This window comes from Pelodiscus sinensis, chromosome 10 (assembly GCF_052426305.1).
Source record: "Pelodiscus sinensis isolate ZL-2025 chromosome 10, ASM5242630v1, whole genome shotgun sequence".
Taxonomy (NCBI): Eukaryota; Metazoa; Chordata; order Testudines; family Trionychidae; genus Pelodiscus; species Pelodiscus sinensis.
Window position 1 is genome coordinate 7,768,447 of NC_143061.1, and position 67,725 is coordinate 7,836,171.

At 60.6% G+C, this 67,725-nt stretch overlaps 4 protein-coding genes across 6 annotated transcripts; 2 read left to right on the plus strand and 2 right to left on the minus strand.

The window, feature by feature from the left end:
* Positions 1–8,013: 8,013 nt before the first annotated feature.
* LOC149523849 (uncharacterized) lies at positions 8,014–9,798 on the minus strand. Its single transcript, XM_089780735.1, has 2 exons — positions 8,963–9,798; positions 8,014–8,767 (listed from the first exon to the last, which is right to left on the minus strand). The coding sequence occupies exons 1-2, from the start codon at positions 9,510–9,512 to the stop codon at positions 8,178–8,180; spliced, it is 1,140 nt and encodes a 379-aa protein (XP_089636861.1). The 5' UTR covers positions 9,513–9,798; the 3' UTR covers positions 8,014–8,177.
* A 19,424-nt stretch (positions 9,799–29,222) lies between these two features.
* On the plus strand, positions 29,223–36,404 carry THPO (thrombopoietin). The gene is given in 6 exon segments (XM_006138528.5): positions 29,223–29,622; positions 31,952–32,079; positions 33,566–33,652; positions 34,062–34,226; positions 34,439–34,588; positions 34,590–36,404. Coding segments are annotated over 6 exon segments (615 nt in total). The 5' UTR covers positions 29,223–29,609; the 3' UTR covers positions 34,662–36,404.
* Positions 36,405–36,527: 123 nt separating this feature from the next.
* Positions 36,528–40,108, minus strand: POLR2H (RNA polymerase II, I and III subunit H). Its single transcript, XM_075938075.2, has 5 exons — positions 39,898–40,108; positions 39,431–39,514; positions 38,344–38,437; positions 37,522–37,605; positions 36,528–37,172 (listed from the first exon to the last, which is right to left on the minus strand). Exons 1-5 carry the CDS (start codon positions 39,968–39,970, stop codon positions 37,055–37,057), a joined length of 453 nt encoding a protein of 150 aa, XP_075794190.1. The 5' UTR covers positions 39,971–40,108; the 3' UTR covers positions 36,528–37,054.
* Positions 40,109–40,669: 561 nt separating this feature from the next.
* LOC102453964 (major facilitator superfamily domain-containing protein 8-like) lies at positions 40,670–58,037 on the plus strand. Of its 3 annotated transcripts, none has more exons than XM_075938074.2 (12): positions 40,670–41,008; positions 48,823–49,008; positions 49,813–49,875; positions 49,981–50,100; positions 50,593–50,672; positions 50,812–51,127; positions 52,168–52,241; positions 52,800–52,883; positions 54,214–54,343; positions 54,879–55,001; positions 56,732–56,862; positions 56,949–58,037. In XM_075938074.2, the coding sequence occupies exons 1-12, from the start codon at positions 40,933–40,935 to the stop codon at positions 57,033–57,035; spliced, it is 1,470 nt and encodes a 489-aa protein (XP_075794189.1). In that variant the 5' UTR covers positions 40,670–40,932; the 3' UTR covers positions 57,036–58,037. The 3 variants fall into 3 exon arrangements, with proteins under 3 accessions (XP_075794189.1, XP_075794188.2, XP_089636862.1); XM_075938073.2 differs by having other exon boundaries at positions 54,929–55,001; XM_089780736.1 differs by lacking the exon at positions 40,670–41,008 and adding an exon at positions 48,239–48,734 and having other exon boundaries at positions 54,929–55,001.
* The last annotated feature ends 9,688 nt before the right edge of the window (positions 58,038–67,725 follow it).

The window sequence follows — 67,725 nt, forward strand, 5'->3', positions numbered from 1 at the left end:
GAGCCACACCGCAAGGATCTGTGCGAAGGGATCTGTGCCAAGCCCGGCTGCTGTTTCCATCTCCTTGATGTGCTCTGGGCTGCTTCCCCGCAACCCCGTGGCCAGTGGGGGGCAATTGCCTGGCTGGCAAAGAGGTGCCCAAAGCAGCAAGGACTTTGGAACTTCCAGTGACTCATGGTGGGGGGGGGGAGAAAGAGCCAAGCCCCCCCCCCAGAGTCTTGTGACGACCAGAGCGCTTTCCCATGACTAATCCCCCCCGCAGCACCCCCTCCAGTGAAGCCGCGCTGGGCTGGCTGCCGGCACTTCGCTCTGGCTAAGGCCTTTAGGCCCCAGGGAATTACTTTTTGTAATCTGTGGAAACATCTCATAATTCACGTTAGACACGGGGATTACGAATATTCCGGCAATATTTGCACAACTGGCTCTCGGCGCTCGCCCGGCCAAGCCGGAGGGGAGGGGAGGGAGGCTCTCAGGTACGGGCTGGGGGGTGCAAGGGGGGAGCAGCTGCCTTTCGTCTGTCACACATGGACTCTATTAGTCTCTCATGTTTGCTCTGGAGCAGCCCCGGCTGGCGAGCTGCGCTTGCTCCGCAGCTGCTCCGTGCGGAGCCCTTCTCTGCAGAGCGAAGGCCGGGGGATGCCGGGCGGGACGCCTGCATGGCTCCCAGGGCTGGGCCATGCGAGGAGGAGCTGAGACAGAGGTGTGCCAGGGCACCGAGTGAGGCACTCGGGGCTTGGGTCAGGCCTGAGCAACAGGATGCAAGAGAGGCCAAGCATTCCTGCACCAGAAACCTACTGGCTGGCAGTTTGTCTGTCCTGGCCAGCGCTGGCCACGGCACACAGGGCTCACACTGGCTGGCAGTCTGTCCTGTGCCAGGGCTGGCCACGGCACACAGGGCTCACACTGGCTGGCAGTCTGTCCTGTGCCAGGGCTGGCCACGGCACACAGGGCTCACACTGGCTGGCAGTCTGTCCTGTGCCAGGGCTGGCCATGGCACACAGGGCTCACACTGGCTGCCAGCCTGTCCTGTGCCAGGGCTGGTCACGGCACATAGGGCTCACGCTGGCTGCCAGCCTGCCCTGTGCTAGGACCGGCCACGGCACACGGGGCTCACGCTGGCTGTCAGTCTGTCCTGTGCCAGGACCGGTCACGGCACACAGGGCTCACACTGGCTGGCAGTCTGTCCTGTGCCAGGGCTGGCCATGGCACACAGGGCTCACACTGGCTGGCAGTCTGTCCTGTGCCAGGGCTGGCCATGGCACACAGGGCTCACACTGGCTGGCAGTCTGTCTGTCCTGGCCAGCGCTGGCCACGGCACACAGGGCTCACACTGGCTGTCAGTCTGTCCTGTGCCAGGGCTGGCTATGGCACACAGGGCTCACACTGGCTGTCAGTCAGTCCTGTGCCAGGGCTGGCCATGGCACACAGGGCTCACACTGGCTGTCAGTCAGTCCTGTGCCAGGGCTGGCCATGGCACACAGGGCTCACACTGGCTGTCAGTCTGTCCTGTGCCAGGGCTGGCCACGGCACACAGGGCTCACACTGGCTGTCAGTCAGTCCTGTGCCAGGGCTGGCCACGGCACACAGGGCTCACGCTGGCTGTCAGTCTGTCCTGTGCTAGGACCGGTCACGGCACATAGGGCTCACACTGGCTGTCAGTCTGTCCTGTGCTAGGACCGGTCCCGGCACACAGGGCTCACGTTGGCTGCCAGCTTGTCCTGTGCTAGGACCAGCCACGGCACACAGGGCTCACGCTGGCTGTCAGTCTGTCCTGTGCTAGGACCAGCCACGGCACACAGGGCTCACGCTGGCTGTCAGTCTGTCCTGTGCTAGGACCAGCCACGGCACACAGGGCTCACGCTGGCTGTCAGTCTGTCCTGTGCTAGGACCAGCCACGGCACACAGGGCTCACGTTGGCTGCCAGCCTGTCCTGTGCTAGGACCGGTCACGGCACACAGGGCTCACGTTGGCTGCCAGCTTGTCCTGTGCTAGGACCAGCCACGGCACACAGGGCTCACGCTGGCTGTCAGTCTGTCCTGTGCTAGGACCAGCCACGGCACACAGGGCTCACGCTGGCTGTCAGTCTGTCCTGTGCTAGGACCAGCCACGGCACACAGGGCTCACGCTGGCTGTCAGTCTGTCCTGTGCTAGGACCAGCCACGGCACACAGGGCTCACGTTGGCTGCCAGCTTGTCCTGTGCTAGGACCAGCCACGGCACACAGGGCTCACGCTGGCTGTCAGTCTGTCCTGTGCTAGGACCAGCCACGGCACACAGGGCTCACGCTGGCTGCCAGCCTGTCCTGTGCTAGGACCGGCCACGGCACACAGGGCTCACGTTGGCTGCCAGCTTGTCCTGTGCTAGGACCAGCCACGGCACACAGGGCTCACGCTGGCTGTCAGTCTGTCCTGTGCTAGGACCAGCCACGGCACACAGGGCTCACGCTGGCTGCCAGCCTGTCCTGTGCTAGGACCGGCCACGGCACACAGGGCTCACGTTGGCTGCCAGCTTGTCCTGTGCTAGGACCAGCCACGGCACACAGGGCTCACGCTGGCTGTCAGTCTGTCCTGTGCTAGGACCAGCCACGGCACACAGGGCTCACGCTGGCTGTCAGTCTGTCCTGTGCTAGGACCAGCCACGGCACACAGGGCTCACGCTGGCTGCCAGCCTGTCCTGTGCTAGGACCGGCCACGGCACTCAAGGCACATGCTGGCTGGCAGTCTGTCCTGTGCTAGGACCAGCCACAGCACTCAAGGCACATGCTGGCTGGCAGTCTGTCCTGTGCTAGGACCAGCCACGGCACTCAAGGCACATGCTGGCTGGCAGTCTGTCCTGTGCTAGGACCAGCCACGGCACTCAAGGCACATGCTGGCTGGCAGTCTGTCCTGTGCTAGGACCGGCCACGGCACTCAAGGCACATGCTGGCTGGCAGTCTGTCCTGTGCTAGGACCGGCCACGGCACTCAAGGCACATGCTGGCTGGCAGTCTGTCCTGTGCTAGGACCGGCCACGGCACTCAAGGCACATGCTGGCTGGCAGTCTGTCCTGTGCTAGGACCGGCCACGGCACTCAAGGCACATGCTGGCTGGCAGTCTGTCCTGTGCTAGGACCGGCCACGGCACTCAAGGCACATGCTGGCTGGCAGTCTGTCCTGTGCTAGGACCGGCCACGGCACTCAAGGCACATGCTGGCTGGCAGTCTGTCCTGTGCTAGGACCGGCCACGGCACTCAAGGCACATGCTGGCTGGCAGTCTGTCCTGTGCTAGGACCGGCCACGGCACTCAAGGCACATGCTGGCTGGCAGTCTGTCCTGTGCTAGGACCGGCCACGGCACTCAAGGCACATGCTGGCTGGCAGTCTGTCCTGTGCTAGGACCGGCCACGGCACTCAAGGCACATGCTGGCTGGCAGTCTGTCTGTCTGCTGGATATGTATTTTGGAGACAGACCCTGGCCAAAGAGCGAGTGGAGTCTGCATGCCAGAGGTGGGAGTCAGGAGGCTCCAGCTGCTGACCGGAGCCCGTGGGCCAGAGGAGAGTCTGGCCCACAGAAGCATGTTCTGTTCCTACATCCCAGCCGGGAGGAAGCGATTTCCCCAGCCTGCCAGGAACCAGAGCAGATGCTCATCCACGTGCAGAAAGGAAGAACTGGGCCGGGCTGGGGGGCAGGGAGACAGCAGCGAGGAGCGACCTACCTCTGCAGCAGGAAAGGAGCCACAAACGGACCCCAGGGCTTGAGCTGCAAACACAGCCTATGGCCGTGTCCCAGATGGGATGTGCCCACCCCAGGGGTGCCGGAAGGGCCTGTCTTTTCCCAGCACCATGGCAATGTTTAGTCTGCTCGGTTGTGCCGGCAGCCTCCGTGAGCAGAGTCATCTGGTCTGCTCCCAGCCAGGCTCTTGTGTGTGTCGGGGGGAAGGAGGATAGTTCCTTGGTGCTCTCAAGTGGGCATCAAGCCATATAATCTGGGGGACTCCAACCCCCAGCCATCGAGGATCCTTGGCTGGGCCCGGGGGGCAGTGGGGCCGGGGCTGCTCTCCCGGGGAGGGGCAGGTTCCAGTTCTGGGAGGCTCTGCTTCCCGCTAGCCCCGCTCGGAGGCCCCCCCGGGAGTGTGGCCCGCGAGAGGCGCCGATGCAGCACAGTCACTGCACAGTCGGGTGGGAAAAGCCTCAGAGCGTTTCAGTTCAAGCTGAAGCGCACAGGAAGGTGAGAGCTGCCAGGCCGGGCCGGCCCAGTGGTCCCGCTAGCCCCCTGCCCGGCTCCGAGCTGCCGGGGGAGCATGCGTCCATCATTAATGAGCGTCCAGGCCACGGCGCGCTCCGGGCCCCTCAAGGCTCCTGGCACCCAGGCCACTGGCCCTGAAGCACCTTTGTCACAACGGCCCTTGTGCGGGAAATTTCCAAAGTTCGACTTTGTTCCGATTTGGCGTGAAGGGGCATCTCAGCTGTCAGCTTTCCCGACATCTCTCCCTGCTCTCGTCCAAGCCCCGGGAGCTGGGACTTGCTGCCTGTGTCTGTCACGTAAACCCCCAGCTGCCCCAAGCCGACCCGCACGCTCTGCCGAAGGGCTGGCCCTCGGGGACCCCCGGAACAATGGGGGGATATCAAAGGCCCTCAGGGTCAGCCTGAAGCTTCCCCTTCCCCTGCACAGGGGGGCAAATTGTTCCAGAACTGAGCCCCTGGGGGGGATTCAATAAAACCTGCGCTCTAGAGAACATCTTTCATCGAAAGAGTCCCCAGGCATTGGCTATACCCAGGAGCTGCTGCATCTGGCCCTGGTACTCAGCCACCTCGGGGGTAGAGCGTAGCAGCTGTTGAACAGCCCACAGCAACGCTGGGATGGAGCCCCTCTTCCCCCTCCCCTCGCTGTCTTCACTCAAATCCCTCCTTGGAAAGTCTGGCCCTGCTAGTCCCCAGGATGGCGGTTACTAGCCTAGCTCACCACCCAGGGCAGTGTGGTGGGAGCGATTCTGGGCAAGGGCTGCCCTCTCTGGGCTCGGCGGGTGGGGCAGACTAACTACACCCAGAGAAAGAGACGTTTGCGGAGCGGCAGCAGGCAATGGCCGAGCTGTGTCTGCTGGGACCCCCGGGTAGCCTGTGTCCTTGTGGAGGTGACTGTGGGCTCTTTCCCCCCGGGGGGCAGTCCCGGCTGGGCGACGCGCACCCCCGATGGCGTGGCTGACCGGGCTCCCTTCCTTTTCAGCAGCCGTCTCCCGTCCTCCTGCTGGGCTGGCCCGGGCCAAGGAGATCAAAGCCTGTGGAGCCCCTTTCCTTTCCTGTGCCCGGGGAGGGGCTCTTGTTTGGAGTCAGGATTAGCAGCACTAGAAAGGGAAGACTTATTGACACCCGTTGTGCTGGGGAATTGTGTTTGCAGGGGATGGGGTTCCCCCCCTTTCGAACCCCCCCCCCCGGGAGCCCTGCCACACAAGCAGAGCCAGGCCACACAGGCAAATATTTGTGCCCAGACTTCACAGGACAGTGAGAAGGAATTTCATTCCTGTGCCCACCTGCTCCTCCCACAGGGCAGCATTAACCCTTCGTGGCCAGTGCCGCCAGGGGCAGGCTGGGCTTACAGCCCACGAGCTCAAGGAGCTCCGGCCTTGCCCCGACTCACGGACAGGGGGACCCTGGAATTCCTGCCCGCAGAGCTCTGGCTCTTAGGCTGGGGGGAGGGGAGAGGGACAGGTAGGGGTGCTGGGTGCCCTCTGGCACAGGGACGGTGGGGGCAGAATGAGGCTCAATGCACCATGCCTGGTGTGGCTGGGCTCCTGTGCGCTTCTTGCAGGGAGGGGGCAGGCAGCAGCACAGGGAAAGTTAGGGGAGCTGAAGCACGAGGGCCTCAGCGAAGAGGCTGTGGGGCTGATGGGGTAGGGGCCCTGCTTGCAGAACTGCCCCCAGACCCACGCAGCCAACAGAGCTCCTGCACCCTCAGCACCAGGCGACAGGGCTGGAGCAGCGGGAGCAAAGGGAGGGTGGGAAGCAGAAGCAAACCGTGAGCCCTTGTCAGAAATCTGCCCCGCAGAACTAGCCGGGGAACAGTGGGGCTGGGCCAGGGCAGCTCAGGGTACGTCTACACTACAGCGCTAGTTCGAACTAACTTAGTTCGAATTAGTTAATTCGAACTAAGCTAGTTCGAACTAGCGCATCTAGAACTAAAAACTAGTTCGAACTAGCGTTTTGCTAGTTCGAACTAGCGCGTCCACACTGATTGGACGCAGGGGGGCATTTAAGGGCAGCTGAAACCGGTTCTGGCAGGGCATCAGGTCAGCAGTTGCTTTGTGTGGCTGCTGTCTGAGGCTATCTGAGGCTCGTGCTTAAAGGGACCCCCCCTGGACAGCCGGTTCTCAGCTTTTCCTGCTTGCTTGCCAACCTCGCCGAGGGACAGCAAAGCGTCGGTCTCTGTGCCCGTCTGTGTCGGTGCTTCCCTTCGGGGGGGCCGCCGCAGGTGGCAACATGGAGCCACGGCTCGCCCTGCACCTTCTGGTGCACGTTCTGGACTTGCTGCTGCAAGCCTGCCAGCAATGGCTCGAGGCTGCCTGGCACCACCTGGGGAACGTCAGCCCCCTGCCTCTCCGCCTGGCCGCCCTGGGGGCCGTGGAGGAGCCGCGGCGGCGCCCCGGCACCGGCGTGCCCCGCCGCATCTGGCGTCTGGACACCAGCAGCGACTGGTGGGACCGCATCGTCCTGGAGCGCTGGGACGACCGACAGTGGACCCAGAACTTTAGGATGAGGAGGGACACCTTCCTGGAGCTCTGCGAGTGGCTCGCCCCTGCCCTGCAAAGAAGGGACACTCGCATGAGGCCCGCCATCCCCCTCCAGAAGCGGGTGGCCATCGCCCTCTGGAAGCTCTCCACGCCGGACAGCTACCGATCCGTCGGGAACCAGTTCGGCGTGGGGAGATCCACTGTCGGAGCAGTGCTCATGCAGGTACGGCGCTCGTCGGCCACCGAGCCGGGGGGGAGGGGGGCTGCGAGGAGGGGATGGGCCGCCCCAGGGACAAAGGGGGGGGCGGGAGGAGGCGAAAGCGCCCCGCACCGGAGGGGTCGGGCTGTCCCGGCCGTACTACACGCCGCCAGGGGGGTTGCTTCCGGGAGTGGGGCGCGGGGCACTGCCAGGGCACGCACGCTCCCAGCCACCCGGGCGCCCCACTGATTGACGCTTTGCTGTGTCTCTCTCCGCAGGTGGTCAAGGCCATCAACCGGGTGCTGCTCCGCAGGGTGGTCCGCCTCGCCAACCCGGATGCCGTCATCCGGGGATTCGGCGCCCTCGGCTTCCCCAACTGCGGGGGGGCCATCGACGGGACGCACATCCCCATCCGTGCCCCGGAACACCAGGCGTCCCGGTACGTGAACCGCAAGGGGTACTTCTCCGTCATCCTGCAGGCCGTATGTGACCACCGGGGACAGTTGACGGACATAAATGTGGGCTGGTCCGGCAAAGCACACGACGCCCGGGTGTACCGGAACTCCTCCGTGTGCCAGCGGCTGCAGGACGGGACCTTCTTCCCCGACCGCCACATCAGGGTCGGGGACGTGGACATGCCCGTCTGCCTGGTGGGGGATGCCGCCTACCCACTGCAGCCCTGGCTCATGAAGCCCTACACGGGACACCTCAATCCCTCCCGCCAGGCCTTCAATAACAGGCTGAGCAGGGCCCGCATCGTGGTGGAGGGGGCCTTCGGGCGACTGAAAGCCCGCTTTCGATGCCTCCTCACCCGTCTGGACCTGGCCGAGCACAACATCCCTCCCGTGGTGGCGGCATGTTGTGTGCTCCACAATTTGTGTGAGCGGAAGGGGGAGGCTTTCTTGCCAGCCTGGATGGCTGAGGCTGACCGCATGGCTGGACACTACGGTCAGCCCCGCACTGCCGCCGTCCGGGAAGCCCAGCGGGGGGCCATCCGGATCCGGGAAGCCCTGCGGGAGAGCTTCCAGGTGGAGGAGGAGGAGGACTGACCTCTCCCTGCATGCCCCACCGGGGCCTTCTTCCACCCTACCCCCCCCTTCCCCTTTCCCCTCCCTACCTACTGTCAAATAAAGACACCTGTTTTTCCAACAAAAACGTCTGTTTATTTCACAGAACTGGGGTGGGGGAGGGAGGAATGAAGGTGGGAGAAGGGAGGGGGAAACCTGGGACGAGGGAGCTGGAAGGGGAGGGGAGGGAAGGGAGGAAGGGAAAGGAAAGCTCAGGGGTGGGAGTCTGGGTGCCTCTCCCGTCTCGCCACACTGCGGGTCCGGGGGCGTCGGTGGGGAATGGTTGTGGAGGGGGGGGCAGAGAGGACAGGGGGTGTGGAGGAAGCAGGAGCGGAAGCAGGAGGAGCAGGAGGAGCAGGAGGAGCAAGAGGGGGAGCAGGAGGAGCAAGAGGGGGAGCAGGGGGAGCAAGAGGGGGAGCAAGAGGGGGAGCAGGAGGAGCAAGAGGGGGAGCAAGAGGGGGAGCAAGAGGAGCAAGAGGGGGAGCAGGAGGAGCAAGAGGGGGAGCAGGAGGAGCAAGAGGGGGAGCAAGAGGGGGAGCAGGGGGAGGAGGAAATGGAAAGCGGTCTAGCAGGCTCTGGAGGTGGCCTCGCAGGGCACGGCCCTGCTCCTCCAGGGCCTCCAGACTCCTCTGGCGCAGCCTGAGGTCCTCCTGGACCCAGTGGTCCTGGAGACGGAGCTGTCGGTCCAGGAACCGGAGATGCCGCCTCTGGTAGTCCTCCTGGTTCCTGGCTGTCCTGCTTGCCCGGGCGCGGGCGGCTGCTGCAGGCGGTGTGGTGCGCCCTGCAGTCCCTGGTGCTGCAGCTGTGGTGCAAGAAGACCAGCGGTCAATTACCCCAGGGGCCCAGGTGTGTGAAACCCAGCTCCCCTCTGCAAGGCCAGGGCCCCTGCAGGATCCCCAGCTGCTGCTCCGTGGTGGGCAAGGCCCAGGCGCACGGTCCCGGGGCTCCCTCTCGCCCCAGCCCCCCGTACACATAAGGGGAACACGAGGGTACTCACAGGTGGACGCCTCCCCGGCCTCTGATGATGCAGGCGAGCGGCTCTGTGGGGTGCCTCGGGGGTCCCGGGTCCTGGGAAGGCTGGCAGCAGGCTCCTGGCTCTCAGAGCCCTCTTGCTCCTCCTCGGTGTCCAGGAGCGGTCCCTCTGCCCCGGGGTCAATCACGTCCCGGGGGGCAGGGACGGCATGAGCCCCCAGGAGGCGGTCCAGGGCATGGAAGTGGGGGCAGGCCTCCGGGTCAGCCCCTGGCAGGCAGGCCCGGGAGTAGGACTGCCGCAAGTCTTTAATCTTGCAGCGCACCTGCTCCCGGCTGCGCTGGTGGCCCCTGGCGGCCAGGCTGGCAGCCATGCGTCCATAGACGGCCGCGTTCCGGTGGCTAGTGCGGAGATCGTGGACATTTGAGGCTTCCCCCCAAACCTCGATGAGGTCCACGATCTCCGCACTTGACCAGGCGGGCGCCCGCCTTGTGCGCCCCCGGGCAGGCTCCCGGGAGCCGCCAGGCTGGTCGTGGGGAGCAGTGGAGGGCTGGGAGCCCTCGGATGGCTGGCTCATGGTGTGGCAGGTGCAGGCTGTGCAGGCACGGGTGCTGGCAGCCTTGCAACTGGCACAAAGTGAGTAGCCAGCCCGTGGCCCTTTAAGGGCTCCGGGGCCGGGAGGGGGGCAATAGAGTTTCCCTGGTGTTGGCCAGAGTGGCCACCAGGGAAACCTGGGAAGCCTTAGCCTCCCACTAGTTCGAACTAAAGGGCTACACAGCCCTTAGTTCGAACTAGCTAGTTCGAACTAGGCGTTAGTCCTCGTAAAATGAGGTTTACCTAGTTCGAACTAAGCGCTCCGTTAGTTCGAATTAAGTTCGAACTAACGGAGCGCTAGTGTAGCGCATAGGAAAGTTAGTTCGAACTAACGTCCGTTAGTTCGAACTAACTTTCTAGTGTAGACATACCCTCAGAGACTCAGCTCTGGGCAGGAATACTGTACACACGTATGCCTCCCGGCATGCGCTTCCAGCACACACGCACACACACACATGCACGCACACACACACACACACACGCACGCACGAACATACACACGCACATACACACATGCACATATGCGTGCGCGCACACACACACACACATACACATGCACGCACATACACACGCACGCACACACACACACACATACACACACGCACACACATACACACGCACGCGCACACATGCACTTACACACACATGCACATACGCGCGCACACGCACATACACACACATGCACATACGCGCACGCACACACACGCGCAGGCACACACACACACGCACATACACAAACATGCACATACGCGCCCCCCCACCCCCCACACATGCACACACACAGGCACACCAGGTAGCTGGAGGGTGGCCAGGGAACAGGCCAGCCAATGCATCTCTCCTTGTTAGCCCCCCACAGCAGCCTCCACAGCATAGCAACACGTCCAGATCCAAGCGCTGGACCCTCGCTCCCGGGGCTGGGGCTGGCCAGGAACCTGAGCCATGATTTCAGCTGGGTGCCTATCAGGGTGAGCTGCGCTCAAGAGGGTGCTGGCTGGTGCGGGGGGGTCATGAGGAAGAGGAGACTTGTCTGGACGTGGCTGAGACGAGGGAAGAGGCATCTCGGGCTAATGGCCCGACTTATGGGCTTCTCAACAGCAGGAGCCAGAGCTCTGTTCCCATGGGGAGGGCAAGACACTGCCTGCGAGAACCGGCTTATGGGCTCACAGCCGCTCACTGTCCTGCCGTCCACTTCCTGCTCCGTCCTCGGTCTCCCCCCCCCCCCAGGGGTGTATCTTTCCCATTCATGAAAGACCGGGAGAGTGAGGGAACCGCTCCAGGGGGGCTCCTTGTGGTGTCTGAAATAGTGGCCCCTACAGCTGGAGGATGGGGACTGTGACAGGCATCCTGAGCTGCGGCCCCTGGCTCAGGCCAGCTGTGGGAGGTCCCACAGAGCCTTCCCCTGCGAGCTGCCGGCGCCCTGTCCCACAGCCAGCATTCAGATTTTCCGCTCTAGGCCTATTCAAGAGGCAGGTTTCCTGTTTTCCTAGATCATAAACAGCTGAGCCTCCGTGTGTCTTGTAGTCTGACTGAACTGTGGTGGGTCAGAGTCCCGGCCTGACTTGTGGTCTGACAGAACCATGGTGGGACACAGAGCCCCGGCCCGGCTCACAGTCTGACAGAACCGTGGTGGGACACACAGCCCCGGCCCGGCTCACAGTCTGACAGAACCATGGTGGGACACAGAGCCCCGGCCCGGCTAACAGTCTGACAGAACCGTGGTGGGACACAGAGCCCCGGCCCGGCTCACAGTCTGACAGAACCATGGTGGGACACAGAGCCCCAGCCCGGCTCACAGTCTGACAGAACCGTGGTGGGACACAGAGCCCCGGCCCGGCTCACAGTCTGACAGAACCATGGTGGGACACAGAGCCCCAGCCCGGCTCACAGTCTGACAGAACCGTGGTGGGACACAGAGCCCCGGCCCGGCTCACAGTCTGACAGAACCGTGGTGGGACACAGAGCCCCGGCCCGGCTAACAGTCTGACAGAACCGTGGTGGGACACAGAGCCCCGGCCCGGCTCACAGTCTGACAGAACCGTGGTGGGACACAGAGCCCCGGCCCAGCTCACAGTCTGTCAGAACTGTGGTGGGACACAGAGCCCCGGCCCGGCTCACAGTCTGACAGAACCGTGATGGGTCAGAGCCCCAGCCTGGCTCACAGTCTGACAGAACCGTGGTGGGACACAGAACCCCGGCCCGGCTCACAGTCTGACAGAACCGTGATGGGTCAGAGCCCTAGCCCGGCTCACAGTCTGACAGAACCGTGGTGGGACACAGAGCCCCGGCCCAGTTCACAGTCTGACAGAACCGTGGTGAGTTACAGCCCCGGCCCGGCTCACAGTCTGACAGAACCGTGATGGGACACAGAGCCCCGACCCGGTTCACAGTCTGACAGAACCGTGGTGGGACACAGAGCCCCGGCCCGGCTCACAGTCTGACAGAAACATGGTGAGTCATAGCCCCAGCCCGGCTCACAGTCTGACAGAACCGTGGTGGGACACAGAGCCCCGGCCCGGCTCACAGTCTGACAGAAACATGGTGAGTCATAGCCCCGGCCCGGCTCACAGTCTGACAGAAACATGGTGAGTCATAGCCCCAGCCCGACTCACAGTCTGACAGAACCGTGGTGGGACACAGAGCCCCGGCCCGGCTCACAGTCTGACAGAAACATGGTGAGTCATAGCCCCGGCCCGGCTCACAGTCTGACAGAACCGTGGTGAGTCACAGCCCCGGCCCGGCTCACAGTCTGACAGAACCGTGGTAAGTCATAGCCCCAGTCCGGCTCACAGTCTGACAGAATCGTGGTGAGTCAGAGCCCCGGCCTGGCTCACAGTCTGACAGAACCGTGGTGGGACACAGAGCCCCGGCCCGGCTCACAGTCTGACAGAACCGTGGTGAGTCAAAGCCCTGGCCCGGCTCACAGTCTGACAGAACCGTGGTGAGTCAGAGCCCCAGCCCGGCTCACAGTCTGACAGAACCGTGGTGAGTCAGAGCCCCGGCCTGGCTCACAGTCTGACAGAACCGTGGTGAGTCAGAGCACCGGCCCGGCTCACAGTCTGACAGAACCGTGGTGAGTCAGAGCCCCAGCCCGGCTCACAGTCTGACAGAACCGTGGTGAGTCAGAGCCCCGGCCCGGCTCACAGTCTGACAGAACCGTGGTGGGACACAGAGCCCCGGCCCAGTTCACAGTCTGACAGAACCGTGGTGAGTTACAGCCCCGGCCCGGCTCACAGTCTGACAGAACCGTGATGGGACACAGAGCCCCGACCCGGTTCACAGTCTGACAGAACCGTGGTGGGACACAGAGCCCCGGCCCGGCTCACAGTCTGACAGAAACATGGTGAGTCATAGCCCCAGCCCGGCTCACAGTCTGACAGAACCGTGGTGGGACACAGAGCCCCGGCCCGGCTCACAGTCTGACAGAAACATGGTGAGTCATAGCCCCGGCCCGGCTCACAGTCTGACAGAAACATGGTGAGTCATAGCCCCAGCCCGACTCACAGTCTGACAGAACCGTGGTGGGACACAGAGCCCCGGCCCGGCTCACAGTCTGACAGAAACATGGTGAGTCATAGCCCCGGCCCGGCTCACAGTCTGACAGAACCGTGGTGAGTCACAGCCCCGGCCCGGCTCACAGTCTGACAGAACCGTGGTAAGTCATAGCCCCAGTCCGGCTCACAGTCTGACAGAATCGTGGTGAGTCAGAGCCCCGGCCTGGCTCACAGTCTGACAGAACCGTGGTGGGACACAGAGCCCCGGCCCGGCTCACAGTCTGACAGAACCGTGGTGAGTCAAAGCCCTGGCCCGGCTCACAGTCTGACAGAACCGTGGTGAGTCAGAGCCCCAGCCCGGCTCACAGTCTGACAGAACCGTGGTGAGTCAGAGCCCCGGCCTGGCTCACAGTCTGACAGAACCGTGGTGAGTCAGAGCACCGGCCCGGCTCACAGTCTGACAGAACCGTGGTGAGTCAGAGCCCCAGCCCGGCTCACAGTCTGACAGAACCGTGGTGAGTCAGAGCCCCGGCCCGGCTCACAGTCTGACAGAACCGTGGTGAGTCAGAGCACCGGCCCGGCTCACAGTCTGACAGAACCGTGGTGAGTCAGAGCCCCGGCCCGGCTCACAGTCTGACAGAACCATGGTGAGACACAGAGCCCCAGCCCGGCTCACAGTCTGACAGAACCGTGGTGAGTCAGAGTCCCGGCCCGGCTCACAGTCTGACAGAACCATGGTGAGTCAGAGCCCCGGCCCGGCTCACAGTCTGACAGAACCGTGGTGAGTCAAAGCCCTGGCCCGGCTCACAGTCTGACAGAACCGTGGTGGGACACAGAGCCCCGGCCCGGATCACAGTCTGACAGAACCGTGGTGAGTCAGAGCCCCGGCCCGGCTCACAGTCTGACAGAACCGTGGTGGGACACAGGCCCAGGTGCAGCTCACAGTCTGATAGCACTGTGATGGGACAGAGCCAGTATTCATAGCAACCCCCCAATCTCTCCAAATGTCCCTAGCCCAGGCCTCTGGACTGGGGAACCCCTTCCCTGCAGAGCAGTGAGCAGGGGTTCTCTGCGTCTTTCTCTGGTTCTCTTGAACAGGCCGGGGAGTCCAGTTGCTCCGGTTTGGTTTCACCTGGAGCTCAGCTGAACTGGGTCCATGTGGTGCTAGGGGAGGGTGCTACTGCCTAGCCCCACTCCCTGGGGTAGGGGCTGACGTGCGAGCCCTCCCAGGATTTCTCCATGTGCTTTATTCCTCCCTATCCTTCGCCCATGCTGTGCCATTCTCCAGCCCTTGGTAATGGAACCAGGGGTGTGGTCCAGTGTTCCCTGAATTGTATCCATCCGTGGGGCAGAATACATTTTGTTATGTGCACCAAGGCACATGTGGATGTGCACCACCCTTGGAAACACATGCTGCTGGCTGTGGGCGGCTGTGGTGCTAATTAGCTGGGCAACACCTGAATATCTCCTGGGTGGCCACCCAAGCACTCGGCTTTCAGGGAACACGGATGTGGGCCAGACGGCATCAGGTGGAACACAGCAGCGGCCAATTTGAACTTACTGCCCAGTTTCCCGGACTCCCAATGACCGGTGTCTGCTCTAGGGACAGATGGAAGCTGCTGGGGGCAGGCGGATGTGTAGTGGACCCAATGGAGCTCGCCCAGCACGTCCCCCACTTGCTAGCGGCCTGAGACTGCACCTGCAGGAGCATTGGCATGGCCGAGGGCATCCCTCACATCTCAGCTGCCATGGTGCATGGGCCTGGCCTGCCTCACTCAGAGCAGGCAGCCCAGTGGTCACAGGCCTGGCTCCAGGGAAGCTGCGTTACCCTCAGGCGGTGGGGTCCTCTCCTTGGGGGGAGGCTGCTTTCACAATTTCTCTCCTCCTCCCCCATCCCATCCCATCCTGCCAGCGTTTCTGGGGATGTGGGAACAAGAGTTTGGATGCAAGGGGAAAGGGGGCTAAAGCTGGGTCCCCAAGGGAGCAGGGGGCAGCTGGCGGCAGAGGGGGTGTCCTGAGGGAGGACCCCAGGAGATTGGAGCTGTAGGTCCCTAGTCCTGTGAGAAGTGGAGCAGGAGACAGCTGGCAGTGGCCTGTACGGGGGAGGTTGGGAGACTATCGGAGCTGGGCCTCCAGGGTGCCAGGGAGAGGCGCAGGGCCGTGAATGAGGTGCCTGCGGCTGTGTTTATTCTCCAAACGAATATTTATTACCAATTTGCAAATGTAAAATTGGTGTGAGGAGGGGGCAGCAGCTCCTCAGGGCGAGAGCTGGCAGGGCCAAACGAGGTGCTGATGGGCTCTGTGGCTGTGACAGGAGCCCAGCTGAGCTCCCTGTCCAGCTGGGTTTCCCCCCACCCCCACCAGCTGACAGACTCTCCAAAGAGGCCCTTGAGCAACAGCAGCCATTCCCCCCAGCACCGGGCAGAACAGCGTGATGTGAAAGCCAGGCAGCAGGGGTGTGTGCACAGACCAGCTGTGCCTGCACAAGGCCGACAGGCGGAACCGAACCTGGGACCTCCGGAGTGGAGGGCATGAGCCTCTACTACCATGCACACGAATGAGCAGACTCACTAGCCTTGCTGGAAGTGGTCTCAATGCCACTGGATGGGGGAGCGCAGCACACCCAAGGGAGCGGCTTACACATGCAGCCCTCCACACATGCACAGGCCCCGTTCATGCCGGGGCGGCGTCCTGCCGGCCGCATCCCTGTTTGAACAGCCCCATGGGCAGGTCCCTGAGGGGTGAGGGAGAAGAAAGCCAGAGGGGTGCACCCTGTTTCCAGCCTGGCGCCTGCGCTGGGCTTTGGATTGGTGCCCTGGCCCTCCGCACTCCCTGCTGCACTCCCCCCCCCCACAGCAGGGAGCCCCAACCCCTGTGTGAGCCCCCTTTGCCCAGCTCCCCAGCTTCCCGCAGGGCCCTCCATCCAGCCTGAGCACAGCTGGCCCGTGAGCAAACAGAGCTGTTTGCTTTGCTGCCAGATTAGCAGCCTCCAGTCAATCCCCTTTGTCCGCTTGACTTTCTCTTTTATGAGGGGACCTTTATGGCTGCAGGGGCTTCAAAGGGCCTGGGGGCTTCCTCCCAGCTCCCCCCACCCAGACACCTGGAAGTTCCCCCAGCTCCCCCTGCAGCTAGTGCTAACATCCTGGCCCTAATGCCAGTGTGGGAGTGGACCAGGGCTGCAGCTGTGGGTGGCCTTCCAGCCGCCTCCGGGCAGGGGAAGGCAGATGCTTCCAGGGGACGTAGGAGGGGGAAGGACCCAGGGGAGATGGCATCTGACTGCACCGGAAGTGGCTTGGGTGATTCTAGAGCCAGCTGCCCCCTCCTGCCCCTGTGCTGCCATTCGCACCTGAGCAAACGGCCTGCAAATGGCTCCCAACCGGGATGGGACGTGGGGAGGAGAACCCTGAGCTGGAAGCAGTTGTCACCCACTCCACCCAGGTGTAAATGACATACGAGGTGCCAACAGGGTGGTGCCCATTCCTGTCATCACAGCCCTGCAATGGTCCCTCCAGCTCACCTGCCCCTGGAATTCCCTAGGTCCTCTTTGCCCTCCTTCTTAATGACGGGTCCTCCGTTTGCCCTTCTCCAGGCCTCTGGCTCCCTGCCCGCCCTCCAGGCCTTCGAGTTCCCTCTCCCCCTTGCCCAAGGCTTGCTCCGAGCACTCCTCTTGCCTGGAACAATTGGTCCCCATATTCCAGCAGCTGTGACCGGGTGAGCACTGGCAGGGCAGAGCTTCGGAGCACAGCGATACCCCCGAGCCCTGTCTCCATAGCAGCTGGGAACCGGTGTTCCCAGCCGAGAGGCACTTGCTCAGTCCAGGGGTGCTCAGGCCCTGGGGCCCATTTGCTTTTTGGGCTCTGCTAAAGCTCCCAGTAGCAAGCGGGGACATAGACTACATGTCACCCTAGCCACTGGGCAGAGCCCCTCATAGCCCATTGACCCAGGGACGCCAAAGGGAAGAATCCAGCTGGGATTCATGGCCGAGATCTGTCGGAGAGAGATCCCATTCCCTGCCCCACCCCCGGTCACCGGACGGCAGCGTTGGCACCAACTGAGCTACTCCTAGAAAAGAACAGAAAAGCCAATCAGAAGAGGCTCTTTAAATCCCTTAGGAGCAAGAGAAAGAGGAAGGAACGTTCAGGCCCGCTACTTAGCAGGAAAGGAGAGCCAATAACTGGGAACATCAAGAAGGCTGTACTGTTCAATGCTTCAGGCTCCACTGTAGAGGTTCACGGTGACCAGAAACTCAATGCAAGGATACTGCCAAGAGGGACGGCACAGGTTCAGGAAGAGTTAGCTAAGTTAAATGCATTCAAGTCAGCAGGCTCCGATGAAATTCATCCAAGGGCACTTAAGATGCTAGCTGGAGCCATCTCAGCTCCATCAGCAATGATCATGGAGAACTCCAGAAGGGGGGAGGGGAGAGGGCAGAGGCCTGGAAAAGGGTAGATGGAGGACGGTCATTAAAAAGGAATTTCAGACCAGCCAGCTTAACTTCAAGACCTGGAAAGATACACTCTCCATTAGTACGTACCTAGAGGTGTCAGGGCTGTCAGCAAGAGCAAACAGGGAGGTGGCAAGAACAAGCCATGCCAAACCAACCTCGTTTCCTTCTTCTACAGCCTGCTGGTCTAGTGGCTGGTGGGGAAGCAGCCATTTGAGACAGATCTTGCTCTGAGCATGGCTTTTCACCTCGTCCCGCAGAGGGCCGCAAATGAGGTAGGGGACCAAGCCCAGCACCTGAGCAGGGGGGAAATGATGCTGGGAGGGTAGGGGGAGCAAAAGCATGGATCCTGAGAGCTCTAGGAGGGTGGGAGGGGAAGTGCAGCGCAAAGGACCTGAGACGTAGCCAGGGGGAGGAAGTCACTGAAAGCGGGATGATAAACACCGGTCCCCAGGACATATCCCTCTATTGGGCCCATGTGATCTGCCCACCCACAGTGGCTTAGATCTCAATAGCCAGTGCACCCCAAAGCAGCCAAGGTGCTTTGCAAACCACCCATCAATTCACCCACCGCTGACTTGTAGCCTCCTCCGAGGGGACCCCAGCAGCTGTTTACTAGGGATGCTGGGCATTGCTTTGGGTTAGGAAGGGATGAGCAGTCCTTCTGAAAAGCAGGCCAATTCCTGGGATCAGAAGGATCTCACAGAGCTGGAGGTTAGCCAGGACATGGGGTTGAGCCCCCTGATTCTCAGAAAAGGGTCCCAGAAGCATATGATGAGTCGCACGAAACACACTCTGGGACAGCTCAATTAACACGAATCAATAGCTCAGCCTGTCCTGCAAACAGCCTTTGCCCCTAGCACCCCAGATTAATGCAGCTCTGGGTGTGGCCTTGTACATCAATTACTCCCCATGCTAATTTGTGTATCTTGATTGACTTCAGCTTATGGTCAATACACCCTGCCCCAAGCAGTGCCCTGGGCAGTAGATAGAGCTGCAAAAAACTGGCCACTGTGGCTGGGTAGGAGCGCATCTAGGGTGAGTGGAGGCTGGGGAGCCAGGGTCCATGGGGGTGCTCTTGGGGAGTGGGGGGTGCTAGCTGGAATCGTCCCCACCTCTGCAGGAGCCACCATGAGGCTGGGGGGAGCAGCAAGAAGGGAGAGGCAGAACAGCTGGGTGCAGAGCAGGTGAGCCTAGTAGCCAGGTGGCACAATTGCAACTCTGCTGGAGATGCATCTCCCTCTTGCCAATGCACTGCTCCCACCAGGCCTGCAGCCTACACCCAGCTAGGGGAGCAATAGCAGGCTTTATAGAGACATCTTATTTCCCATCAGGCCTAGCTTCCTTAAAGAAACAGGCACATTAGTATCACCTCCTCCAAGCGACAACACCTGCTCAGAGCCTTGGCTGGTGATCCCCGAAAGCCCCTCCTTTGAGGAGTTGGCCCATGCGTGAGCAAACTCTTCTGGTGGCCCCTGGATATGACAGGGTATGTCACTTACTGCCCACCTTGGAGAGTAGGAAGAGAGAGAAGGCAGAAGAAGAGCTTGCAAGGAGGGGGAGAGACAGCAGAAGCCGTACACTAGCCTTCCGTCGCCCATTACCAAGCTCACCCCAACCGCTACGGTACCTTGACTTCCCAGCTCCCTCCCTTTCGGTAGCTTCTATCCTCTGCAGGAGGAAACAGCTCCCAGCGCCCTATCCAGCCCCCAGCCCTGCCGTAAGCATGCCAGCCCCCAGTCTACCACTTTTGATGGGGTTACTACCTGTGTAAATGAAGGAAACACAGTCCAGATGAAGTTACTGTTAAGTGGGTGCATAACTGGTTGAATGATGGTACTCATACAGTCGTTGCTGTCAAACTGGGAGGAACTATCTAGGTTCTGCAAAGATCTGTCCCGGGTTAGGTACCATTCAACTGTGTCATTGACAACTTGGAGAATGGAGCGGAGGGAGCCTGTAACATTTGGAGGAGTTGTGAGCAAGGTTCCCGTGAAGATTTAACATCCGTGAGCGGAGTGAGTTTTGTCTTGTGCACCAATAATGAGGTCACGTGCGCTTGTTCGGACGTGCCACTACTGTGGCACCCACCAGTGGTGCTGATCCCTGAGAGACTCTCCCAGTGCAAAGACCCCAGACCGATTCCCCCTTAGGAACTTTCCTTCTATTTACTGTTTGCTACTGTAAGGTACAAGGGAAGTGTTTTTATTTTTTCACATGATGTTATTTCAGCATGTTGTCATATTCAACAATTCTACTTTATTCTATACTTAGTATAAGAGGCCGTATTTGCCGCCTGTGTATTACTATTATTATGTGGGTGATTGTAGATGTTTCTCCTTGGTACAACTGAGATTGCTCTTAACTGTTGCGTTCATCTATTCAATGTAATTCAGCTTTTGGCCTCTTTTATCTGGCGTGTGTGTGTATTTCTAAGCTTGACTGAGCAGTTTGCCATATAAAATAGTTTCAAGTTCTTTAATGATCTGTCTATCTCTGATTATCTGTTGTGAAGCTTTAGACTACCACATCTGTGTTGTGTATAGGTTTATCCTTACTTTTTTCCCTACAGATTCCCAGGGGCAGCCCGTCCATATAGGCGAACTAGGTGGTCACTTAGGGTGCCAAGTTAAATGGGATGCAATAGGGCGCCAAATGGTGGTGCAATATTGTTGACGGGTTTGGGGCGCCGATTGCATGGTTTGCCTAGGGTGCCAGTTGCTGGCAGCTAGTCTAGGGCTGTTCCTGCAGATTCCTATTTCTTCCCTTAGATTTAAAGATGAGAAAAATCAGAAAGCCAAAAGATTGCAGAAAACACACGAGAACGTTTGAAGATTCTGAGCAAGATAGTACAAGCTGTAAATCTGGGATAGCTCAGCCATTAGCCAGTAATAATGAATTCTTTTTCTTCCTAGTCTAGTTACTGGAAGAAAACTTTGAGAAAAGTTGTGAAGAAATGTTTCTCTTTGAAAAAAAAAAAAAAAAGCTGAAGTTGAAAGCTCAGCTAACAAATCCCTTGACTAAGGATAGTTTAAATGCTTCAGAGGGGTAGCTGCATTAGTCTGTAACAGGAAAAACTTAAAAAACAACAACAAATGGTCTAGTAGCACCTTAAAGACTAACAAAACATATAGATGCAATGTGGATGGTTTCATGAGCTTTCCCTCTTGTAATTATTTGAACCATCTACTCACTGTCTCTCTTTTTTTTCTCCCCTCCTTTTTTTTTTCTTTTTTTCCTCCTCCTTCCCTGCCCCCTTCCCTTATTTATTCTTGGATCTGGACTTCTAATACTCGGGTCATCTGAAGAAGTGGGCTGTGCCCACGAAAGCTCATGATACCACATACATGTTTTGTTAGTCTTTAAGGTGCTGCTAGACTATTTGTTGTTTTTTAAGTTTTTCTTGATAGTTTAAATGTATTTTCTCTGGAGACGTCATGTGGACAAGATGTTTTGTGGAAACTCTTTAGCATTTCCCTAAAGGATTATTAATGAGCATTTAGTGCTCGTGAAAGATTCAAGATTGACAGCACTGAGATCTCCAATCCTCCCTTTATTAATATAGCATGGTGAGATGCATTGGCATTTACTCAACTAGTGGGTCTCAATCCATGGTCAAACGGCAATACAGACTCAGTCAATGTCTTATTCTCTAGTGAGGCTGCCTGCATGGGTGCTACATTTGTAATATTGTTCACTACAAAATAGAATCAGACCAGTCATTTAACAGATCTGTGGATTTATGACTTTACGGAGCACAATGAGAGCAGCCGCAACTGAGATCAGCGTGCTATTCCACTGTAGCTGGAACCGGGACAGGGACAGCCTCACCGTGCTCTGGCTCCCGCCGGAGCACATGGTGGCAGCCACCTGCCACGTGACCCCACCAGTCAGGCCACGTTACACTCTGCCAAGTCGGAACCACTCCTCTTCCAGCAGGTCCAGGAGGTAGGCCTTGAATTTTTGGGTGGGCCTCAAATTTTTTTGTGTGCAGGCACGCACCTTAGGGGGAACTATGGTTGTGAGAACTGTGAAGGACAAGATTAAACTTCAAAATGACCTTGCCAAATGGAAGAATGTGTCTGAAATCAACCATGGCATTCCATATAGACCAGTGCAAAGTCCTCCACCAAGGAAGGACACATCAAACGCCCAACTGCAAAGTGGAGACTCACTGGCTAGGTGGTCGTACTGCGGGAAGGGGTAAAAATGTGTCACAAATGAAATAGGAGCCATCGGTGTGACAGTTACAAACAAGGCTAAGATCGTTCTGGGGCATACGAACAGCAATATCGTACGTAAGACACTGAGGACAATTGTTTCACTCTACCCAGCAATGGCGAGGCCTCAGCTGGAGTACTGAGTTCTGGGTGCCACTTTACAAAAGATGTGGATAAAATTGGTGAGAGTCCAGAAGATAAAAAGATTTAGGAAACCTGAACTATGAGGCAAGGGTACAATCCTGGGCCCGGTCGGTTAGTCTAAAGCAGTGTTTCCCAATTTTATTTGTCTCACAGAACCCTTTTAAATGAGAAAGAATTTTGCGGAACCCCTAATAACAGTCTAATATATGGAGCTGAAAAAGTAGACCACAAATAAGAAAGGATAATAATAAACAAATGCTAAATAAGATCATGAGATCAACATTTAGTTTAATTGCACAGATTTAAAAACAAAAATCACTTCATAGTAATTATTATTTTTTTAATCATAAACTGTTATTGTCATGACATTTTCTTGCGGATCCCCTATTTTCACTTCACTGAACCCGGGGTTCCGTGGAACACCATTTGGGAAACACCGAGCTAGAGAAAAGAAGGCTGAGGAGGGACCTGACAACTGTCGCCAGAAAAGTGAGGGCTGTTATAACAAGGACTGTGAGCACCATCCATTGCTCTTGTCTATTGGAAGCAGGTCAAGCATCAACGGGCGTAATCTGCAGCAGGGGAGATTTAGATCTTCAGAAAAACATCCTAACTCTAGGCAGTGATGCTCTGGACAAGGCTTCCCAGGCAGGTTGTGGAACCCTTGTCATGAGTGGGTTGTAAGCATGGGCTGGGCAAACATCGGTGTACAAGGTCCTGTCTCAGCACGGCAGGCTGGAGGACATCTGAAGGGCCCTTCCAGCCCGGCACTGCTATGGTTCTGGGAAAGTTCAGGACATTGCTTTCCTGTCTCATTCCAAAGGCAGCCACAAAGTGCCCTTGAGTGCGGTGCCGGGGCATCAGGGTCAGCATTGATTGTGAGGGGAGAACAACCCCTGCTCCCCCCCTCCCAGCTGCCGGCAGCACCGGAAGCTCGCCAGTGCCACACCGAGGGACTGCAGTTGAGAGGGGAGTGCCTCTACCTCGCTCCCTGCACCTCTCGATGACACAGCTGTTGGGGGACTGGGTCTTTCCTCCATTCCGAGGAGGCAGTGCCTGGAACGTGCAGACCCCACTCTTACAGCAGCGTTCCCTGTAAGCTGGGTGTTAGGGCGGCCGCTCAGGAGATTCCAACGCTGCCCAGCTGATTAGCAGAGCGCCACCAGGTAGGTATCGTTTCCCCCATTGGTGCATGTTGGCACATGCCTCGGTGCTAGGGACGTAAAATCCCATTTAGTCAGTTAAACGCTTACCCGGGATCCCATAGGCAGTGGGCCTGATTAGTCTGGAGTGACCCCAGCAGCGTGGTGGTTCTGGCCAGGTTGGAGCAGCCTCTCCTCCCCCCAATCAGGCTAGTTGCTCCAGCCTAGTTGGGCCACCAGTTCACCATTACCAATAAGCATCACCCTTAATTAACAGCTTAACCAGTTACTGGTAAGCATCACCCTTAGTTAACCAGCTAACGGGTGGCATCCCTACTCAGTGCACATACGAAAATGTATTCCACACCTGGATGGAAAAAATCCGCACATGGATGCAAAAGATTCGCACGAACATTGATCCTCGCCAGCGTTTTTGCCGTGTAGGGTTGTAAGCGGAGGCTGCAGGGGGACACCGTGGCTTGTAGCAGTCAGTTCCGGTGTTGGTGAGCCAGGGATACGGGGAGCCAGAGGGACACACAGGCCTGGACTCTGACCAGGTTGGCAGGGGATGCCTAGGACCAGGTCAGCAAGGAAAAGGTGACACCCCCGCGGATGGTCTCAAGGGAAGCTGCCTACTGCCACCTAGTGGCAACCTAGTGGCACTGTTGGCAGAGTTCCCCCTTTGCTGTTGGGATTTCATCACATTCCCTCTGACACTGTCCCATGGCAAAGGGCACGATGATTCCCTCCCCCCACCACCCTTCCTGGGATCTGTGCTGATTTACTCCAAATAGCCTCAGCCACGCCTTTGTGCCTAGCTCTGTGCAAGCATCACAGAATGCTCGGCTAGATCTGGGAGGGGGATCCATTCCACAAATGCAGCTCAGCCCCCCCCATGCTGCATTCAGGGGTTTGGCCCAGACACCCCCACTGCACACTCTGGGGATCCCCTGTCCTGCGAGCAGATGTTCAGTTCTGGGGAAAGGTTTGTGGTCAGAGCCGGAGCGTGGTGCCAGCCTGCCCCAAGCCCGTAGAGCTGAGATGCTCTGCAAAGTGCAGTTTGCTCCCTGTTCAGCAGCTTACGGGAGTGGCCATGTGGCTCTTTGCACTAGACAGACGCCGCATTCTTCAGGAGATGGCGAGACAGACCTGGCAGCCGGAGCTTAGTGACTGTTACTCCTGAAGAGCTGCGAAACACCTGGCTTCCCAAAACAGAACAAGGTGCTGATTGCCCGAGACTCCTCTCAGCCAATGCTCTCCCCAGTGCTCATCCCACCTCTGTGCAGCAGAGTGGAGGCCTCACTTTGGGGGACGGATGTGAGAAGGGTCGGGTGCTGGAGCCCCTGTATGGTGCCTCCCACGAGCCTCGCTGCTCAGCCCAAAGCTTGGGCGGTTAAATCTGCCTGGGTCTGGTGAGGAGCCGTGTTGCTTGGATGTGAGCCTTGCTGTTGCGATCAGGGTCTATGGGATCCTGTCCTTGAAGGGAGCGCCCAGCGTCAGCCAGCCCAGAACCACACAGCAACCCCTGCTCTGGCATGTCACTTGGTCCGTTCAAAGCTCAATTTCTTCTGACAGGCCACAGCCCCGACTCCCACTGAGAACCGGCCAGGGGTGTCACCAAAGACAGCTCCTGTTCAGAAAGCCCTCCCCTGCGCCACTCGGCTGTCCCTGAATCTTCAGGGAGTCTCCGCTCTGACAGGCCAGCTGTGTGGGCAGCCAGATCGGGGCGCAATGATTTCTATCACCCAGGGAGGGGAGCAGTTTGTGTGCGAGTCACCACGAAGGCCTGTGTAACCCACACACCTAGTGTGGTTCGCTGTCCCGTGCAGTGGCACCTAGACCACAGCAACAGATAAGACCAAGAGACCTCATGGGCTGAGAGCCAGCTGGCTTTATAGCTCAAGCTGTAGACTTTGTAAAGGCTCCTATACTAAGCTTCGGAGGTCCCAGATTCAAATCATCCAGTTGCAGGATGTGGATGTGGGCCTTGCAGTGCTCCAGCTTAGAGCTTCCCTCCACCAAGCAATAAAACCCCCATGGCATGGTCCCCACTCCCCTGCACGCACACGTATCCTGTTGCAGTCTGAAGGAGGTTGCCAGCTCTTTGAGCAGGGCCTGGGTTGCATTGGTATAAGGAGGCGCTTGGCACATTCTAAAGTGCTGTGTTGGTTATTACTGTGCTTGCTGCTTCTCTGGGCGTGGTTCTGGTGACTTTCATATTCATTTAGTTAAATTACACAGGAAAAGGTCACCCCCGTGCAGAGCATCAGTGCTCTGCCCTTGGGCATCTCAGTAGATTTGGTCCCCGCAGCAGGCTGGTAGCTGCCTCTTTTGGCCATTCTACGGGTTAATTCCCAGCTGGCATCCCAGGGAGCAGCAGGGCATAGGGCAGATTTGTGACCTGCTGCGAAATTCCCGTTTGGGCTGAAAACAGGACAAGGAAGCTGGTTCAGGGTTGAGGCCAGGCCCTCCCCGTGGTCTGGGTGCCCGTGGAGGCGGGTCTGAGTCTTGGTGCCCACTTGCTGTTGGCGCGATGAAGGGACAGAATACCACCAGTGCCCTGCTTCTGCTCCTGGTTTAGACGCCCCGATGCCAGGGCGCCTGCAGCCTGTCACGTCCGCAGCAGGCAAGAGGCTGGGCCAAGACTCCCACTGCAGCTCCGCTAACGTTTGCATTGGACAAAGCCAGGTGTGTGGGAAGCCGGGGGTGTTTGACCCCGGGGCTCTTCACTCGCTTGTGGGCCCACTGCAGTGGCTACTCTGGCCCAGGCTGGAGCTCCTGCTGGCATGCTCCCGGCCCTCCTGCTGCCCCTCCAGATCCCAGACCACCTGCCCGGATCCTCTATGACACTCCAGGTTGGCACTGCAGGGCCTCAGGCCAGGGAGGGAGGGAGGTCCTGGGAGAGGAAAGGTGTTTGCTTTTGCCTGGTTGGTCTCACATCCCACTTCCTGGGGCAGGAGCCACCCCTCTGCCGGGAACTAAGTGGTGGGGAGAGGGCGGGGTTGAGCATGTGTAGTGGTGTCAGGCTGGGTGTGCGTGAGCATGTGTGTTTGGGGTGCCTGAGCGACCGAACACAGCCCTGGGCTTCCCGGAGCCTACGAGACGCAGGCAGCTGGGGGACGGCAGACGTGAGTCAGAGGCTGGTGGCACTGGGTCCGGCCCCGAGGTGATTGCCCTGCAAACCGCTTCCTCCTGCAGCCCCGGCGCCCGGGGGAGGAGCCGGCATGTGGCCATGGTGATACCCCAAGAAGATACATGCTAAGAACCCAGAGTCCCACCCAGGAGCTGCGGGGAGAGGGCTGGGTATGCAGGCAAAGACTTACAGGCCTGTTCTGGCACCTGCCCAGGCCACAGAGCATAGGGGACAGGCCCCCAGAGCGACGGGCGCAGACCCTGCTTGGCCGCAGGAAGTGGCCCTGGGGGTCTCTGGCAGCTTCCCCCATGTGCAGGGAACTCCTGCCCAGAGGAAGACTCGGTGCCCGCTCTGGGGGGAAGGGACAGCGTCCAGCTGAGGGTACCAGGGCTAGCGGCACAGCTGCAGGGCTTGTTTTCCAGCCGGCTCTATGCACTCCTCCCCAGATGGGCCATTACCCAGCAGACAGCTCCCTGGGGCCAGGGGCAGGGGTTGGGGGAGGGGGATCAGGGCAGCACCTGACTAGACACCCCCGTGCCAAAGCAGCCCCTATGGAGCTGTGAACAAAGAGCCTGAGCCCGTCCCAAGAGGCACCGGCAGCCCCGAGGATGTTGGGTGCACACCTGGGGCTCTCCTGGAGGACGCTGGAGTGCGTCCAGCTTCTGGCCATGCAGGCCAGTGTGCTGGGGGGGCTGCCGCACCCCCCTCTGCGCTGACACCCCAGCACTCACCACACAGAACTTCCAGGGGGCAGGGCTTACAGGACCCCCACCTGCGCAGGGGGGCCTGAGGGTCGGAGCTCCAAGCTGGGTTTGTTTCAGCCCCTTCTCTTAGCGAGCCGGGGGCAGCCTGGGGCTTCCACAGTTAAACCAGCTCCAGAGGATGTTCGTTAACAATTAACATCCAGCAAATAGCTCCGGAGTCCCTTCCTGGCAAAGCCCCGGCCTGGCCCCCACAGACGCCCCTTCCCCGGCCTGGCTCCCACAAACACCTCTTTCCCGGCCCCCGGCAGGTTCCACAGCCGCCCCTTTCCCGGACCCCGGCTCCTGCCTGGCTCCCACAGCTGCCTCTTCCCCAGGCCTGCCTCCCAGAACCACCCCTCCCCCAGGCCTGGGCCCCTGCCTGTCCCCCACAGATGCCCCTCCCCCAGGCCTGGGCCCCTGCCTGGCCCCCACGGATGCCCCTTCCCCTTGGCTTGGGCCCCTGCCTGGCCCCCACGGATGCCCCTTCCCCAGGCCTGGGCCCCTGCCTAGCTCCCATGGCTGCCTTATCCCAGCCCGGAGCCCAAAGGATTCCACCAGCTGTCCTCTGGGCATGGGGGCTCTGGGCCTGCTCCAGCTTCCTTGCCTACCCCTTCCTGCTCCGGGCTCTCTGCACCCAAATCTCACCCCTCCCAGCCCCGTCTTAGAGCTGCGCCCCCTCCCCCCGCCTGGACTGCCCCCACCCCCGCCTGGCTTAGCTGGGCTTTGACTGCACAGAGACTTAGCCAGGGCGCTTTCCTTCCCATGAGTCTTCTCAGCTCTGCCCCATGCTCCCAGTGGGGCAGATGATAGAGTCCAAGGGGGACCCCAGAGTGCAGGACAGGACCTGGAGGCACTGCCATAGCGCTGTGGCGGGGCCAGGAGCTGGCCTGGTATGAGGCTGAGGGTTAGGGTTGCCAAGTGTCCGGTTTTTGCCCAGACTGTCCGTTATTCGGGTCCCCGTCCGGTAAAAAAACCCAGAAAAGTGAAATGTCCGGTATTTCCTGTTTACCTGGGATGGAAGCTGCCTCTGGCGGGTGTGGGCGAGGAGGGAGTGAGGAGTGCAGGGCCATTTAAAGGCGCTGCACCTTTTTTTTTTTTTTGCTCAACAACTTTGGTCTCCCCCCTTTTTTTCTCAACAGCATTTTTTCAAGGTGGGTTTTTTTGCGGGGAGGGGGAGGTTGGTATTTTTTGTTAAACCATCTGGCAACCCTACTGGCGGCAGCTCTGGGGGAGCTGGAAATGGTGCTGCCCAGTCTTTGCATTAGTCCGGGGGTTTTCAAACTTTTTTTCTCTTGACCCAGTTGAGGAAAATGGTTGGTGCCCGCAATCCAACATCATGTGACTAGAGTGTGGGCTCCGGAGGTGGGGTTGAGGATGGGAGCTTTGGGCTGTAGGAGGGGGCACTGGCCTTGGGGGATCAGGGCTGGGGCAAGAGATCACCTTGAGCAGCTCCTGGTCGGTGGTGCTGGGCGGGGGAGGGGGCTAAGGCAGCTTCCTGCCTCTCCGGGCACCGCAGACCATGCTGCCCCCAAAGCAGCCGGCGGCGGGTTCCCAGCCAATGGGAGTGGGGAGCTAGTGCTCGGGGCAGGGGCAGTGCGTGGAGCCCTGTGCACATTTCACCCCCTCCCCCTCCCAACACCTAGGAGCTGGGCTTGCTGCCAGCCACTTCTGGGGCGCAGTGCAGTCTGCGGTGCCAGGCCTTAGCACCCCCACTGGTCGCCTGATCCCCTTGCAGCAAAGAGACCCAGCGCCCGACATTCACCACCCAGCACTGGGACACGACCCATCGCTTGAAACCCTGCGTTAGTGTAACCCCACCTGGGCTGTGGCTTGGCTGACACAGGGACATGAGGGTAACAGGCCCCTTACAAAGTCTCAGGGCATGTTCCTCTGGACGGTGGGTGCTGGGGGGCCTAGGGCATGGTCATCAGCATCTCTGTATCATTTAGGGGACCTTGTGAGGGAAGGGGGTGCAGCCCTGAGCCTACAGGCCAGGACTCTGGTGCCAGGGAGAGCAAAGGGGGTGCTGGGAACAGATCCCTCCCCGGCGGAGCTAGAATTCCCCTTCTGTCCTCACGAGCGGCACCATCTCCATTCCAGGTGATGCCAAGAGCAGCCCCTGAGCCCTGACTGGGTCGCTGGGGCGACCCGCCAGCTGCGCAGACATCCCTCCAGGCCTCCAGCCGCACAGAGCCAGCGCCAGGCCCCCAGCTTGCGTGACATCCCCAGTCTGGGGCACGACCGTTTCCACCTCTCCCGACGCCAGCCGTGCTGTGAGAGCAGGTGGGCTAGAGACGCAGCCCCAGACGGACGTGGGGCTTGCCCGGCTCCTTGCCCAGCACGTGCAGAGGGGGGCTGGCGAGGTCGGCGCACGGCACACGCTGTGTCGCGGGCCAGCGGGTGAGCACAGCGAGGCGGCTGCCTCCAAGTTCCCAGCTGTGTGCACGACTCCAGCGCTGCAAGCCAAGGAGGAAGCCGGGGGAGGCAGGAAGCCTTCCCAAGGGTTCGCGCTGTGTCCCGGTGCCTTTCCTCCGAGGTCCAGCAGCACAACAGGAAGCCTGGCTGCGGTCACTCGGCAGCGGGAGCGACCCTGAGAGCCGTGTGGCGTCACTCCGGGGCTCTCCCGTCGCCTCCTCTGCGTCAGGTCCTTGTGCCCTGCCAGGAGCCTGGGCTAACGCTGCCCTAAATGGAAGCCGGTCGGGAGCAGGGGAGCAGCCACTGGCCCTGGGGTAGAAGATGTAGTGCGGAGACGGCCAGCCTAGCATGGAGCTGAACAGTGAGTGCTGGGGACCCCCAGGCTGGGCTTGGGGAAGGGGGTGGAAGAGGCTCACACCTGGGCAGGGAGTGGGGTAGAGAGAGACAGAGCTCTGGGGGTGGGAGGGCTGTTAAGTCCGGGGCAGGACTGGTCCTGGCAGTCTCATCTCCAGGGCTGCTGGGATGAGGCCGCAGCCCCTGCTCTCCTCTCCCCATGGGGACGTGGGGCTCAGAGCTGTTGGCCGGGCACCTCCTAGACCTGTAGTGTCAGTGACTGTGCTGGCATGAGACAGCTCGAGTGCCCCCGTCACGGAGCTCAGCCCCTGGGGGTAGGGGTTTAGGCAGCGTGCCCCCGGGTGCCACACACTGCCCGCCAGCCCCGGGTTGCACCCCGCCCCCCGCCCTCTTGGGATAATGGGGCCTCTCTCACACTTGGAGAGACTCTCCGTCCACCCACCCGCCTCTGCCCCAAACAAGCCCAGCACCGAGGCCCAGCACGGGCAGGCCTGCTCGGTTCACAACGATGTTCCCGCCACGTGGAACAGACGAGAGGAGAGTGGGCTCAAGCCGTCTGTGTGTTGGAGCCTCTTATGCTCCAGAGACCTGGGGGGGCAGGAGAGGGGACCAGTGGGGCTGATGGGGACGGGAGTGCAGGGCTGGGCTGTTGGGGATGGTGGGGCAGGGGCCAAGTGAGCCTGGTGGCAATATAGGGGGCAGGGACTTGGCAGGAATGACAGGGAGAGGGCAGGGGTGGTGGGAACAGAGGAGCAGGGCTGGCAGGGGTGTCTGGGACAGAGGGGTGGGGCAGGGCCAGTGGGGATGTTGGGGATGAAGTGGAGCAAACTCCCCGCCCCCAAGCCAGAGAATTCCTGTCCTGAGCCCAGGACTGCAGCTGGAACAAGCTCGTCCCTGTTAGAGACCCAGGGCTCTGAGTGTGGGGAACCAGCCCTGGCAGAACAGTGCTGGGGGCATTGCTGCCTCTGCAGAGTGCCGGGCCCGGTGGCTGCCGGGGTGGGGAGACGGATACCAGGAAGCCGTGCACAGAGGGCACTAGCATTCCCGGAGATGCTCTGAGCCACGTGTGCCGCTGCCTGCCTCCAGACGCGCTCGCGGCGCAAAGGCTCCGTCCCAGCGCACAGGGCCAGCAAAGGAAGCCGTTTATCCTCCCCTGTCGCTGCCCCGCTTCCTGGGGATGGAGCCCAGCAGGAAGCAGGGCAGCGCCACAGCAGGCAGCCACCCGGAAATGCCATCTCCCATCCCCAGGCCAGCCGGAGCCAAGGGACTGCCACTGCTTGAATGCCAGTGCACAGCGGGGATCTGGCATCTCAGCCCTGACAGGAGCAGCTGCTTCTTCATCCCCCTGCTCAGCACCCTCTGGTGCCAAGCACCCCCCTTGATCTGCTTCTCCTCCCAGCCCCTTTCCCGCTGGCAGTGAATAGTTGGCTTCTCCAGCAAAGGGACTGTCCCAGAGATCGGGTCCAACATTTCAGGCTATAAAACCGCTAATTCCAGAGGGAGCTCGCAGCCAATTGGTTGCAGGAAGCCCTCTTCTGCCACATTTTAACCAGGCCTGAGGAAATGGTCCACGCTGGGGGTCTGCCTGAGGCTGAGTCTTTGGGGAAAGTTTCAGCTAAAACGATTCAGCCGTTAGCTTAGGGGGAAATGTGTTATTTTGCCCCCGTTAAAGCAACGCATACACGAAGGGCTTTGGAGCAGGGCTTTGAGATTTGGCCGAGGGGTTGCCGTGGTCGGAGTCATGTGCCGTTTGCTCACCCTGTGAAAACCAACCCCAATTTGGCCAAGCGATAAGCCTCTGAAAATCTCTGTTTGCAAGAGAGACGTGGTGGAGTTTGGGAGCTAAATTCCCCAAAGAGGGCATCTGCATTGAGCATGTTCCACCCCTCGCAGCTCCTACACAGTGACCAGGTGACAGCTAGAGGCCATCCCCGAAGGAGCATGTTCCCGCCTTTCCCAGCAATTGTTGCTGCAGACATGAGCGGCCACTGTGACATCAAGCGGGCTGACCGAGGACAAGGATACTGTACTTAGACCATGCTCCAGTGCTAGGCAAGAGGGGAGGGAGGAGACTCTACTCCCACTGAGGCAGGGAGCCGCCTAACACTGGAACCGGGGTCTCTGGCTTGGTTTTGCAACTCAGCCTGGTTGGACTTAAAGCACCAGCGCTAGCTCTGAGAAGTAAATGAATGTCCCGCCTGGCAGGTAGCGGGTGGGGTGTACAACTACCCAGGAGGAGGAGAAGGCAGGAGAAACAGCTCAACACACTTGTGTCCTCGTGTGAGAGCCCAGCTGCTGCAGACTGTAGAGAGGGGTCTTTCCCTTTGCTTGCTCAGGGCTGCTGCTCCTCACAGCCTTCCTCCTCCACATCAAGCTGTCCAGGATGGGTCCGGCCCGGCTGGTCTGTGACAACCGGCTGATCCTGAAATACATCAGCGAAGCCAAGGACATGGAGAAGAGAGTGGTAAGGGGCCATGTGCAACCCAGCTAACCAGGAGTCCCCCCCCCCCCCGCCCCCACAGCTAGGGCCTGTACTCTGCTCCCTACGGTGCCCCCTGCTGGGAGAGGCTGGGACTAGCACACTGGGAGCTACTCCCACCGTGGGTGCTCTTGCCCTGCTCCCTACAGCGCCCCCTGCTGGGAGAGGCTGGGACTGGCACACTGGGAGCTACTCCCACCGTGGGTGCTCTTGCCCTGTTCCCTACAGCGCCCCCTGCTGGGAGAGGCTGGGACTGGCACACTGGGAGCTACTCCCACCGTGGGTGCTCTTGCCCTGTTCCCTACAGCGCCCCCTGCTGGGAGAGGCTGGGACTGGCACATTGGGAGCTACTCCCACCGTGGGTGCTCTTGCCCTGTTCCCTACAGCGCCCCCTGCTGGGAGAGGCTGGGACTGGCACATTGGGAGCTACTCCCACCATGGGTGCTCTTGCCCTGCTCCCTACAGCACCCCCTGCTGGGAGAGGCTGGGACTAGCACACTGGGAGCTACTCCCACCGTGGGTGCTCTTGCCCTGCTCCCTACAGCGCCCCCTGCTGGGAGAGGCTGGGACTGGCACACTGGGAGCTACTCCCACCGTGGGTGCTCTTGCCCTGTTCCCTACAGCGCCCCCTGCTGGGAGAGGCTGGGACTGGCACATTGGGAGCTACTCCCACCGTGGGTGCTCTTGCCCTGCTCCCTACAGTGCCCCCTGCTGGGAGAGGCTGGGACTGGCACATTGGGAGCTACTCCCACCGTGGGTGCTCTTGCCCTGTTCCCTACAGCGCCCCCTGCTGGGAGAGGCTGGGACTGGCACATTGGGAGCTACTCCCACCATGGGTGCTCTTGCCCTGCTCCCTACAGCACCCCCTGCTGGAAGAGGCTGGGACTGGCACTCTGGGAGCTACTCCCACCATGGGTGCTCTTGCCCTGTTCCCTACAGCGCCCCCTGCTGGGAGAGGCTGGGACTGGCACATTGGGAGCTACTCCCACCGTGGGTGCTCTTGCCCTGCTCCCTACAGCGCCCCCTGCTGGGAGAGGCTGGGACTGGCACATTGGGAGCTACTCCCACCATGGGTGCTCTTGCCCTGCTCCCTACAGCACCCCCTGCTGGAAGAGGCTGGGACTGGCACTCTGGGAGCTACTCCCACAGTGGGTGCTCTTGCCCTGCTCCCTACAGCGCCCCCTGCTGGGAGAGGCTGGGACTGGCACACTGGGAGCTACTCCCACCGTGGGTGCTCTTGCCCTGCTCCCTACAGCGCCCCCTGCTGGGAGAGGCTGGAACTAAAGAGGAAGGAAGGCTGGGAAGTCTCTTGCCTGGAAACCTGTGTTGCACAGCCCCAGCAATGCCGCTGTTCCACCTAACGGAGGCTGTGCTAATTCCTTCTCCTGCCCCCAGTGCTGGCCTCAGAGGCTGGGCCCCTGCTTGTCCAGCTGGCATCTCACCCAGTGCTTTCTGCCTCCTCTCCCTGCAGAGCCAGTGCCAGGAGCTGCCCCCACTAACCCAGCCCCTTCCACTGCCCATGGTGGATTTCAGCCTCCTGGAATGGAAATTGAAGACAGTGAGTGAAGCCGGGGGTCCCAGGGGTGGGGGATGGGTTGGGTAACACCTCCAGCAGCTGCAGCCCAGGAGTCCCTGCTTTTCCCTGGCCGGGCAGGGGAAGACGATCACTCAGCCCATCTTAGAGGGGGAAGCAGACACCGCGAGAAGTGACCTGCCCGTGGCTACAGCAAAGCCCCTGAGGGGAGGGGGGTATTTGTTTCTCTCCCACATGCCATCCACTGGCTGTTGCCCATGGGCTCAGCGGGGGGCGAGCAGTCCCACCTGCAGGCTCCCCCACCCCCTGCTGCTGGGCTAGATGTGGGAAGGACTGGGATGCTCACCCCTTAGTCCCTGCCTGCAGCTGGAGGGGGCAGCCCCTGCAGCACTGGGGTCGGACACTCCCCCCCCCCCCATCTCTGTCCCTTCAGAATGAGACAAAAAGGCAGGAAATCGTCTGTCACCTGGCGCTGCTGGTGGATGCGGTGACGGCTGCACAGGGCCAAGTGAAGCAGGAGTGTGCGGCTGCCCTGCTAGGGCAGCTCTACAAGAAAGCCAACTCCTTCCTCTTGCTCCTGCAGACCTTCAGCTGGCAGGTGAGACCCCTTCTGCTGGTTGTGCCCTGTCCCCGCCCCCCTGCCCTGCCCTTCCAGCCCCATTGCAGCGGGGCGAAGACTCACCTTGGCTCCTCTCTAAACCTGGAGTCCCAGCTGCAGATTTGCCCCCACGTGTGGATGGTGACTCTGAAGGGGATTGCTCTGAGCAGGGAAAGCAGCGCGTCTGAGCTCCCGTTCTCTGTTTGGGACAGGTCAGCGCCTGGCAGCCGGACTGCGCCTCCCGGACAACCCCACAGAGCCACCCCAGCGTGATCTTCCTGGTCTACAGGCAGCTCGTGCAAGGCAAGCTTCGCTTCTTCTTCCACGACCTGGCAAAGGATTTCTGCCAGGAAGGGAGCCAGGGGAGTGCCAGAGCCCCTGAGCACCCCATGTCCTCAGCTGCCGCGAGGGGACCATGAAAGCCCTGCCTGCTGATGGGGGCATCCACCAGGCTACAGGGGGAGAGAGGGTGGGAAGGAAATAGATCCTGCCCCCTGCTCTCTAGAGATGGGGGAGAGCAGGGCGGAGAGGGCTCTGCTGGAGCGGAGGAGAGATGGCAGAGGACCAGAAAGGTGGCTCCTTCAGCCACAGAGAGACCCCACTGCTGGGTCACTCAGTGTCCACCCAGAGCGAAGACTTGAGAGCTGAGCAAAAAGGGGCCTGGTCCCTGAGAGACGATTCTCAGCTCTGCCCAACCCAGGAAAAGGGAGGGATCTGCTCTCTGGAGAGAGCACCACTGGACGCATGGTGAGGCAGGCTCTGTGGCATGGGGCCTCTGAACCCAGCCAGCCCAAGTGCAACGTGCGCAGCACCAGAGAACTCGCCACCGCGCCAGGGCACGTGAGAGCCGACTTGCTCCCCATTTGGCCCTGCACCACGGGGCAGGGGACTCGCAGTCCCAGGGGAGCAGCTGTCAGAACGCAGCTGGGGACTCGCACACTTGCAGCCCCGAGGTTCGTGTCCTGTCTCTGGGCATGGGCCCAGCCCCCCGCATAGCCCATACTGATGCACTCGCTCATGGCGACGGTGGAAGAGGAAAAGGCAAGGGAGTTACGGGGTCTTGGACCAGGAAAACATCTTACGATTAAAGAGCTTATTTTTCTAAAGAGCCCTGTGATCGCAGAGGAAAGCTCTTCAGCAGAAGGGAAGCTTTGAGAGCTGGGCCTAGCACTGGGACGCAGGCCTGCTGGGGACCCATGCCTAGGGGTGCCAGCCTTTTTATTCTGGGGCTTCAGTGAGAAATAGACTCTTCCATCCCCCTCCTCAGGGGTCCTGTTCAGGCAAGGCTCCAGCCCATCCGGGAGAACAGCCCCACCCTCACTTGAGCAAGGTATCCAGCGCCCCCCTGTGGCCCCTGCAAAAACAGCAGGAGTGCCTTTCCCAAAGTGGCACACACACTTTCTCCTAGCCTGGCCCGTTACCCATCTCGCAGGCATCTCCCCTTCCATCCTGGCCATGCCGCAATTTCTAGGCTGAATTACATGGAAGGGGACAGTGCTAGAAGACTAAGGCCGCGTCTATGCTACAGCAGCCGGGCTACAGCAATGCTGCTGTCATACAAAAGCTTCCCACAATCTGCTGCATTCTTTTCCTCCCTCCACCCCTCTCCAAAATCCAGTCCCCACGACCCTCCACTCCCCTCCCAGCTCTCCTGGGCAGCGGTGTGCGGGGGCCATTCACGCAGCCAATCATGGTGGAACTTTCATGATGGGAGCTCAAGACAGGAACTCAGGGCACAGAGAGGAACATAAGGGCAAAGGTTCAGCCCCAGACAGGTCACAGGTAGGGTTTTGCCCAGGGGCACACCATGTGGAAGCCTTGGATCACAAGGTCTCCAGCAGGGGATAGGAGAACTTATGATCCAAGTGCAGGTCTTAAAACTTTTTGCCGTCTTAACCCAGGGTCACAGTCTGGTTACAGCCAGAAATGACCGGCGAGAATAATGGCAGGGTCAACTCGGAGACAAAATCAAGTATCAGGAAACCTGCCAGTGCAATTAGCTCAGCAACGCCTGACACAAGTGACTGACACATTCATGCCTGCACCCCAAAGCCAGTGCATGGAGAGGGGGGAACACTTGAAACACCAGCATTTTTCCTCTTCCGTTGCTGATCCTTGTAGCAGGATGCTGAGACTGGAGCTCTCTCGCTGCTGGCCGAGAGTGTAGCAAACTGCTGGGCTGATGCATTTGACTTGACCCCCGTGGTCCCAGTCCCAGCCAGTCTCCCAATAGCACAGCTCCCAGGCACCTCTCCCCCCCACGTCCCCCCGCTTGCTAAGAGTGACACAAGCAGGGACCAATCCGAAGCACTCACTTTAATAGAAAGCCGGGTGGGGTGGTTCAGTAACTGCCCCCTGCCACAGACAGGCCACAAAACACGGTGCTGGCCTCTGCGATGCAGCCAGCAGTGAAGCTAAAAGGGAAGTAGCCCCCCAGCCAGTACAGGAGAGGGCTCTGGAAAGAAGCCCATGACACGCTATGAGGAGTCTACACGGCACCACTCCCCTTTGCCCCCAGCCAAGGCCCTGCCCAGAGCTCTCCGCTCATGAGGGGCAGACCACTGGCCTGGATCAGAAGGGGGCTGTGGACCCCAGCAGAGGGGCAATACTGGTACAGGAGTCTGGACTGGCAGGGAGTACAGCAGCCTAGTGGCTCCCTTTCTGTATCACTCCAGAAGGTCCGGAACGGCCAAAGGAGCCGAAACCCAGCGGCTACTGAAAACAAGGGTCCCCGTCCTGGCCAGCAAGTCCATGTCTGGCTGCAAAGCTTGCGTATGAGGCAGGATCCCAGCTGCAGCCACAGTTCCTAGCGGTTCGGGTCCCTGCGACTAGAAGGCCAGTTTCTTCATCAGGAGGTAAACCCTGGAATCCACTTCAAAGCCGTGCAGGTTGTTGGCGTCTCCCTGGAGTCTCATGAGCAGCCCCCCGTAGGACACATAGGCAGAACTAGGGCAGAGGTGAGAACAAGACCCACGGATCAGGGAGGGGCATCACTCGGGCTCTAGAGGTGTTACAGCCAAGAGGCAGCCATAGTTGCTCACCTCATCAGTGTCAGGGAGCACACTGGCGGCTACAGGGAGCGCTGGCTACGGCCTCCACTCACCACTCTATGCTCAGTGCCCCGGCATTCCCCTATGGACCCACTAGCAACTCTGAGCAGGACCATGCTGTCCCTCCCTTAGCTACCCAAGCTTGGGACATTGTGCCCTGGTGGGGCATAGAACCACCCCCCTTACCTCTTGTGGACGGCAGGGGAATGGTATGGGGGTGAGGGGAGGGCAAGGAGGACACTTACAGGCGCGTGGCTGCCTCCGTGGACGTTTCGTCTCCCTCAATCCTGTACACCTTGCCATACATCACGTACTCAAACTGGTCGGCCCTGCGTGCAACAAGACAGTGGGGGTGGAGGGAGGTACATGGCCACAGATCAGACCCTCTTGCCCAACGCAGGGGAAAAGCACCACGTGGTTCTTGGAAAGCCACCTGGTCTGCTTTGCACGCCTGAGATAGCCCCCAATGCAGCCAGCCCCATAAGCACAGTCTGGCCTCTACCTCCACAGTACTAAGTGAAGCTTGAAGGCACGTGCAATCCGGCCTTACAGCACCACCAATAGCCACAGCTAGCTCAAGCAACCCTCGGCGAATATGGAGGAGCTACAGAACCAGGGCCGCCAAGAACAGATAGGGGCTGCTCAGATACAGCAGTGACGAGGACTGTCTAATTACGGATAAGAGAGTTTAGAAACCAAAAACTCAACAGGACAGATAAAAGTGAAAGATGAGAAGGAAAACAGAGAAAATGAACGGCGGCCGACAAGAGAGCAGAGCGCGGGCACAAAAGCAAAAGCGGCAAATGTGCGAGGAGACAGCAGTGCCCACTTGCCGACTGACCACAGCGGGAATCAGCCAGACAAAGGCTGGGAACCAAGGGCTGCTCTGGTTAGCCCCTTCTCCCTGGTGTTTAAAGGCCAACGTGATCAGACAGGGATGCTGACCCAGGGCAGCTCCCCAGCTCCACGCTTTCCCCACTTTCTTTACTCCTCCGTTCACTGACCTCAGCCTGCATGAGACACTACTGAATTCTTGGGCTACTCCCTGCCAGATGCTGCCCCGTTACCTGGACGGCCTGTCATCGGTGGGGTTATACTCCCCATCATCCAGGGTCCCATCTTCATACAAGGTGCTGGCAATAACCAGACGGAATTTGTCACCTGCAATACCCAACAGAGAGCAGGTGAAAGGCACGCTCCCAAGGAGGCCAGCTGGGCACAGGAAGTATGATCCCACACAGGGGCTACGTCGCCACCGGCAGCTTCTGTTCTTGCGCAAAAACTTGCCTGCTGTCTACACTGCACGCGTGTTCTTGCGCAAGTAAATTTACAGTACAGCATTGTAAAACAGGGCTTCTGCCGGCAGAGTTATTCTGCTCCCCACGAGGAATAAGCCCTCTTGTGCAAGAGCTCTTCCACAAGAGGGCAGTGTAGACAGGCCACATGAATTTCTTGCGCAGGAAGCCCCTATGGTTAAAATGGCCATCAGAGCTTTCTTGCGCAAGAGAGCGTCCACACTGCCATGGATGCTCTTGCGCAAAAGCACATGCCAGTGTAGACGCGCTCTTGTGGAAGACTTTTTGTGCAAGAACTCTTCCGCAAAACAGTTCTTGCACAAGAAGCTGCCAGTGTAGACGTAGCCAGGAAGGAACTCCGAAACCAAAGCACACAAGGCATACAGGCTGCATCTTACTGCAACGGTGCTTGATAGCAAAGAGAAGCAAGCCACCTGTGAACTGGCTCCTCGCCCCGATCTGCACAGTCACTCAGGCACACAGTATTCAGGGCTCCCAGCTCCAAGGAAGGGCAATCAGGGCATTCAACAGCACATCCAAGTGCCAGGTGATGCGCTCTGAGTAGCATGATCCCTAGAGGTCATGGAGCTGTCAGGCAGGTGAAGTGCTTCCCCTCACATCACAGCTGCATGTGACCACTGGATCTAATTGAAGGCCTCGTTCCTTCAGAACAGCAGCATGCAGACAGGGGCTTACTGCACTTTAAATCACACAGCCTTTTCCTTAATTAAACTTCATACCCTGGGTAGACAAGCCCATAGTGTTATGGGCACTTCCGCCAGCAGCTGGCTCTAGCTCAGCAGGGGCTGCCCGATACAAGGATTATCTGTTGCCAGCCTGAGGGCCCCCTACTACGTACCCAGGTCCACGGGGTAGATCTGTATGTTCACATCCAGGATTAGGTCCATCTTGAAAGACTCACTTTCACAATGCAGGCGGGAAACTGGGAGAGAAGGAGCAGAACCAGTGACCCAGGACGCAGTTTCGGTTCACGTTCACACCCAGATCTTGGGGGAGGGAGGTTTGGACCTGTTTATTCAAGGGCCTTGCTCCCGACCCAGCCCCAGATCCGTGGGGCGCTATGGGGCCCGGCCCCAGATCCGTGGGGGGGAGGGGGCGCTATGGGGCCCGGCCCCAGATCCGTGGGCGGGAGGGGGCGCTATGGGGCCCGGCCCCAGATCCGTGGGGGGAAGGGGGCGCTATGGGGCCCGGCCCCAGATCCGTGGGGGGAGGGGGCGCTATGGGGCCCGGCCCCAGATCCGTGGGGGGGAGGGGGCGCTATGGGGCCCGGCCCCCTGGACCTGGGGGGGGGGGGCGCTGACTCACCCCGGTCGAATTTCTTGCCCTCGGGGTCGATGTCCTTCACGTCGAAGATGTCCTCGAAGAGGATCCCGGCCATGGCGCGCGGCGGGCGCAGGGGCTCGGGGCCGGCGGACCCTCACTTCCGGCCAGGCGCCCGCTAGAGCCCACGCGGCGCCGCCATGTCAGTGCGGGGCGGAAGCACTCCCCCGGCCCGGCTCTACGCCGCGCATGCGCACAGGCTCCCTCCCGTCTGTTGGGCGCTCGCAGCCCCGCCCCGCCCCGCCCCCTGGTGTCCCGGACGCCTGGGTTCCCTCCCCGGCTGCTCCCGGCTGCTCCCAGCACCTGCGGGCAGCGCCTGTCGGGGTGTCCGGGGCCCCGTCCCATAGACCCGCCCCAATCCCGTCCCCCCGCAAAGCCCGGCCCCCGCGACCCTACACAAACACCCAGGGCGGGGCCCATCCCCGCACTGCCCGTGGGGGGGCTCTCCCGATCTCCCGGGGGGGGGGGGGCACAGGTGATTAGGTGGGGGAGGGGCGCCCATTGGTCCCAGGGCTGGGGGGAGGGGCGCCCTTCAGGCCCCGGGCTGGGCCCCATAACCACCCGCCCCCCCCTTCGGGTACCTGCTGCACGCGGGGCTGCGCTGCGCTCCCAGGCAGGTGCGGCGTCAGCTGCCAGCCCAGCCCCTCCCTCTGCTTGGGCCCTGCTGGGCCAGTGACTCCTCCATCCCCGCCTGCCCTGCCGTCCCGGGGCAGGGAGCGCACCCGGGGGACGAGAGGAGCCAGGTGTCCCTTGGCCTGGCTGGCTCCCGCCCAGAAACGCTGCCCCTGCGGCCGGGGGGAGGAGCCGGTGCACCGACGGATCCTTGCGGAGGCTGCGTGGGAAGCCGCGGGGCCGGGGCAGGTGGGGGTCCCTAGCCATGTGCACCGGAAGACTGCCCGGCTAGGCACCTGGGCTCTGCGCAGCAGCGATGGTCCCTGGCAGCAGAGACGCCGCAGCCGGGTTCTGAGTCTTGCAAGGAGCCGCCACCTTCACCGCGGCGGGAGGAACCCGGCAGGATCTATGGAGTATCAGAGGAAGAAGAAACTGACCAATTGCACCATTGGGCTCCTCTTCCTGTCGGGAGGGATCGAGTATGGTGAGCGCTGGGGCCAGGGGTGGAGGCGATACCCTGCCAATAGGGCTGCCAAGCCTCCAGGATTAGCTTGGAGGGAGTCTCCTTTAATTCAAGATTATGGCCTATGAGGAAATCTCCAGGAATAGGTGACGGGCAAGGTTGCCTGGGCCCTGAGTGTTAGAGCCAACTCCAGAGGCCTCTGCTGTCTTTGGGGCTCCCATGGAGCTGCTGTGCCAATGTCCACGAGTGACACACCCTGGTTTGTGTTCCATGGGGGGGTTATGAATTTTCATATCTGACCCCCATTGCCATAGTGTCAAAGCCTTGTGGATGTTAATCGACCTTCTGGACCGGATCAGTCTCCGTCTCATCATGTCTCAGATGGGAAACGGAGGTGGGGTTAACCAGTTTGCCTGAAGTCAGGCCACAAGTTGATGGCAGAGCTGGGCTCTGATTCTGTGTTGTGTTCTGGCCCCTATATGCTGCAGCTGCGTCCTCCAGTCAGGTACAAGCCCCTGGTACTGTGGGGTTTTGTGGATAGGCCTGGCACAATGACCCAGCTCTTGTCGCCAGGGTATGGTTGCACTACTCAGCACTCCAGCTATTCTAGACTGTCACAAATTAGGTTAATAGATGTTAAGCCCGGAACAGGCCATAGACATACTGCAGGCCACTGGATTTCACCAAGTTGGAGCAGGCCAAATTGAGACTGGAAGTGGGGAGGTGGAAAGGTGGCTCGGAATCAGAGCCAGCAGTAGTCAGGCCAGGATAGCAGGAGAGGAAAGAAAAAGCCCACTTAAGTCTTTGAATGGGAAGTGGAGGTGATGACCAATGTAGTATCATCTGCAAGCCATTTAGTAAAATAGTTAAGTCCAAAGCAGACTGTGAAGAACTTCAAAAGGATCTCAAAAAACTAGGTGACTGGGCAACAAAATGGGAGATGAATTTTCGTGTTGATAAAAGCAAAGTAATGCACATTGGAAAACATAATCCCAACTAAACATGCAAAATTATAGAGATTAAATTAGCTGTAACCACTCAAGAGAGAGATCTTGGAGTCATTGTGGATAGTTCTCTGAAAATATCCACTCAATACGCAGCAGCAGTCAAAAACGCAAACAGAATCATGGGGGGGGAAAAAGGGATAGAGAATGAGAAAACATATTGCCTTTATATAAATCCATGGTATGCCCGCTTCTTGAATACTGCATACACATGCGGTTGCCTCATCTCAAAAAAATATCTTGGCATTGGAAAAAGTTCAGAAAAGGGCAACAAAAATGATTAGGGGTTTGGAATGGCTGCCATATGAGGAGAAATTAATAAAACTGGGACTTTTCAGCTTAGAAAAAAGGAGACTAAGTGGGGGGGTATGATAAAGCTTTATAAAATCATGAATGGTGTGGAGAAAGTAAATAAGGAAAAGTTATTTATTTGTTCCCATAACACAAGAACCGCGAGTCACCATATGAAATGAATAGAAGATTTAAAACAAACAGAAGGAAGTCTTTCTTCACACGACACATAATCAACCTGTGGAACTCCTTGCCAGAGGATTTTGTGAAGATCAGGACTTTAACAGGGTTCAAAAAATAACTTGAGAAGTTCACGAAGGATAACAATGGCTGTTAGCCAGGGTGGGCAGGAACGGTGTCCCTAACCTCTGTTTGCCAGAAGCTGGGAATGGGTGACAGGGGAGGGATCACTTGATGATTCCCTGCTCTGTTCACTCCTTCTGGGGCACCTGGTATTGGTCACTGTTAGAAGAGAGCACACTGGGCCAGATGGACCTTTGGTCTGACCCAGTCTGGCTGTTCTTAGGGGGGTGGGGTGAGAGGTGAAGGCTACAGGGACCGTCACTGTTCTACTAGAGAACAGAAGATTGGCTTTGGAATCATACTGGCACTCCCTAAGAGCCTCCCCTTGTACGTCTGCCTCTGGCATGCGACCTTGCAGTGGGTCTGGTCCTGTCTCTCGCCGGCTCACTGGAGCAGCCTGAGCCCTGTCTTGGGCCCTTGACCCGGTGCTACCTTATTTTTCTGGCTAGGTGGTGCGATCTCACGTGAGAGCAGTCTCGGGCAGCGAGCCCCTGCCTGAAACCCTAGGGCTAGAGAATGTTTTAACAGCAGTGACTTGGGCCAGGGACTTGTGCCTCCCTCCCCTCACAAGCTGGTGGGGTAGCAAAGGGGTTGGTCACTGCACTACTTGTAGCTGCTTAGAAGGAGACGTCTGTGTGGTAGATCAGTCATGGGGAGTCTCCTGCCGCTCTACTGGCCATTCTGGGGATTGGAACAATGGTGGACAAGAGTCGTGGAAGGGTTTTGGGAGCTCACCGGGCCCTGCCGTGGGCTGGCTGGGTATGTGGGTTTGGTCCTAGATGGCTTTAGATACTGTTCTTTCCTGCCTAGGACTCTTTCCCTACGGCAGGACGTTCCCCAAACCGCTGGGAATTGCCTGGCCTGGAGTGGCCTCTCAGGTCCCCCAACTCCCCACAGCCAGGTGGAGTGTGTGTATGGCAGGAGGGAGTGTGGGGGGGTAGAGGGCTCGGGCTCCTGAAGCAGAACTGGCCGCCCAGTTTCCCCTGTTAATATTTTACAAGCTGTGAGCTGAGTCTGTAACTCATCCTCCAGGGTCAGCTGAAGGGTGGGACCGGAGGAGATGGGTGATTTACATCTGCCAACCGTTTGTCCAGGGAGCCTCCCCGAGGGCACTGGCTCTAGGTGGCTCAGCTGCTCCTGTCTCCCCTTCTTTCAGTAGACGGGGCTGTGTTGGTGGCAGAGGGTCCCCAGGACTGATGGGCATTTGCTGAGTCTCGGGTCAGGTCCTTGGGTCCTTCAGTTCCAGCTCCCCCCCCCTTTGGAGCTGTTGTTTGGTTTTTCTCTTGCCTGAGGGCCCGTAAGGGGCCAGTGATTTTAATACAGGAGGGGATGGAGGAAGGATCCTGAGCCTGTGGAGCTGGGTTTCCTTCCTCTGCCCTCCTTGCTGCTATGTCACTGCCTAGGATAAGGTTGCAAGTGCCATTGCTCCTCCTGCCCCAGGGGAATAACCCAGCCCCAGGCAAAGCCAGAAGCATCTCCCACTGCTTCCATGCCCGGCTGCTGCATAGCTAGCACCATGGGCTGCAGCAACGGGCAATGGCTATTGCCGGGAAGATACCCGAGTGGCTTCATGTCTGTTGCCATGGAGAAGGCTGTGGGAATAGCGGGTCCGGCAGAGCCTGGTGCTCTGCCCTGGTGGCAGGGGATGATCTGTAGAGCAGGTTTCCTTGATATCCCGCTTGAAGCCGGGCTGCACCATCCGAGGGCGTGCGTGGCTGGCAGGCATCCTGAGAAACGGCCGTGCTGAAGTGTTGAAACACTGGAGGTTTGACTGAGGACCATTCGCCGCTGTGCATATCCCAGCTCTTGGGCACACCTAGCACCTGTCCTGCCTCATGTCACACGGAGGGGAATTGGCTCAGATTGACGGCCAGTGCGCTGCGTTCCCTGACACAGCATGGGGAGCCTCCCCCACTCCACGTGCCCTCAGCTTAGTAGAGTGAGACTCACCAGGCCTTCTAAGCTCGGGTGTTGAGATCTACAGGTGCCAGGCCCAAGGAGACAGCCCCTGTCCGAAGAGCTCACACTATACGGAGTCAGGACAGAGGGGACAAGGAGAGGAGAGAGGAGGAAGAGCAGTAGAGCCAAGGCCAGAGCCTAGGTCCCTGGACTGCCTGTGTGCGCTGGGCCTCGCTGCTTCTCTTCACAGTATGACCAGGTGCCCCGGGTGGTTCTGGCTCCAGCTGAGCTCTGTATTCATGAATGTTGCTGGGCCGCATGCATTCTGCAGTCCCCTGGGACGCTATGAAGGGGATGAGCTGCCAAGGTCCCCCCGTCCGTCCCCCACTCTTGTTCAAATCCAGCATTTAGTCTCCTCTTTTGTCAGCTTCCAGCAGAGACTAGGGCTCTTGTCTGCCCTCTCTCCCGATCTGTGGCTTGCTAGAGGCCAGCAGTTTGCAAGTCATGCCCTGTCTCTGCTTGCTCTCCCGGCTGCTCAGACAGCAATCCAGAGCCACCTCCATGCCATAATCTGCCTGGCTTTCATGGTTGCTAGTCCCTAGAGAGGCTGCGAGACCTGGACTTGGTGCTACAAGCCTCATCCCTGTGCCCACAACTGGTACTCCAGGTGAACACCGCAGACCAGAGGAGGGATGAGGGGCCTGTCCCTACAGCAGCCACTTTGCTTCCAGCCCCTGTGTCGGTAGTTTTCCATCCATGCCCCGGCACGGAGAATGTAACATTTGTTGCTCAGTGCTTCTCCTCTGCCTTGGAGAGACTCCATCTCCTGGCACCTGCAGCTTCATCCAGATCCCTGGCCCCTTCCCTTAGCCCACGAATAACCAAGCCCAGGCTGCCCAGCTGGCGTCGCCTCCTCGTGCAAGGCGCTGCCCTGCTGTTGGGATGGGTGTTGTGCGGCTGGGTCGTCGGGGAGCACGGCCTATGGGACGAGGAAAGGAGAAGCGATTTACCTGAGCCTTCAAGGAGCTGATTTGCCGCTCCCCGTGGCCGCGTGAACTTCCCTCCAGCTCTGGGGAGAAGAGTGTGGTGCCGGCTGGGCTTCCCAGCCCGCGAGGGGAAGGGATCGGAGACGATGCCACTGAGCTGGTTAGTGCCAGGAGGACAAGGCCCCGGTACACAAGTGATTCACGAGCCAGGGAAGGATGGGAACATACACCAGTGAAACAACTCTCCGCTCTCCGTCCTGAGCCTCCTTGCCTCTCCTGCTCGCACCCGCCTTCGCCTGAGCTAGGTACAGCCATCGCCTCCACTGCTCTGAGCTCTCCGCTGCACATCCACCTCCCGCCCGATGCCTCCGCAGCAGCCTTCTCACTGATGGATGTGACCTCACCGGACCTCAGGGCCTCCACGCCACCCTCCTCGACCTCTGCTGCTGCTTGTGCTGGCGTCGCGCAGGCCTTGTCCTCGGCCTGCTCCGCTTCTCCCTTTGCAACCTGACCATCCAGGCTGATGACTCCTAGGGCTCCCTGTCCCCTCCTTAAACCGCACTGGCCAGCCCTTCTCTCCAGCTGGCTCGCTGCCACTCTACACCCAACAGTGCCCCAGCTGAGCTTCTCGCTGCCCCATCCCCACCCGGGCGCTGTTCGCAGCACCGCCCTCGGCCCTGTCACCCAGAGTTTGCACAGGAGCCGCCCTATGTAGCATGCTAGCTCCAGCAGAGCCAGCGGGGGGTGTCGGCAGCCCTAGTGTAGACAGAATGTAAACGGGTTGGCGAGGTTCACATTTGACTCCTCCCTCTCTTGGCTAGCCCCAGTCCCGCCTCTCTTCCTCCACAACCCAAGGGGTCTCCCCCCCTCGCCCCAGGGAAAACTCTCTGGGGTCACCTCCTTGCCCGTCTCATGGGGGAGTCCAGTGCAGGGGACAACATTTAAAAATGGTGACTGAGCAAGATGGCTTGGCTGGCAGGGGCCTGCGGGACTGAGTCTGGCCAAAGAGGAGGAGGGTGTGAGATGGGCTGGGGCACTAGCCTGGAGGACGCTATGTTGGCTCCCATGGGGAAGACGTCATTGAGGTCTCAAAGGGCAGCAGCAGAACCTTGAGGCTGAGCCAGTGGAAATCATTAACTAGGGCGGGAAGTCTCGGAGGGGCAGCCGTGTTAGTCTGTCACTTCAAAAACGAGGAGCCCTGAGGCCCTTGAGGCTATGTCGAGACTGCATCCCTCTTTCGGAAGAGGGATGTAAATGAGACAGATCGAAACTGCAAATGAAGCCGGGATTTGAATTTCCCGTGCTTCATTTGCCTAATCGCGTCACGGCGTTCTTTCAAACCACGGATCTTTCGAAAAAGGCTTTTCTTTTCGAAAGACCTGCACCTAGACCATGGTTCCACTTTCGAAACAGCGTTTTCCGAAAACGCCGTGACATGATTATGCAAATGAAGCACAAGACATGGTTATGCAAATGAAGCACGAGAAATTCAAATCCTGGCTTCCTTTGCAATTTCGATAGGTCTAATTTACATCCCTCTTTCGAAAGAGGGATATAGTTTAGACGTACCCTTAGGCTGTGTCTAGAGTACATGCCTCTGTCGGCAGAGGCATGTAGATTAGACACATAGGCAAAGGCAAATGAAGCCGCGATTTAAATGATTGCGGCTTCATTTACATTTACTTGGCTGCCACACTGAGCCGACAAACAGCTGATCAGCTGTTTGTCGGCTCGCGCGCTAGTCTGGACGCTCCCCTGCCGACATCAAAGCCCTTTGTCGGCAGCCCCGTTATTCCTCGTGGAATGAGATTTACCGGGGCTGCCGACAAAGGGCTTTGATGTCGACAGGGGGAGCGTCCAGACTAGCGTGCGAGCCGACAAACAGCTGATCAGCTGTTTGTCGGCTCAGCGCGGCAGCCATGTAAATGTAAATGAAGCTGCGATCATTTAAATCGCGGCTTCATTTGCCTTTGCCAAAACAACAAATCCACATGGCTCCGTCGACGGAGCCATGTAGTCTAGATGTACCCATAGAGACTAACCAAAATATATAGACTCAAGAGCTTTTGTGGGTGAGACCTGCTTCCTCAGCTGGGTTGGCATGTAAATAATGGAATCCGAGACAGAACAGCAGCAGAAGTACCTGTCGATTGTAGGGCTGGTGTTAATGAGGTGGAAGGGGAGTGTGGGCTGGTGACCTGAGGCTGCAGGATGTGGGTATTGCCTGTAAACATAGTGGGATGTCGGAGAAACCTCCCGGGTTTCACATGCCGTGCCGCCTCCTGGTCTGACACCTGATCCTGTTCCAGCTCCTAGCCTGGGCCTCAAAGGCTCTCCGGGGCTCAGGCCTCTCTGTCGCCACCAGCCGGGTTCCTCCAGGACTCCAGTGGCTGGAGCCCAAGGTGACGGTGTCCAGGTTTCTCAGCCCAGACCTGCAGCTCCTCCTCTGACAGCGGTGTGAGAACAGCCCCCGAGCTGGCTGCCATCTTGCTGGGACAGCCCAGAGAGGGCTGAGAGTGAGCGCCGTGCCCTGGGGCCCCGAGGCGCTGGGCAGCCCGGCAGCACTCGGACACCGTGGTGGTGGGCGCATTAGGGACGCTTACACGGGGCAGAGACAACCAACATGGTAGCTATGGGAACGACTCCCAGGCGTCTTGTCGCAGATACAGCAACTTGCCTGTGCTAAAACCGGGGGCTGGTAACCGGGGGAGTGTGGGAGGGCTTTGACTCTGGCCCCTGTTAAGCTCCATGGGGTTTCTCTGTCTCCCTCCTGCCATACCTGTGAAGGCTGCTGTGTAAACACCTCAGCAGGGCTCTGGAATAGCAGAGCGGCCTCTGACGGAGGGAAGGAGGCGCTGACAGGCCGAGGGGTGTTGCTCGAAGCAAGGAGGGCAAGGAGCCAAAGCCACGGGGGTGCTGCCGGGATCCACCTAGATCTGAGGAGCTGCCCCAGCCCCTTCTGTCCCAAGGGAGGGCGAAAGTCTGGGAGTCACTGGGGACTTAAGGCCCAGAGAGGGGCGGTTCGAGCTTTTGTGAGGTCGGCATCTCCCCTTCCTCGATACCTCAGTAATGGGATCTGGCTGCATGACCGGCAGTCGCAGTGGGTGGGGGACAGAGGCTGGCAGGTTTAGGGGACCCGGAGACCTTTGCCCACTTTGTTGAAGGCCGACCACACCCAGCCGGCGAGGGGCTCATGCTACGCCAAACCTGTCTCACGGGGTGGGCTGTCGGTCCGTCCCAGGGAGGCAGGAGCCTGGCTTCAGGGTAAGGATGAGCAGCAGTTTGGGCTGGGCCTCTTGCAGTCCTGTGGCGGGGAGGCCCTGACTGCCTGTCTCTCTCTGCTCCCCGTTAGCGGTGATTCTGCCCACGATCTGGGCCTACCTGCAGACACTCCATGCTGAGCCGTACTTCCTGGGCCTGGGCATCTCGGCCTTCAGCCTCACTGGCCTGCTGGTGGGGCCCCTCTTCGGGCACTGGTCTGATCGGAGCCAGCGCACCAAAGCCGTCATCCTCTTTGCCAACATGTTTGAGATAGCGGGTGAGCGAGCGAGCGAGTGGAGGCCGGCTGGGGGCTGCTTCCCTGCTGGGAGCAGGCCGGCGTGCCCGTGTGGCTCTCGGGAAGGGTGGGTGGGAGGGCAGGCTTAGCCACGCTTTCCTGAGGCTGTGAACAGGCAGCACCAAGCTCTGAACGCAGGCACGTGAGGCCCTGACGTACGGAGGTCCCGAGCGCTTGCTCGGCTCCTAGGAACCTCCAGAGCCCACATGGCTGCAGCATCGGATGAGCTCGTTAACCAGGGTCCGTTGCCAAAGGTGGCCTGGGGGATCCTGGGGGGCAGAATTCAACCTGCAGAGCTGTTGGTGCTGCCCCTGCAGCCGGACGGAGCCCGGCTCTGTCCTAGCATCCCCGCAGGAGCCGGCCGCGCTGGCAGCTAGCAAAGTACCGTTCACGCAGCCCGCGGGCTCGGCTGCAGGGGCGTTGGGCTCCCAGGACGACGAGTGTGGCGCCTGCAATGCCGCTTGAGCACAGGGACCCTTTTCGGAGCAGGGTGACAATCCTCCTGCCGGCAGCATGAGGGCACAGGAGCCGGGATCGCCGCTTCTCCCCCCGCCCCCCCACTCTGCCTGCGAGCTGGAGTTGTGAAGGGCTCAGCCCTGCTCCTGCAGGCGTACCTGGGGTTGAGTTATAGGCAGTAGCTGACAGTGGTGCCCTGCCACTGGGCTAGCTCAGCTGGCTGCCGGAACGCGCTCCCACCCTGTTCCTGGCTGGCCCGGCCGTGGCCGGCTGCGAGTTTGCATGTTCCCCCCTGCGTTACCTGATGGTTTTTGTCCCCCCCAATTGCAGGGAATTTCATGTACTTCATGGGCATTTCCAAGTGGCTTCTCCTGGGCAGCCGGCTGGTGGCAGGTGAGAGCTGCTGGTGGGGAAGCTGAGGGCCGCGGGGGGTTTCCAGATCTGGGGGCTGTTGGAGCATGCCCCATCTCTTGGCCCGGCTGTCTTTGTCTCTGGTAGGTGTCGGGACAGGAGTGGGGGCCTCCATCTTTGGCTATCTCACCCGCTCCACCACCTCCCAGGAGCGTGCCACGGTGTTCGCGGCGGTGATGGCATGCCGGCAGGTCGGGCTGCTGATCGGTATGGTGTCCCTGGAGCCCCACGCCCTGCCCACCCACACGGGCCGGGGCAGCAGGCGCTCCGCATGGGGGGAGGGGTGGGCATGAGCCAGGAGCTGGGGCTTAGTGTGGCCTGCCCCATGCACCAGGCTCTTGCCCTCGTGCTGCCCCCTTGGCTGTGGAGAGGGGCTGCTGCAGGGAGCTGGCTCTGCTCTGGCTGCCCTGTGCCCCGGAGAGCTTGCTGTGGGAACTGAGGTGCGGATTAGGAAGGGGGTGGGACGTGCGGTGCCAGTCCATGGTGGCGCTGCCTCTTGCGGCGGGGGAGGAGGGGGGTATTTAGCAAAGGCCCGTGGCAGAGAGGCTCCTGCCTGAGGCAGTGGGGGTGGGTGTGAGGGACCCCAGGGTCTCCCTGATGGCACCGTTCTTGCCCTTCCTGCCGCAGAGGGGGGTGCCGGATGGAACCCTCTGGGTTCCTCCAGTGCCCAGCTCCGACCCGCCGTCTCTTTGTGCTCAGGACCTGCCTGTAACCTCTTCCTGCGGCTCTGTAACTTCCGGCTGGGGCCCTTTGAGGTCAACAAGTTCACCGCCCCTGGCGTGAGTACGCCGGCCGGCCGGCCCTGGCTTCCCAGGGCGACGCTTGCAGCTGTGAGCGCTTGCCCTGAGCCCCACCCTGCTCCCCGGGCGGGGGGCTGCGGTTCCGGGCTCTCAGGCCCGTCTGTCTGTCTGTCTGCAGCTCTTCATGTGCCTGCTCTGGGTCCTGCTGCAGTTTGTCGTCATGGCGATGTATTACGACCTGCAGCCCGGGCCCCACCTGCAGCGCGCGGCGCTGGCGGCGCCGGAGGAGGAGGAGAAGCCCTTGGTGCAGCATGAGGCTGGCCAGGAGGAGAGAGACGGGCAGCACGGCTATGGCAGCACTGGCACTGCCCAGCGGGCGCCCGGCGAGCCCCCCGAGGGGGACGAGTACCGCTATGTGCCCAACGGGCACCTGGCCGAGGAGGAGGGCCGAGAAAAGGAGACGAGCCCGTTCCAGAACTTCAGCGTCATGCGAGGTGAGCACCCCCCGCAGCCCAGCCTTTCGGGGGATCCAGCTGGGAGCCCGGTGGGGGCCCGCAAAGCAACCTCACATGCCTCCCTTATGGTCAGTACCATGCTGGGCCATCCCATGGTCCATGTGGGTCGTATAGCAGGCCCCCAGAGCACAGTGTCTGCAGACCAGGTGGTGGGCGTGTCGGAGGGGGAAGGTGCCATGCACCTTCAGATGGTTCTGAAACTTAGACCCAAATGCCAAAAGTTGGGACTTGAAGGGTTAATATTTGGTGCAGATGCAGACAGCCCTGCCCCAAGGAACGTAGTGTCAAGGCAGACACAAAGGGCAACACTGGGAAGATTGCCCCTACTATAGAGTTAGGAACAGGCCCAGAGAGACGAGTGCGGTTCCACCATGAGAAGGGGGGGCGGTTTGTCATGGGCTCTGCTTGGTGTAGGGGGTGCACGGGTGTGACAGCACAGTCGGGGTTCCCCCGATCCTGCACCCCCGTAGCAGCCATATCAGTCTCCACCAGTCAGCAGAATAGAGAGGGGTTTATTGATTTTCCAGAATACAGCACAACATAGACGTGATGTGGCAATAGGAGGGGGGCTAGGGGGTTAGGATGCCCCAGACACCGAGCCCCTAGTCTCCAAGCCCCCTCCCTAGGCTGTCTCCATCATGTTTCCAGCCCCAGACTCACTCTTCCTCCCCCCATGTACTTCCTTTGTTCCATCCTCCTTCCCGCCGGTCAGGGCCGTGTCTGGCCCCCCTGCCGGGCCGTGCTCACAGACAGGGCCCGTAGGGGACAGCCCAAGCCTAGCGACCAGCAAGATGCCCCACTACGTCACATAGTTTGAACATTCAAGCCCTGGTGCTAATGAGGTGCCTCAGCGTGGCCCCCATCCCGACGCTTTGCATGTGTCACCCCCCTTTCCCTGCCGCCTCATGGGCTTGTTGGCCTGCTGCACTGGTAACGGGGTGACCGGGAGGGCTCCTTCCCCGTGGGGGTGGTGGCTGCGCCCGGATCCCAGCCTGTGACGTCCCCTGGTGTCCTTGCAGAGTACCTGCGGGAGGAGGTGGTGGTTCTGCTCACTGCCCAGTTCATCACCCTCTTCAACCAAACAGCCTTGGAGGTGAGTCGCTGGGGGCGTGGTGGGCAGGTTGATCCTTTCTGCTCCCACCCAGATGGGGAGGGGGGTCCTCTCCCTCAGACTGGGTCTAGGTGTGCCCAGTCCTTTCCTTCCCGGGGTCTGGAGATCTATAGAGGGGGAGAACGGGGGTCTCCTCTCCCCTCCGTGTGGTGCTCCGGCCTTTCCCGGACCCCAGGTAGAGTTCTCTTCTCTCCTGCGCCTGGCGCCCAGAGAGATGGGCACCTCTCCTAGGGCTCAGGGCTCCTTGTGCAGCAGGACAAGGGGAAGCCCAGAATTTGGGTGAACGTTGGGCGTGACCCAGGGTTACCTCCAGCTTAGGGAAGACGGGCAAGAGCAGAGACCCAACACGCTGGTCAGGAGAACCCTCCCACCGGCAATACCCCCAGGCAGAGTGGGGGGCACCCCATAGGTGAGGGTCTGTACCCGCCCATCCTGCCCCGAGGGGGCTCCTCACTGCCGTGATTGGAGGGTGGCACTGCCTTGCCCATGCAGACGTGTGACTGTAGGCTGCTTTCTGCACCCGTCTGTGTCCGTCTCCAGACCATGGTGACCCCCATCACCCAGCGCTACCTGAGCTTCGGGGAGCTGGAGAACAGCATCATGTACTTCCTGTGCGGCATCGAGGTAGGCAAGCCCAGCGGTGGGGTCCTGGCAGCAGGCAGGTGTCCATCCTCCAGCTAGGCCTGCCAGATGCTTTCACCAAAAACCCTGAATGTGGCAGGAAAAAACTTGGTTGGGGGGGGGGGGACAAAAACAAGGAAATGAAAGCTGTTGAGCAAAAAAAAAAGAAAACTAAAAAAAGTCGCTGCGCCTTTAAGAATCCCCACGCTCCTCGCTTCCCCACACCAGACACGGCAGGGGAGCAAGGTCCCTGCCGGCCTTCACCTGAACAGGGGCCAGAAATACCAGACTGTGCGGGCGAAAACCAGACACCTGGCAACCCTACCCATAGCGCGTGTGCACGGGCACGATCCAGGCCTTGCCCAGGGCACTCGCGATCTTTGACACTCTTCCCTCTCAGCTCTCGCTCCAGCTTCCCTGGAGCCCTGGCGCACCAGGCTGCATGCTCTGGGCTGTGCTAAGCGAGGGGCGCTGAGCTGTGGGCACTGCTGAGGGCCAGGCTGCTCTCAGTCCCGCCCCTTCCTCCCTCGGTCCCGCCCACTTTCCCGGGGCTGGCAGAGGCTGTCCGCTCGGCTGACCCCAGGCGTTAGCTCTGTGTACAGCCAGAGTGGGGGTGGCCTAGAGCTAGCCTCCTCCATCACTAAGCCAAGCTCTCCTCTGGCAGCCCCCCAGCCCCGTGCTCTGCCTAGCTCAGGCACGGGGGGAGGCTGGTCATGCTGGCGCTCCAGCCAGCCAGGCCTCTCCTGCACAGCCCGTTTCTGTGTCTGCACCCCCCCTTCCACGGGAACGCTGCCCCATTGCGTGCGTCCCCTGGCAGCCCCTCTGGGAGGCGTTAGGGCCCCTCCCTGCATGGGCGGGGCTGAAATGACCTTGCCCAGCTGCGCTGGCACTCTCACTGTTCCCACGGGTGGGGCTGGCCTTGTGCTAGCGTGCAGGGAGAGGGGAGTGCCAGGGCAGAGGTGCCCGGAGCGTCAGACAGAACGAGCACGGATGCCGTCTCTGCCCTTGTGCCAGCAGCACGTGGAGTGGGGCATCCCTGCCAGCGCTCTGTGTTGGCACCGAGGGCACCAGGCTGGGGCAACCTCATCCCCAGGTGCCGTGGCCCTGCTGAGCTGCATTGGGCCTGGAGCCAGGCTGGCACCTGTGCCCGGGCATGGCCTGCCTGTTAGCAGGGGAAGGGCCAGAGTGCTGAGGCTGTGAGGGGGGAGGGCAGACCGCGGAGCCCTGGCGAGCAGTGACTCATTGGCTTCCCCGGGGGGGGGGGGGGCATTTCTGCCTGGGCTCTGCACCCAGCCTGGGGGGCTGTAATAACCCGGCTCCTCCCGCCCCCCAGGTGATCTGCGGCTTCTTCCTGGTGCGCTGCCTCAGCAGCCGCCTCCCCGACCGTGTGATCCTGGTGCTCGGGCTGGTCATCTGCAACGTGGCCTGTGTCTGGTGCCTGCTCTTCCTGGCGCGGCCCCGAGGTAACCGACTGCCCCACCCCCGGTAACCGCTCTGCTGGGACTGCCGGGTCCTCTCTCCCTAGGCAGGCACGCTGCCCCGCCCTCCCGTGGGCTCCCGGGACTCGCTTGGAGGGGCTGAGTTTGTTGGCTGGGGGTGGGGCGGGGGTAGGATCTCTGGGCTGCGGGCACCTTGCCTAGCTCAGGCTGGCCCAGTAGTGCCAGGCGCTGGGTGGTGGAGAGGAATCCTGCCCGGATGGGGCGGTTTTGCTCAGCCGTGCCAGGCCCAGTGCCTTGGGGGTGCTGTGGTTCCCCAGCCCCTCTCCCTGCTCCATGCCCAGTGCAGGGGCCAGGGAGTGCTCTCGGGGGTGCCCAGAGTCAGGAAAGTCTGGTCCTCTGCAGAGTAGGAAAGCTAGCAACTGAGCCCGGAGCCCGCCGGCGGGGGGCAGAGATGCCAGGAGCTTGCCCATCTCGAGCGAGAGGCCTCGGTTTGAGCACCTGGGGCTCTTAGTTTGCCAGGCCCATCCTGCCCCTGCCATGTCTGCTCTGCTGCCCACAGGGAGCTTTCCTGTCCTGCTGACCGAGCTGGTGGTCGGCGTGTTCCTGCAGGTGCTGGGGCTGCCCTTCGTGGCCGTCTCCCAGGTCTCGCTCTTCTCCAAGGTCACAGCGGAAAAAACACAAGGTGAGCCTCAGGGAGGGGGGGGGTCAGTGCCCGGCACTGGGGCGTGGTGCCTGCTGCCTGCCCACCCTGAGAGCGTGCAGTGAGGCTCCGAGCCCCCCCCCGCACTGTCCTGCCTGCCCCATCTCACTCCAAGCCCTGATTCCGCACCTGACAGGTGTGTGCCTTAAAACACCCACATGACCTCTGTGCACTCAGCCTCTCCCGCCCCCTCGGGCCTTGTAGAGACCCCACAGCGGCAGCTCAGGGCAGCTGGGATCGTGGGTGGTGCCCTGCATTAAGGGCATGGGACTGTTCACTTCACCCGAGTCTGGCCCGCCCGTCAGGGTCTTGGTATTGGCGCAGGTCACTCTGTTCCAGGAGGAGGTGCTCATCTGGGCACCGGGCCCCCGTTCCATGGCTGTGCTTGGCTCCCGATCGATGGCTAGGGTCCAATTTCTGCCCTGCTCCCAGCGGCTGAGTCCCGCCTCCACTCCATGCTGGCTGGGTCCCTTTTAGCTCAGAGCCCGGCTTGCAGGTGATCGGAGCCGCTCCTGCCCCGGATGAATGGGAACGCCCTTCCCAGCAGGCTCCCTGAGTGACCCTGTAAGATCAAAGTGCACTGGGATCCTCCGTGAGGCCTTGCTGCTGTCTGCCACCTAGCACTGGGTGAATCTACAGGGATGGGCGGAAGCCCCGGGGTGGCACAGGTGGACAGGCAAAGCCTAGCGTGGAAAAAGGGTAGCCAGCTGCCTATTGCTGTGACCAGGGGCCACCGACCCCACTGGGCTTGCAGAAATGTAGAGCTCAGGGGACCTTGAGAGGTTGTCCACGTTCCAGTCCCTGGTGCTGAGGCAGGGCTAGATAGACCTAGACCTAGGCCAGTCTGGCCTTTAAAACGTGATGGGGTTGTCGCAGCCTGGTCCAGAGCTTCCCTTCCCTCTCAAGGCCTAACCTAAGCCTCCCTTGCTGCAGACCAGCCTGTTGGGACGTGTCCTGCCTCCAGTGGCCACGGAGAACAATTGGCCTTTGTCCTGTCTCTACCAGCCCTGAACGCATTTAAAGTCTGTTGTCCAGTCCCCCTTTGCTGTTGACTAAACAGGCCCAGGTTTTAACCTGGCCCCTCCCGTCGGGTTTCCCAACCTGTTTCTTTCCAGTCCGGTGCCACGCTGGATTTGAGCCAGAGAGGAGGCCTCCGCCGACAGCGAGCTCTGAGCCTTTGCTGGTGTATTTTTTGCCAGCTGTTGGTGTGAGCGGCGTGGAGGGACTGGGCGTAGCTTGGGGAAGGAATTCTCTTGGGAGCAGCCGGTCCCATTGACGGACTGGTGCTCAGATCCAGCGTGATGGAGAGGCAAAGATTCCGACTGCAGGGGCTACGGCTGTGCTGCTCGGACCAGCGGAAAGCATCTGAGCCCCACATCCCATGGGGCTGTTTGTGGGGCTGGGCGCTGCTTCTCTCTCTGGCTTGCCTGCTCTCTCCCAAGCTGTCATTCTCTGCAATTGCTGGGCTGGTCCAGCCACCTCGGGCCCGTTTTCTCTGCCCCCTTGGCTGGCGGGGATACAGCCCAACACCCAGGCAGTCTCGCTGGTTCCCTTCCCAGATGGCCGTTGTCGGTGGCACTGTTAACGCTCAGGCACTAGGAAGGCACGGTCCCATCCCCACCTGGGGAGAGGCTGCCCCTGTGAGCACATGGCTGAGTCCGGCTCTGGGGATGGCAGGCAGCACTAACCTTTGTGTTCTCCCTGGGCCTTAGGGTTCAGCCAGGGCCTGCGGCGGTCTGTGGGGGGCGTCGCCACCATTCTGGGGCCCCTGTGGGCTGGAGGTCTGACCGAGAACCTCTATGTCATGCTGGGGGTGATGATGGGCCTGCTGAGCCTGCTGACGGTGAGCACCCAGGGACGACCCCTGCCCCCTCCCCAGCCCCCTTCCCTGGGGGATCCTGCAGGCTGATGGCTCTTCTGCTGCTGCAGGTTATGGTCGGGCTCTCGTACTCTTACCTGGTGGAGCCGCCCAGGGGCTACGTGCCGGGACCGTCCCAGGAGGAGCAGCGCTCGTGACCTCCCGACTCTCCACGGCGCGCCCCACGGGACTGCACGGCTCGAAGCCACCAAGGTGAGCGCCTCAGAGCTGTGGAGCTCGGGGCGCCTCCTCTGCTCTCATGGCCAAACGGCCCTGGAGCAAGCAGCCCACCGTGCCTGGGGGAGCCTGGGCGAGGCCAGCAGCTCCTGCCTGTACAGCCCTGCTGGGGCCGCTCCAGGCTGTGTAACCTCCAGGGAACCGGCGCAGGATGTTTGACGGGGAGACAGAGAAGGGCTTGATGCTCCATGGGCTGCAGAGCCGCAGTGAGAGACCAGGGAATCTGCGGAAGAGCATTTGACCCTCCTTTGGCCTTGGCTCTTGTCACTGTTGTACAGGAGCAAGCAAACACTTCCCAGGGTGCACATGGCATTAAAAAAAATCTCTTGATGGCCCATGTATGGGGGGGGAGGGAGGGGTGAAGGAAATTCCTCAATAAAAAAGTCAGTGAGAGAGGCGCTGGTGGTTCTTCTTAGAGGCCTTCGTGCCTAAATGTGGACATGCTTGCCCGAACCCCCTTAACTCTGCCCTTCACCGTCCATGCGGTGCCTCTGTCCCTAAGCTACCCCCTCTCTGCACCTTTTCCCTACCTTGACTGGGACGTTGGTAGTTAACCTGCAAACCTGCCAGCCGCTAGCTTTGAGCTCCAGCTCGCCTTCCCTTTCCAGGGCCCTTAGCCCTCTGTAAACACACCGGGCCCCCATTGCTGAAAGACCTCAGATAAGAAGTGGCTGAGCTGTGTCTGTTTGTTACACCTGGCTGGAGGGCAGTGTGTGCTGTTCCTATATTTAGAAAAGGCCCTAGGGCTGTTCTGAGGAATTACGACCCCTGGGGAAATGGTTGCCACAATCATGTAAAGGTAAAATAACTAATCCAGCTGGAAGCTCGTGATCTGAGAGGATCCAGTGCTGATCCTGTGGCAGAAAAGGCTGGCTCCCTAATCTATTAATTCTTTGTATGTGGCAATAAAAGAGCAAGAGCCAGCTTGCCTGATATATTTAGACTTCCACAAGGCCTTTGAGGCTCCTCACCAGAGGCTATGGAGAAAGCTGCACCTCATAAGGTGCATGACCTGGTGCTGTCATGGATCAAAAATGAGCGAAGCAGCAGAGCTCAAAGAACAGGAGTAAAGGGGGGATTTTCATTGTGGCGTAAGGAGCCAAGTCCTCAAAGGCATTCAGGCTTCCATTGAAACCAGTGGGAGTTAGGAGCCTACATACGCACTCGAATCTAGGTCAAGGGGCCTGGTGGGCTGCCTCAGGATTCTGTACTGACGCAGTGTTCGTCTTACTCATTAACCGTCAGCAGCGGGCTGGGTTGTGAGCTGGTAAAACGTGCAGTAGCCACAGTTATTCAGTCACATACTGAGGGGGCTGTGCAGAGCTTCAGAGCACCTTACTCCAGCCTGAACGATAAATGCACCATCACGCACACTGGAGGGGGAAACCAAACAGCCCAGCTTCTCGCTTGGCTGCACCTGCTCAGGGAAAGGGCTTGGACAGCTTTGCTCAACATGCCGAGATGGCAGGCTACATAAGGAGCAGGCCAGCGAATACCTCGGAAAGCAGGGAGTGGTCTGGTCTCATCTGGCTCGTGGTTGCCCCATCTCAGACTGGAAAGTGAGAGTTTTTTTTGGGGGGGGGGGGAATGAGAGAGTCTCTGAAGCAGAAAGAGAGAAAAGATTGGGATTGTCTCCTTAGAAAAGAGAGAGAACAGGTGCCGTGATGGAAGTCCATAAAATGACTGGATCAGACTGTGGAACTCCCTGCCACAGGAGGTTGGTGAGGGGATGTTGGTGAGGCCAAGCATTTGGCAAGATTCAGAGAGGGACTGGAGCCCAAGTACCCATGGTTGTACTGGTTGAGGTTAGCAAGGAGTATTAGAGGGATGATGACAGCTTGGGGTATCAGATCAACCTGCTCCTAACTCAGTTGTGTGTGGGGCAGGTTACCCTGTATCTGATACTGCGGGGCTCTTCTGCCTGGCTCTTCTGCCTGCCTCTGCAGCAAGGACAGGATGCTGGGCCTTGATGCTGGGCCTTGACTGCGATCCAGCCTGGCTATTGCTGTTTGCTTCTGCCTGCTTCTGCCCTCCGTATATAGACCACGAGCACGGAGAGCCCATCTTACCTTCTGCACAGCATGGCTAGTAAATGCCACCCAGCCCAGAGATGGGCCCGCTCCAGCCATGGCGGGAGGCTCTCAGGGGCTCCTGCATGTGTGGGAGGGCAGAGCCCCCTGACTTTACACTTCTCTCCCCTGCAGGAACTGGCTGGCTCCTCTGTCTCAGCCTGTCACCCTCTGGCTGCCCCCTTCCTGGGCAGGGCCATGGGGAGTGGGACTTGAGCTCGCAGTGGTCAGCACAGCGGGACTGTCAATGGATGAGCCCACAGCTTCTCCCTTCTGGATTGGCACTGTTCACACCCTGCCTTCCCTTCCCCACTGGGCCGGCATTCCCTGCAAGGACCCTGTGCTGCTGGCTCCTGTCTACAGACTGACCGGCCTTCCCTTCCCACCCCCAGGCCCTATGGGCCCCAGCTGGCTGCAGTCTCCCTGCACAGAGGGGAAGGCGAGGGAGATGCTGTGGTCTCTCCTAGCCCCAGAGCAGTGTTGCTGCCTGTGCCACTGGCAGAATGCAAGGGGCCTGGCAGTGGGGGGACGGAGGCTGTGTCCCAGTGCTGCTCGCTGGAGCCTTGGCTGAGAGGCACCCCTGCGAGGAGCCTGGTCCACGGCCTCCAATGGAACACAAGGGCAATGAAACTGCTTCCCTCTGCCCCCAATCAGGTTCAGGGCAGGGGCGGCCTGGCCCTCCCCTCACTCCATGCCTGCGGGTGTGGGGGCTGGGCAGGGCTCTCCTTGTCTCCATCTGTATCCTGTGCACTTGTAACTACCACCAGGTGGATTTGAACCTGGGACCTCTGAAACAGAGTATAGGAGCCTCTACCCTCTAAACTAAAAGCCAGCTGGCTCCCAGCCCATGCTGTAGAGGTCTCTTGGTCTTAACTGTTGCTGTGGTCTAGGCAGGAGCGGATATAGGGCAGGGCGAACGGGGCGGCTGCCCCGGGCCCTGCGCTTCAGAAAGCCCCGTGCATGCGCCGTGGCAAAGGGGGAGGGCCCCGCGGAATTATGCTGCCCGGGGCCCCGCAAAACGGTCATCTGCCCCTGGGTCTAGGTACCATTTGCCTTGCTCAGTAACCACACTAGGGCTATGTCTACACTGGCTGGTTGTTGTGCCAGAAGTATGCAAATGAGGCTAAGCGTGGAATATCGTTGAGCTTCATTTGCGTACCTAATGAGCCGCCATTTTTGCAGAAGAGGCTCTTGCGCCAGAAGGAGCTGTCTACACTGCCCCTTCTTGGGCAAGAAAACCCCTCTTGCGCCATGCCGCTACGCTGATTCTTTTCAGGAATAACAGCGTTGCAAATGGATATTCCACGCTTAGCCTCATTTGCATACTTCTGGCGCAACAACCTGCCAGTGTAGACGCAGCCTAGGTGTGTGGGTTACACACGGAAGAAAGAATAAACCCAGGGGAGGCTGATGTGCAGATTCACCCTGCCAGGCAGGGGCCTCCGGGCACTGCTGCACTGAGGGAGAGGCTAAGAGACCTGAGCCACCCCAGGGGCACGGGCGCTGCCAGGCTGGACCGGAGGGCACCATTAGCAGCACCGGCTCTTGCATTCTCTGCCTGGCGCGGAGCTCAGAGCTAGGTAGCAGACTGAGGCCCTGCCTGCTGCAGTACCGCCTGCCACCACAAGGGGCTGCCCTCTGGAAGTACCTGGCTGCTACCTAGAAAATTGCGGATACCCGACCCAACATCATGTGACTGGAGGTTGGGCTCCGGGGGGGCTGAGGATGGAGCTTTGGGCTGTAGGAGGGGGGGCTGGGCTGGGCAGGAGGGGCTTAGGTTGAGCAGCTCCCGGTCAGTGGTGCTGGGTGGGGGAGGGGAGCCAAGGCAGCTTCCTGCCTCTCCGGGCACTGCAGAGCATGCTGCCCCCAAAGCAGCCAGCGGCAGGTTCCCAGCCAATGGGAGTGGGGAGCTAGTGCTCAGGGTAGGGGCAGTGTGTGGAGCCCTGTGTGCTCCCCCCAGGAGCCGATCCTGTTGCCGGCTGCTTTTAGGGCGCAGCACAGTCTGCGGTGCCAGGACAGCACCCCCCCTGGTCACCTGATCCCCCTGCAGCAAGGAGACCCAGCGCCCGACATTCACCGCCCAGCACTGGGTTGCGACCGTCGCTTGAAAACCACTGGCCTCGGGGACTCCTGGCCGCGCAGGCGGGGTGGGGGTGGGTTGCTAAGTTGGCATTTCTCAGGGTGGCGCTGGGGGGCAGGGAAGAGGGCTGGGTTTGCTGGCTAGCGGATGTGGGGTGCATGTCAGGGGCAGGGCGGTGTGCTGAGCTGCGGGACGGGGCTATTTCTAGGTGTGTGTGGGGGTCGGGCTGAGGGCAGAGGGGAGGGCAAAGGAGGGGGGTGCTGCTCTGTGGCTGGGCCTAGTTTCCTGGGCAGCCCCGGGCAGTACCAATGGGGGCTGCATGCAAGGAGCACCCAGTGCCCTGGGCAAAGTGGCGCTGGAGGGAGCAGCTGTCTCCGCTTGTGGGATGCGTCCCTGTGCTCCACCCTGGCTGGCAGGCACCAGGCACTGAGGGGAGCTGCCACCAGCCCCTGTGACCGGGGCATCCCTTAGGCAATCCAAATGGCCGGCCCTGTGCTCACTCCTCACAGGACTTCAGCTGGCCAGGGAGTGGGGCTCTGGCGCTTGTTTGCATAGAGCCAGTGGTTGGCAGCCTGACCAGGCGCAGGGGGCTGCAGTCCCCATGCTCCTCAGACTTGGCTTAGCTGCCCCTCGGTCCCGCCACGCAGAGGGGTGGCCGGGCAGGCTGTGAAGCGGCTGTGGCAGCTGGAACGCGACAGCCATCCTGACCTGTGGCACTCCAGCGCCATCCAGCACCGGCTCCCAGGGCTGTGCTGGGGGCAGAAAGGACACGAGTTTGCACGGGTCCATTTTAATCCACTGGGGTGCTGTGGCCAGTGCCCCCCCACCAGCTGGGTCGGTCTGCCCCTGGGGCCAGTGCCCCCTCTTTCTCTGTCCCCTTCCCCAGTCTGTCTGCCCTGAGGTGCTGTGGCCAGTTCCCCCACTCACTGCCGCTTCCCGTGCCAGGCCTGGGGCTGCCCCGGCTGTGTCCCATGGAGCCCCCTGCTCGCAGAAGGAAGCTGGTTTGCACCTGGCCCAAAGGAGCATGAGGCTGGGCTGTCTCTGGGACCAGGTGCCAGGGTGACGGACCCCCTGGCTAGGAAGTGGGGTGGCTCTCAGGCTGTGCTGCCCAGCCTGCGGCAGCATGGAGCACAGGGCTGCACTTAGCTACACGCGGTGGCGTGGGACACCCGAAAACTGGAGGCCCCGCTGGGACAGCAGGTAAGAGCAGGTCAGCTTTGTGCACCCTGCACGCTGGTCTCCTTCGGCCGGAGCTGCATTCACAGAGCCAAATGCAGCGTCGGACGCTCAGGGGCTGTCAGCAGTGGGGCGGGTGGGGGAGGCCCTCCTGGGGGCAGCAGTTCAGTAGTGCTGTGCCGGGCCCCATAAACCCTACGGGCGGCCCTGACGGAGCAGGGATTGGCTGATGGATGAGCCCCGGCCCCAGAGGCGAACGTGCTGCCGAGCCTGCAGCCTGAAGGGCTGTGCCATGCTGCAGCCCCCCTCCAAGGTGGGGGGAGCGCCATGGGGTGGGGGAGCTGGGCAGGGGGGCAGGCGAACCAGCCACCTGCACAGGGACACAAAGGTTAACCCCAGCCAGGGGGCTGCGTGCCGCTCCCCCGTGCCCTGCTGCTCACTCTCCACCGAGACTCTGACCTGGCATCCAAGCCGGCGGTTGCTAAATATAGCCCCGATGGGGGGCGGGGGGTGAAGCGAGTGCCATGTCGAGTCACCCGGTGACCAGGCAGTGAACCGGAAGGTTGGCTCACCAGGTGGGGGGGGAGGGCTGGCAGTGGGCTCCCTGCACGGTGCGGGGGCTGCTGGCAGCCCTGCGGGGCGCCCGAGCACTTGGCATCTGGTCGGGGTCAGAAGTTCAGCCGTGGCGCTTGCTCCCCCCCCTTCATTCTTAAATGGAGCGCGAGCTGCTTAACCCGTTCTTCCCCGTGGCACAACGGAGCCCCCCGAGCCACCCTGGGTCCCGCCAGCCCAGCCCGTGGGGCCGAGAGCGAGACCCCCACCCTGGGGCCCAGAGAGTGGAGAGAAGGGGCTGAAGGAGCAGCTGATCCAGCCGGGGATCCTACTCCCTGGCGAGGGTAAAGGACATGCTGCTGCCTGCCGGGGTAGGGGGTGCGGCATGGCTAGTGTCTGGTCCATGGCGCTCAGAGCTGGGGTGTCCCATGCGGGGAGATCTGTGGCTGGTGTTGAGCTCAGGTGGGGGGCTATGTGGTTGGCGTTATGGGCAGGGACATCCCACGTGGGGGATCCGTGGCTGGCGTTATGGGCTGGGACGTCCCACGTGGGGGATCCGTGGCTGGCGTTATGGGCTGGGACGTCCCACGTGGGGGATCCGTGGCTGGCGTTATGGGCTGGGACGTCCTATGTGGAGGGGGGATCCGTGGCTGGTGTTATGGGCTGGGATGTCCCACGTTGGGGGGGGGGGGATTTGTGGCTGGCATTATGGGCTGGGATGTCCTACGTTGAGGGGGGGATCCGTGGCTGGCGTTATGGGCTGGGGCATCCTACGTTGAGGGGGGGGATCCGTGGCTGGCGTTATGGGCTGGGACGTCCCACGTTGAGGGGGGGATCCGTGGCTGGTATTATGGGCTGGGACGTCCTACATTGGGGGGATCCGTGGCTGGCGTTATGGGCTGGGACATCCCATGTTGAGGGGGGGATCCGTGGCTGGTGTTATGGGCTGGGACATCCCATGTTGAGGGGGGGATCCTTGGCTGGCGTTATGGGCTGGGACATCCCATGTTGAGGGGGGGATCCGTGGCTGGCGTTATGGGCTGGGACGTCCCATGTTGAGGGGGGGATCCGTGGCTGGCGTTATGGGCTGGGACGTCCCATGTTGAGGGGGGGATCCGTGGCTGGCGTTATGGGCTGGGACATTCCATGTTGAGGGGGGGATCCGTGGCTGGCGTTATGGGCTGGGACGTCCCATGTTGAGGGGGTGATCCGTGGCTGGTGTTATGGGCTGGAACGTCCCGCGTGGGGGAAGGCCATTGTCCCATAAGCAGGCCGGGCGGTGGGGGGTTCGAACGCGCGGTGCAGGAGTCAGGTTCACTGCGCGGTCACCCTGCGGCACGGCTGCCAAACGCAGGGACGGCTCAGCCAGGCTCCCATCCACTCCCACTTAATTCATTTGGACACAAACTGCATTTGCCGTTCATTTCAATCACCGTCTCCCTGGTTCGACCAGCCCTTCCCCAGCTCCCCTGAGCACCCTCCCTCGCACCACAGGGCTGCCTCTGGTGGGGCAGGGACCTGGCTACTCAGTGCCATGGCATGGGGGCATCTTGGGGGCTGCACCCCCAAACCAGATGCACTTCCCTCCTCGGGGGAGCCCGCTCCGGGTCATGGGGTGCTCAGTGCCAGCTGTGCTCAGGGGCATGAGAGCAGCAGGCACCTGTGGGAGCAAGGAGATGACCGGGGTGGAAGTAGCAGGAATCCCAAAGTCCCTGAGCCTGCAGTGCCCCTGAGGCAGCCAACCAGCCTCCCGTTATGGGGCCAGGCACTGGGCTGAGCAGACAGAGGGCAGCGATCTCTAGGGGAAGGGGAGGAGGGTGAAACACCCCGACCCCAGCACTGCCCTGCCTCACTGTCAGGCCTGAGCTCCTGTGTGCTCTGCCAGGGTGCTACGGGCTGTGGTTGGCCTGGGGTTATGGGCAGAGACTCTGTGGTCCCCAGAGCCGTGCCGTGCAGGCGGCTGATGGGTCCCCAGCAAACCCACCTTCCTCTCCCTGCCACGGTACTGGGTGACAGCCCAACCTGGGCCCAGTGCCTGGCCACAACCCAGTACCCGGCTCCCTCAACCCACTAACCCAGTACCCGGCTCCCTCAACCCACTAACCCAGTACCCGGCTCCCTCACAGCCAGTGCCCGGCTCCCTCAACCCACTAACCCAGTACCTGGCTCCCTCGCAGCCAGGGCCTGCAACCCAACTCCTCGCAACTCAGTGCCCAGTCCCTCCCCACCTGGGCCTGCTGCTCCCCAGCCTGGAGGCTCTATCTGGCCATAGCTGTGACTTGCTTCATGGCTGGGACTGGGGGCGACTCCAGGGACCAGGAGCATCACAGGCCGGGGCCATTAGCCCAAGTGGTGGCAACTTTGCCTCCCTGAGCCCTGTTCATGGAGCCCAGGTGAGTTTCCTTCGCTCCCGGCTGGCAGTGAACCCAGCTACCCGGTACCAGCTGGCTCTGATCACTGCAGAGCCGGGCCCCGGGCACCCCAGCTGGGATAGAGACACTCCTTCCTTACAGTCCTGGCCGCAGCCTGTGGGCCTGACTCCACATGGTCTCATCCCCATCTCCCCCTGACCCGTCCGGCGGGCAGGCGCTGTGTGTGAGCAAGGGGGAGCTGTGGGAGGCTGTTTGGCTGGGGCAAAGGGGCTGTTTCCCCACCCAAGGCTGCTGCAGCCACCTGCCCATGCTGGTGCCCACCGTGCCCTTGTGCCTGTGCCCAGGGCGTGCGGTGCTGCGGCGACAGGTGCTCCCTGCAGACAGGCGCTCCCAGTCTGGCTGCCCCACGCAGGGTGGGGTGGGGAGCAGAGCTACGAGTGCGTCTCCCGTCTCGCCGTGCCCGCTTCTTCACCCTGGCAGTGTCCCTGGGCAGGAGCTAAGAGGTCAGGAGTTTCCAGGGGCCTCTCCCTGTCGCCCCAGGAAGGCCCTGTCTGTCCTCATCAGCATCCCCGTCCCCTCGGCAGACACAAGCTCGTTCAGCGGGGTCCCCCCGGGAACAGGTGGCAGCTGAGACCAGAGCTCTGGACCAGCTCTGCTCCCCTCCCCCACAGCCCAGGCTGAGCCCAAGGGGGAAGTTGTTGTTGATGTCAGTGGGGAAGGGAAGCGGCAGGGGCCTGGTTCTCTGAATGAGCTCAGAGCTCATGACTCTGCAATGGGGGGGAGATGGCACAGGGGGAGAGGAGCCAAGGCCCCGGGGACGGGGCACAGCAGAGCCAAGGCTGATGGCTTCGAGGCTAGTAGCCATGGAAGGGAAATGAGAGCAAGGGAGAGGCAATGGGGGCAACAGACGTGTGTGAGAGCAGTGAAGGGAGTGGGGTGCATGGGGGCAGTGCAAGGGATGGGGTGTAGGGGAGCAGTGCAGGGGATGCAGGTGCATGGGGGCAGTGCAGGGGATGGGGGTGCATTGGGGGGGCAGTGCATGGGGTCCATGGAGGCAGTGCAGGGGATGGGGGTGCATTGGGGGAGTGCAGTGCATGGGATCCATGGGGGGCAGTGCCGGGGACGGGGGTGCATTGGGGCAGTGCGGTGCATGGGGGCAGTGCATGGGGTGCATGGGGGCAGTGCATGGGGTGCATGGGGGCAGTGCAGGGGATGGGGATGCATGGGGGCAGTGCAGTGCCTGGGGTGCATGGGGCAGTTCAGGGGATGGGGATGCATGGGGGCAGTGCAGTGCCTGGGGTGCATGGGGCAGTTCAGGGGATGGGGATGCATGGGGGCAGTGCAGTACCTGGGGTGCATGGGGCAGTTCAGGGGATGGGGTGCATGGGGGCAGTGCAGGGGATGGGGGTGCACTGGGGGAGTGCAGTGCCTGGGGTGCATGGGAGCAGTGCAGTACCTGGGGTGCATGGGGCAGTTCAGGGGATGGGGTGCATGGGGGCAGTGCAGGGGATGGGAGTGCACTGAGGGAGTGCAGTGCCTGGGGTGCATGGGAGCAGTGCAGTACCTGGGGTGCATGGGGCAGTGCAGGGGATGGGGTGCATGGGGGCAGTGCGGTGCATGGGGCAGTGCAGGGGATGGGGATGCATGGGGGCAGTGCAGGGGATGGGGTGCATGGGGCAGTGCAGGGGATGGGGATGCATGGGGCAGTGCAGGGGATGGGGTGCATGGGAGCAGTGCAGGGGATGGGGGTGCATGGGGGCAGTGCAGTGCCTGGGGTGCATGGGGGCAGTGCAGTGCATGGGGTGCATGGGGCAGTGCAGGGGATGGGGTGCATGGGAGCAGTGCAGGGGATGGGGGTGCATGGGGGCAGTGCAGTGCCTGGGGTGCATGGGGGCAGTGCAGGGGATGGGGGTGCATGGGGCAGTGCAGGGGATGGGGTGCATGGGGTGCATGGGAGCAGTGCAGTGCCTGGGGTGCATGGGGGCAGTGCAGGGGATGGGGGTGCATGGGGCAGTGCAGGGGATGGGGTGCATGGGGTGCATGGGGGCAGTGCAGGGGATGGGGCAGTGCAGCATGTCCGGAGGGGTCTCTATTTCATCCCGGGTCTGAGTCCGGGGCCCCTGCAGCTTGCAGAAGCGGGTCTCTCACAACATCCCCAGCAGGTGGCAGCGTTGCACCAAGAATGGTCCCTCTGGCGGGACATGGGCGCTGCTGGGCCTGGGGAGGGGGAGGGGGAGGGGAGGAGATACTGCTGGGGATGCTCCCCCGCCCCCCCCCCCCCCCATGGCAGGGACCTTCCCAGGGCTGCCCTGGCGATTGCAGTGGCAGGCTCAGAGTCTCACTGGGGGTAGGTGCCCGCAAT

Excerpts from the sequence above, each read along its gene's own strand:
- LOC149523849 (XM_089780735.1), bottom strand. The coding sequence starts at position 9,512 with ATGAGCCAGCCATCCGAGGGCTCCCAGCCCTCCACTGCTCCCCACGAC. Across the intron at positions 8,768-8,962 it reads GGCCGGGGAGGCGTCCACCT|CTGCAGCACCAGGGACTGCA; the intron begins GTGAGTACCCTC and ends CTTGCACCACAG.
- POLR2H (XM_075938075.2), bottom strand. The coding sequence starts at position 39,970 with ATGGCCGGGATCCTCTTCGAGGACATCTTCGACGTGAAGGACATCGAC. Across the intron at positions 38,438-39,430 it reads GATCTACCCCGTGGACCTGG|GTGACAAATTCCGTCTGGTT; the intron begins GTACGTAGTAGG and ends TGGGTATTGCAG. Across the intron at positions 37,173-37,521 it reads ACGGAGGCAGCCACGCGCCT|TTCTGCCTATGTGTCCTACG; the intron begins GTAAGTGTCCTC and ends CCTCTGCCCTAG.
- LOC102453964 (XM_075938073.2), top strand. The coding sequence starts at position 40,933 with ATGGAGTATCAGAGGAAGAAGAAACTGACCAATTGCACCATTGGGCTC. Across the intron at positions 49,876-49,980 it reads GGGCAGCCGGCTGGTGGCAG|GTGTCGGGACAGGAGTGGGG; the intron begins GTGAGAGCTGCT and ends TGTCTCTGGTAG. Across the intron at positions 54,344-54,928 it reads CTTCCTGGCGCGGCCCCGAG|GTGCTGGGGCTGCCCTTCGT; the intron begins GTAACCGACTGC and ends GTGTTCCTGCAG.